A 72089-nucleotide genomic window follows, 5' to 3' on the forward strand; every position below is an offset into this window, starting at 1 on the left:
AAAAACAAAAAAAACTCGTAAAATTAGTAAGGGGATAAAGTAGAATTAAAACAAAAACATAAGTTAGTTGGTGACTAACAAACATAAATATAAAACCTCCACTATTAAAAAGGGCACTAGCCCTTGGAATTTCCAATCGAATGAGCTTTTTTTGAAGTTTCTACGACACCGCCTTCTATAAAAACCTTATATGCCCGCAGGGCATAACTTAAAACCCTTGCCCTGAGGGTTGTGGGGGATTGTCCTCCTCAAAAATATATTTTATATCCGGAAATCAACTATGCTGAACGAAATGGCTATCTCAAAATTTTGATTGGATGTGATTGGGGGAATGATGAGCGTTGGGGGGAAAGCTGAACAAAATGGCTATCTCAAAATGTTGATTGGATGTGTTTGGGGGAATGATGGATGTGGGGGGGGGCTAGTTGCCCTCCAATCACTTTCGACTATTAAAAAGGGCACTATCCCTTTGAATTTCCAATCGAATGAGCCTTTTTTGAAGTTTCTACGACAAAGCATTCTATAAAAACCTTATAGTCCCCCAGGTCATATCTTAAAACCCTTGCCCTGAAGGTTGCGGGGGACTATACTCCTCAAAAACAAATTTTCTATCTGGAAATCAACTACGCTGAACAAAATGGCTATCTCAAAATTTTGGTTGGATCTGTTTGGGGAAATGATGGGCGTCGGGGGGGGGGCTAGTTGCACTGCAATCACTTTTGACTATAAAAAGGGCACTATCCCTTTAATTTCCAATCGAATGAGCATGTTTTAAGTTTCTACGACAACGCCTTCTATAAAAACCTTATATTTCCCAGGGCATAACTTAAAACCCTTGCCCCGACGGTTTTGGGGGATTGTCATATTATAAAACATCATTTCGCTAAGAAAAAAAGATAAGCTAAATACAAGAGCGAACGCAAACTTTTGATTGGATGTATGTGGGGAAATGATGGGCGTGGGGGGGGGGCGAGGTGCCCCCCAATTACTTTCGCCTATTAAAAAGGATACTAGTCCTTTAATTTCCAATCCAATGAGCCTGTTTTGAAGTTTCTACGACAACGCCTTCTATAAGAACCTTATATGTCCCCAGGGCATAGCTTAAAACCCTTGACCTTAGGGTTGTGGGGGAGTGTCCTCCTCAAAATTATATTTTCTATCTAGAAATCAACTACGGTGAACAAAATGGCTATCTGAAAATTTTGATTGGATGTGTTTAGGGAAATGATGGGCGTGGGGGAAGGGGGCTAGTTACACTCCAGTCACTTTCGACTATTAAAAAGGGCACTAGCTCTTTAATTTCCAATCAAATGAGCCTGTTTTGAAGTTTCTACGACAACGCCTTCTATAAAAACCTTATATACCCCCAGGGCATAACTAACTCTTGCCCTGAGGGTTGTGGGGGAGTATCCTCCTCAAAAGTATATTTTCTATCTGGAAATCAACTACGTTGAACAAAATGGCTATCTCAAAACTTTGATTGGATGTCTTTGGGGGAATGATGGGCGTGGGGGCTAGTTGCCCTCCAATCATCTTCGACTATTAAAAAGGTCACTAGCCCTTTAATTTACAATCGAATGAGCCTGTTTTGAAGTTTCTACGACAACGCCTTCTATAAAAACCTGAGGGTTGTGGGGGATTGTCCTCCTCAAAAATATATTTTCTATCTGGAAATCAACTACGCTTAACAAAATGGCAATCGGAAAATTTTGATGGGCTGGGTTTGGGTAACTGTGGAGCATCGGGGGGAGGGGGCTAGTTACACTCCAATCACTTTCGACTATTAAAAAGGGCACTATCTCTTTAATTTCCAATCGAATGTTTTGAAGTTTCTACGACAACACCTTCTATAAAAACCTTATATACCCCCAGGGCATAACTTAAAACCCTTGCCCTGAGGGCAGTGGGGAAGTTATCATCCTCAAAGACCTTATTTCCAGAACTTAAAACTACGTTTAATAAAATGGCTGTCTCAAAATTTTGATTGGATGTGTTTGGGAAAAAGGTGGGCGTGAGAGGGGGTTAGTTCCCCTAAAATCACTTTTGCCTATTAAAATGGGCACTAGCCCTTTGAATTTCCAATGGAATGAGCCTTTTTTGAAGTTTCTACGACACCGCCTTCTATAAAAAAGTTATATGCCCCCAGGGAATAACTTAAAACCCTTGCCCTGAGGGTTGTGGGGGATTGTCCTCCTCAAAAATATATTTTCTATCTAGAAATCAAATACGCTGAACAAAATGGCTATCTTAAAATTTTGATTGGATGTGTTTGGGGGAATGATGGGCGTGGGGGTGCCAGTTGCCCTCCAATCACTTTCGGCTATTAAAAAGGGCACTATCCTTTTGAATTTCCAATCTAATGAGCCTTTTTTGAAGTTTCTACGACAATGCATTCTATAAAAACCTTATATGCCCCCAGGTCATATCTTAAAACCCTTGCCCTGAGGGTTGTGGGGGAGTGTCCTCCTCAAAAACATATTTTCTATCTGGAAATCAACTACGCTGAACAAAATGGCTATCTCAAAATTTTGGTTGGATGTGTTTGGGGAAATGATGGGCGTCGGGGGGGGGGGGGCTAGTTGCACTAAAATCACTTTCGACTATTAAAAAGGGCACGAGCCCATTAATTTTCAATCGAATGAGCCTGTTTTGAAGTTTCTACGACAACGCCTTCTATAAAAACCTTATATGCCCCCAGGACATCACTTAAAACCCTTGCCCTGAGGGTTTTGGGGGAGTTTCCTCCTCAAAAATATATTTTCTATGTGGAAATCAACAATGCTGAACAAAATGGCTATTTCAAAATTTTGATTGGATGTGTTTGGGCAAATGATCGGCGGGGGGGGGGCTGGGGGCTAGTTATACTCCAAACACTTTTGACTATCAAAAAGGGCACTATCCCTTTAATTTCCAATCAAATGAGCCTGTTTTGAAGTTTCTAAGAAAACGCCTTCTATAAAAACCTTATATGCCCCCAGGGCATAACTTAAAACCCTTGCCCTAAGGGTTGCGGGGGGGTATCCTCCTCAAAAATATATATTCTATCTGAAAATCAAATACGCTGAACAAAATGGCTATCTCAAAATTTTGATTGTATTTGTTTGGGGTAACGATGGGCGTTGGGGGGGGGGGCTAGTTGCCCTCCAATCATTTTCGACTATTAAAAAGGATACTAGCCCTTTAATTTCCAATCGGATGAGCCTGTTTTGAAGTTTCTACGACAAAACCTTCTATAAAAACCTTATATGCCCCCAGGGCATAACTTAAAACCCTTGCCCTGAGGGTTGTGGGGAAGGGTCCTCCTCAAAAATATATTTTCTATCTAGAAATCAACTACGCTGAAAAAAATGGCTATCCGAAAATTTTGATTGTATGTGTTTGGGGAAATGATGGGCGTAGGGGGAGGGGGCTAGTTACACTCCAATCACTTTCGACTATTAAAGAGGGCACTAGCTGTTTAATTTCCAATCGAATGAGCCTGTTTTAAAGTTTCTACAACAACACCTTCTATAAAAACCTTATATTCCCCCAGGGCATAACTTAAAACCCTTGCCCTGAGGGTTGTGGGGGAGTGTCCTCCTCAAAAATATATTTTCTATCTGGAAATCAACTACACTGAACAAAATGGCTGTATCAAAATTTTGATTGGATATGTTTGGGGGAATGATGGGCGTGGGGGGGGGCTAGTTGCCCGCCAATCATTTTCGAATGAAAAAGGTCAATAGCCTCTTAATTTCCAATCGAATAAGCCTGTTTTGAAGTTTCTACGACAACGCCTTCTATAAAAACCTTATATGCCCCCAGGGCATAACTTAAAACCCTTGCCCCGAGGGTTGTTGGGGAGTGTCCTCCTCAAAAACATATTTTCTATCTGGAAATGAACTACGCTGAACAAAATGGCTATCTGAAAATTTTGATTGGATGTCTTTGGGGAAATAGTGGGCACGGGGGGGGGGGGGCTAGTTAAACAATAATCGCTTTCAACCATTAAAAAGGGCACTAGCTCTTTAATTTCCAATCGAATGAGCCTGTTTTGAAGTTTCCACGACAACTTCTTCTATAAAAACGTTATATGCCCCCAGGGCATAACTTAAAACCCTTGCCCCGAGGGTTGTGGGAGTAGAAAGGGGGGTGTTACTCCCACGATCACCACGTGGTTTATGGTTTTCTCACTGAGAATGAAAAAACAGGAATTTTCTCACTTGAAAAACCATGAATTTTCTCACTTTTATGGTTGTTTTCATGGATGGTTATGTGTGTTGGTCAATTTATTTGATGTTTTTCATGGATGGTTATGGATGATTTATGGTTTTTGTCAGTGAGAATGAAAAAACAGAAACTTTCTCACATTTATGTCTGTTTTTATGGTTTTTGTCAGTTAGAATGAAAAAATAGGAACTTTGTCACATTTATGTCTGTTTTCATGGATGGTTATGTGTGTTGGTCAATTTATTTGATGGTTTTATGGTCTTTGTCAGTGAGAATGGAAAAACAGGAACTTTGTCACTCCCTTCTTGTTGTTGTTCAAGCCAAATGATATGAGTTTCCGGGGAACACCTGTGCTGTCAGTCATTAATCAAATTGTTTCCAGGGAATGTCTGACAGATGACGTCAAGTTAATTAATGTATTTGGTGCATTCCCAAAGAGAATTGTCTCCGGGACAAAGTGAAAGCACAGGGATGCCAAACAAAAGGAACTCACTGAAATTACGTTTAGGGATTATTTGGGGCGAAACCGTTTTAGTCATTTTATGGAATTATTTCGGCGAAACAGTTAGAGACATTTTAAAATATGATTTTTGAAGAGATTTCAGGAGCGAATTTGAGGGTAAAACTTTGTGGTCGTTATAATACACAAGTTCGATTTTAACAGTGTTGTGAGGTCCTCTACCCCAACCCCAAAGGGTTCCAATCCCTCTACCCCAACCCCGAAGGAAGCCACCGGTCCTCAAAGGTCCACTGGGCTCCCAAAAGGGCCCCCCGGCCCTCAAGGTTCCCCCAGACCCCCCCGGGGCCCAAAGGGCCCCTCCCCCCTTTGGCCCCCCAGGGGCCCCTCTCCCTCAATCTCCCTCCCTCCCTTCCTCCCCTTTCCCTCCCCTCCCTCCCCCTCCCCTCCCCTCCTCCTCCTCCTCCTCCTCCTCCCCTCCTCCCCTCCCCTTCCCTCCCCCATTTTGTATACTTTTTTTGTGCATTGAGACACAGAACGATCCCCTCCCCCGGCCCCTCCCCCTCCAAAGGTCTGATTTTTCAAAGTTCATTTTGAATTTCCTTCGTTGAAATGCAAGAGTTGGAATGTTTCAGTAGTGTTTGGTTGTGGTTTACCTTGTCACAGTTACATTTTCTTGATTTTTCAAAGTTCATTTTGAATTTCTTTCGTTGAAATGCAAGAGTTGGAATGTTTCAGTTGTTTGTTGTTACCTTGTCACAGTTACATTTTCTTGATTTTTCAAAGTTCATTTTGAATTTCTTTCGTTGAAACGCAAGAGTTGGAATATTTCAGTAGTGTTTGGTTGTGGTTTACCTTGACACACTTACATTTTCTTGATTTTTCAAAGTACATTTTGAATTTCTTTCGTTGAATTGCAAGAGTTGGAATATTTTAGTAGTGTTTGGTAGTGGTTTACCTTGTCACAGTTACATTTTCTTGATTTTTCAAAGTTCATTTTGAATTTCTTTCGTTGAAATGCAAGACTTGGAATATTTCACTAGTGTTTGGTAGTGGTTTACCGTGTCACAGTTATATTTTCTTGATTTTTCAAAGTTCATTTTGAATTTCTTTCGTTGAAATGCAAGAGTTGGAATATTTCAGTAGTGTTTGGTTGTGGTTTACCTTGTCACAGTTACATTTTCTGGATTTTTCAAAGTGCATTTCGAATATCCTTTGTTGAAATGCAAGAGTTGGAATATTTCAGTAGTGTTAGGTTTTGGTTTACCTTGTCACAGTTACATTCTCATGATTTTTCAAAGTTCATTTAGAATTTCTTTCTTTGAAATGCAAGAGTTGGAATATTTCAGTAGTGTTTGGTTGTGGTTTACCCTGTCACAGTTACATTTTCTTGATTTTTAAAAGTTCATTTCGAATTTCTTTCGTTGAAATGCGAGAGTTGGAATATTTCAGTAGTGTTTGGTTGTGGTTTACCTTGTCACAGTTACATTCTCTTGATTTTTCAAAGTTCATTTAGAATTTCTTTCCATGAAATGAAAGAGATGGAATATTTCAGTAGTTTTTGGTTGTGGTTTACCTTGTCAAAGTTACATTTTCCTGATTTTTCAAAGTTCATTTTGAATTTCTTTCATTGAAATGCAAGAGTTGGAATATTTCAGTAGTGTTTGGTTGTGGTTTACCTTGTCACAGTTACATTTTCTTGATTTTTCAAAAATCATTTTGAATTTCTTTCGTTGAAATACAAGAGTTGTTATATTTTACAAGTGTTTGGTTGTGGTTTACCTTCTCACAATTACATTTTCTTGATTTTTCAAAGTTCATTTGAATTTCTTTCATTGAAAAGCAAGAGTTGGAATATTTCAGTAGTGTGTGGTTGTGGTTTACCTTGACACACTTAAATTTTCTTGATTTTTCAAATTTCATTTTGAATTTCTTTCGTTGAAATGCAAGAGTTGGAATATTTTAGTAGTGTTTGGTTGTGGTTTACCTTGTCACAGTTGCATTTTCTTGATTTTTCAAAGTTCATTTTGAATTTCTTTCGTTGAAATGCAAGACTTGGAATATTTCACTAGTGTTTGGTAGTGGTTTACCGTGTCACAGTTACATTTTCTTGATTTTTCAAAGTTCATTTTGAATTTCTTTCGTTGAAATGCAAGAGTTGGAATATTTCAGTAGTGTTTGGTTGTGGTTTACCTTGTCACAGTTACATTTTCTTGATTTTTCAAAGTGCATTTTGAATTTCTTTCGTTGAAATGCAAGAGTTGGAATATTTCAGAAGTGTTTGGTTGTGGTTTAACTTTTCAAAGTTAAATTTTAATGATTTTTCATAGTTCATTTAGAATTTCTTTCTTTGAAATGCAATAGTTGGACTATTTCAGTAGTGTTTGGTTGTGGTTTACCCTGTCACAGTTACATTTTCTTGATTTTTCAAAGTTCATTTAAAATTTCTTTCGTTGAAATGCAAGAGTTGGAATATTTCAGTAGTGTTTGGTTGTTGTTTACCTTGTCACAGTTACATTTTCCTGATTTTTCAAAGTTCATTTCAAATTTCTTTCGTTGAAATGCAAGAGTTGGAATATTTTAGTAGTGTTTGGTTGTGGTTTACCTTGCCACAGTTACATTTTCATGATTTTTCAAAGTTTATTTTGAATTTCTTTCATTGAAATGCAAGAGTTGGAATATTTCAGTATTGTTTGGTTGTGGTTTACCTTGTCACAGTTACATATTCTTGATTTTTCAAAGTTTATTTTGAATTTCTTACATTGAAATGCAAGAGTTGGAATATTTCAGTAGTGTTTGGTTGTGGTTTACCTTGTCACAGTTATATTTTCTTGATTTTTCAAAGTTCGTTTTGAATTTCTTTCGTTGAAATGCAAGAGTTGGAATATTTCAGTAGTGTGTTGTTGTAGCTTACCCTGTCACAGTTACATCCCCTTAATTTTTCAAAGTTCATTTTGAATTTCTTTCGTTGAAAAGCAAGAGTTGGAATATTTCAGTAGTGTTTGGTTGTGGTTTACCTTGTCATAGTTACATTACCTTAATTTTTCAAAGTTAATTTTGAATTTCTTTCGTTCAAATGCAAGAGTTGCAATATTTCAGTAGTGTTTGGTTGTGGTTTACCTTGTTACAGTTACATTTTCTTGATTTTTCAAAGTTCATTTTGAATTTCTTTCATTGAAATGCAAGAGTTTAAATATTTCATTAGTGTTTGGTTGTGGTTTACCTCGTCACAGTTACATTCTCTTGATTTTTCAAAGTTCATTTTGAATTTTTTTCGTTGAAATGCAAGACATGGAATATTTCAGTTGTGTTTCGTTGTGGCTTACCTTGTCACAGTTACATTTTCTTGATTTTTCAAAGTTCATTTTGAATTTCTTTCGTTAATATGCAAGATTTGGAATATTTCAGTTGTGTTTCGTTGAGGTTTTCCTTGTCACAGTTACATTTTCTTGATTTTTCAAAGTTCATTTTGAATTTCTTTCGTTGAAATGAAAGAGTTGGAATATTTCAGTAGTGTTTGGTTGTGGTTTACCGTGGCACAGTTACATTCTCTTGATTTTTCAAAGTTCATTTCGAATTTCTTTCGTTGAAATGCAAGAGTTGGAATATTTCAGTAGTGTTTGGTTGTGGTTTACCGTGTCACAGTTACATTTTCCTGATTTTTCAAAGTTCATTTTGAATTTCTTTCATTGAAATACAAGAGTTGGAATATTTCAGTAGTGTTTGGTTGTGGTCTACCTTGTCAGAGTTACATTCTCATGATTTTTCAAAGTTCATTTTGAACTTCTTTCATTGAAATGCAAGAGTTGGAATATTTCAGTAGTGTTTGGTTGTGGTTCACATTGTCACAGTTACATTTTCTTGATTTTTCAAAGTTCATTTTGAATTTCTCTCGTTGAAATGCAAGAGTTGGAATATTTCAGTAGTGTCTGGTTGTGGTTTACCTTGTCACAGTTACATTTTCTTGATTTTTCAAAGTTCATTTTGAATTTCTTTCGTTGAAATGCAAGAGTTGGAATATTTCAGTTGTGTTTCGTTGTGGTTGACCTTGTCAAAGTTGCATTTTATTGATTTTTCAAATTTCATTTTGAATTTTCTTTCGTTGAAATGAAATATTTGAAATTTTTCAGTTGTGTTTCGTTGTGGTTTACCTTGTCATAGTTACATTTTCTTTATTTTTCAAATTTCATTTTGAAATTTTTAGTTGAAATGCAAGAGTTGGAATCTTTCAGTAGTGTTTGGTTTTGATTTACCTTGTCACAGTTACATTCTCATGATTTTCAAAGTTCATTTTGAATTTCTTTAGTTTAAATGAAATAGTTGGAATATATCAGTAGTGTCTTGTCTTGTTTTAAATTGTCAAAGTTAAATTCTCTTGATTTTTAAAATTTAATTTTGTATTTCTTTAGTTGAAATGCAAGAGTTGAAATATTTCAGTAGTGTTTGGTAGTGGTTTACCTTGTCACAGTTACATTTTCTTGATTTTTCAAAGTTCATTTTGAATTTCTTTCGTTGAAATGCAAGAGTTGGAATATTTCAGTAGTGTTTGGTAGTGGTTTACCCTGTCAGAGTTACATTCTCTTGATTTTTCAAAGTTCATTTTGAATTTCTTTCGTTGAAATGCAAGAGTTTGAATATTTCAGTTGTGTTTTGTTGTTGTTTACATTGCCAAAGTTACATTTTATTGATTTTTAAAATTTAATTTCGAATTTCTTTAGTTGAAATGCAAGAGTTGGAATATTTCAGTTGTGTTTGGTTGTGGTTTACCCTGTCACAGTTACATTTTCCGGATTTTTCAAAGTTAATTTTGAATTTCTTTCGTCTAAATGCAAGAGTTGGAATATTTCATTAGTGTTTGGTTGTGGTTTACCGTGTCAGATACATTTTCTTGATTTTTCAAAGTTCATTTAGAATTTCTTTCTTTGAAATGCAAGAGTTGGAATATTTCAGTAGTGTTTGGTTGTGGTTTACCGTGTCACAGTTACATTTTCTTGATTTTTCATAGTTCATTTTGAATTTCTTTCATTGAAATGCAAGAGTTGGAATATTTCAGTTGTGTTTCGATGTGGTTTACCTTGTCACAGTTACATTTTCATGATTTTTCAAAGTTTATTTTGAATTTCTTTCATTGAAATGCAAGAGTTGTAATATTTCAGTAGTGTTTGGTTGTGGTTGACCTTGACACAGTTACATTCTATTGATTTTTCAAAGTTCATTTTGAATTTCTTTCGTTGAAATGCAAGAGATGGAATATTTCAGTAGCGTTTGGTTGTGGTTCACCTTGTCACAGTTACATTTTCTTAATTGTTCAAAGTTCATTTTGAACTTCTTTCGTTGAAATGCAAGAGTTGGAATATTTCAGTAGTGTTTGGTAGTGGTTTACCTTGTCATGGTTACATTTTATTGATTTTTCAAAGTTCATTTTGAATTTCTCTCGTTGAAGTGCAAGAGTTGGAATATTTGAGTTGTGTTTCGTTGTGGTTTACCTTGTCACAGTTACATTTTCTTGATTTTTCAAAGTTCATTTTGAATTTCTTTCGTTGAAATGCAAGACTTGGAATATTTCAGTAGTGTTTGGTAGTGGTTTACCTTGTCACAGTTACATTTTCTTGATTTTTCAAAGTTCATCTTGAATTTTTTCGTTGAAATACAAGAGTTGGAATATTTCAGTAGTGTTTGGTAGTGGTTTACCTTGTCACAGTTACATTTTCTTGATTTTTCAAAGTTCATTTTGAATTTCTTTCGTTGAAATGCAAGAGTTGGAATATTTCAGTAGTGTTTGGTTGTGGTTTACCGTGTAACAGTTACATTTTCTCGATTTTTCAAAGTTCATTTCGAATTTCTTTCGTTGAAATGCAAGAGTTGGAATATTTCAGTAGTATTTGGTTGTGGTTTACCTTGTCACAGTTACATTTTCTTGATTTTTCAAAGTTCATTTTGAATTTCTTTCATTGAAATGCAAGAGTTGGAATATTTCACTAGTGTTTGGTTGTGGTTTACCTTGTCACAGTTACATTTTCTTGATTTTTCAAAGTTCATTTTGAATTTCTTTCATTGAAATGTAAGAGTTGGAATATTTCAGTAGTGTTTCGTTGTGGTTTACCTTGTAGCAGTTACATTTTCTTGATTTTTCAAAGTTCATTTTGAATTTCTTTCGTTGAAATGCAAGAGTTGGAATATTTCAGTAGTGTGTTGTTGTAGTTTACCTTGTCACAGTTACATTCCCTTAATTTTTCAAAGTTCATTTTGAATTTCTTTCGTTGAAATGCAAGAGTTGGAATATTTCACCTTGTCACCTTGTCGCAGTTACATTTGTCACAGTTACATTTTCATAATTTTTCAAAGTTCATTTTGAATTTCTTTCGTTGAAATGCAATAGTTGGAATATTTCAGTAGTGTTTCGTTGTGGTTTACCTTGTCACAGTTACATTTTATTGATTTTTCAAATTTCATTTTGAACTTCTTTCATTGAAATGCAAGAGTTGGAATATTTCAGTAGTGTTTGGTTGTGGTTTACCTTGTCACAGTTACACTCTCATGATTTTTCAAAGTTCATATTGAATTTCTTTCATTAAAATGCGAGAGTTGGAATATTTCAGTAGTGTTTGGTTGTGGTTTACCTTGTCACACTTATATTTTATTGATTTTTCAAAGATCATTTTGAATTTCTCTCATTGAAATGCAAGAGTTGGAATATTTCAGTAGTGTTTGGTTGTGGTTTACCTTGTCACAGTTACATTTTCTTGATTTTTCAAAGTTCATTTTGAATTTCTTTCGTTGAAATGCAACAGTTGGAATATTTCAGTAGTGTTTGGTTCTGGTTTACCTTGTCACAGTTACTTTTTCTTGATTTTTCAAAGTTCATTTTGAATTTCTTTATTTGAAATGCAAGAGTTGGAATATTTCAGTAGTGTTTCGTTATGGTTTACCTTGTCACAGTTACATTTTCTTGATTTTTCAAAGTTCATTTTGAATTTCTTTCATTGAAATGCAAGAGTTGAAATATTTCAGAAGTGTTTGGTTGTGGTTTACCTTGTCACGGTTACATTTTCTTGATTTTTCAAAGATCATTTTGAATTTCTTTCGTTGAAATGCAAGAGTTGGAATATTTCAGTAGTGTTTTGTTGTGGTTTTCCTTTTCACATCTTATTATTCTTGATTTTTAATAGTTTAGTGTTTATTTATTTATCATGATAGATATCTATTTTATATTTATTTATATGTTTGTAGGTTATTGAATTGTAAAAGTTACATTATATTGATTTTTCAAAGTTCATTTTTAATTTCTTTCGTTGAAAAGCAAGAGTTGGAATATTTCAGTAGTGTTTGGTTGTGGTTTACCTTGTCACAGTTACATTTTCTTGATTTTTCAAAGTTCATCTGAATTTCTTTCCTTGAAATGCAAGAGTTGGAATATTTCAGTAGTGTTTCGTTGTTGTTTACTTTGTCAGAGTTACATTCTCTTGATTTTTCAAAGTTCATTATGGATTTCTTTAGTTGAAATATGTTTTGTCGTGCTTTACCTTGACACAGTTAAATTTCCTGATTTTTATTAGGTTCGGTTAGGCTAGATCAAGTTAGATTAAGGTTAAGTTAGGTTAGGTTAGGTTAGCCTACGTACGCGCGCGTACGTAGGCTAACCTAACCTAACCTAACTTAACCTTAATCTAACTTGATCTAGCCTAACCTAACCTAACAAAAATCAGGAAATTTAACTGTGTCAAGGTAAAGCACGACAAAACATATTTCAACTAAAGAAATCCATAATGAACTTTGAAAAATCAAGAGAATGTAACTCTGACAAAGGAAACAACAACGAAACACTACTGAAATATTCCAACTCTTGCATTTCAATGAAAGAAATTCAAAATGAACTATGAAAAATCAGGAAAATGTAACTGTGACATGGTAAACCACAGCCAAACACTACTGAAATATTCCAGCTCTTGCATTTCAAGGAAAGAAATTCAGATGAACTTTGAAAAATCAAGAAAATGTAACTGTGACAAGGTAAACCACAACCAAACACTACTGAAATATTCCAACTCTTGCATTTCAACAAAAAAAAATTCAAAATGAACTTTGAAAAATCAATAAAATGTAACTGTGACAAGTTAAACCACAACCAAACACTACTGAAATATTCCAAATCATGCAATTCAACGAAAGAAATTCAAAGTGAACTTTGAAAAATCAAGAAAATGTAACTGTGACAAGGTAAACCACAACCAAACACTACTGAAATATTCCAACTCTTGCATTTCAACGAAAGAAATTCAAAATGAACTTTGAAAAATCAAGAAAATGTAACTGTGACAAGGTAAACTATAAAAAAACACTACTGAAATATTCCAACTCTTGCATTTCAAAGAAAGAAATTCAAAATGATCTTTAAAAAATCAAGAAAATGTAAGTGTGACAAGGTAAACCACAACCAAACACTACTGAAATATTTCAACTCTTGCATTTCAATGAAAGAAATTCAAAATGAGCTTTGAAAAATCAAAAAAAGTAACTGTTATAAGGTAAACATGAACCAAACACTACTGAAATATTCCAACTCTTGCATTTCAACGAAAGAAATTCAAAATGAACTTTGAAAAATCAAGAAAATGTAACTGTGATAAGGTAAACCACAACCAAACACTACTGAAATATTCCAACTCTTGCATTTCAACGATAGAAATTCAAAATAATCTTTGAAAAATCAAGAGAATGTAACTGTGACAAGGTAAACCACAACCAAACACAACTGAAATATTCCAACTCTTGCATTTCAACGAAACTAATTCAAAATGTACTTTGAAAAATCAAGAGAATGTAACTGTGACAAGGTAAACCACAACGAAACACTACTGAAATATTCCAACTATTGCATTTCAAAGAAAGAAATTCAAAATGAACTTTGAAAAATTAGGAAAATGTAACTGTGACAAATGTAACTGTGACAAGGTGACAAGGTGAAATATTCCAACTCTTGCATTTCAACAAAAGAAATTCAAAATGAACTTTGAAAAATTAAAGGGAATGTAACTGTGACAAGGTAATCTACAACAACACACTACTGAAATATTCCAACTCTTGCATTTCAACTAAAGAAATTCAAATGAACTTTGAAAAATAAAGAAAATGTAACTGTGACAAGGTAAACCACAACGAAACACTACTGAAATATTCCAACTCTTGCATTTCAAAGAAAGAAATTCAAAATGAACTTTGAAAAATTAAGAAAATGTAACTGTGACAAGGTAAACCCCAACCACACACTATTGAAATATTCCAACTCTTGAATTTCAATGAAAGAAATTCAAAATGAACTTTGAAAAATCAAGAAAATGTAACTGTGATAAGGTACACCACAACCAAATACTACTGAAATATTCCAACTCTTGCATTTCAACGAAAGAAATTCAAGATGAACTTTGATAAATCAAGAAAATGCAACTGTGACAAGGTAAACCACTACCAAACACTACTGAAATATTCCAACTCTTGCATTTCAACGAAAGAAATTCAAAATGAACTTTGAAAAATCAAGAAAATGTAACTGTGACAAGGTAAACCACAACCAAACACTACTGAAATATTCCAACTCTTGCATTTCAACGAAAAAATTCAAGATGAACTTTGAAAAATCAAGAAAATGTAACTGTGACAAGGTAAACCACTACCAAACACTACTGAAATATTCCAACTCTTGCATTTCAACGAAAGAAATTCAAAATGAACTTTGAAAAATCAAGAAAATGTAACTGAGACACGGTAAACCACATCGAAACACAACTGAAATATTCCAACTCTTGTATTTCAACGAGAGAAATTCAAAATAAACTTTGAAAAATCAAGAAAATGTAACCGTGACAAGGTAAACCACAACCAAACACTACTTAAATATTAAAACTCTTTTATTACAAAGAAATAATTTCAAAATGAACTTTGAAAAATAAAGAATATGTAACTGTGACAATGTTAACCACAACCAAACACTACTGAAATATTCCAACTCTTGCATTTCAACGAAAGAAATTCAAAATGAACTTTGAAAAATCAAGAGAATGTAACTGTGACACGGTAAACCACAACCAAACACTACTGAAATATTCCAACTCTTGCATTTCAATTAAAGAAATTCAAAATAAACTTTGAAAAATCAGGAAAATGTATCTGTGACAAGGTAAACCACATCGAAACACAACTGAAATATTCCAACTCTTGCATTTCAATGAAAGAAATTCAAAATAAACTTTGAAAAATCAAGAAAATGTAACTTTGACACGGTAAACCACAACCAAACACTACTGAAATATTCCAACTCTTGCATTTCAAAGAAAAAAATTCGAAATGAACTTTGAAAAATCAAGAAAATGTAACTGTGACACGGTAAACCACAACCAAACACTACTGAAATATTCCAACTCTTGCATTTCAACGAAAGAAATTCAAAATGAACTTTGAAAAATCAAGAAAATGTAACTGTGACAAGGTAAACCACAACCAAACACTACTGAAATATTCCAACTCTTGCATTTCAACGAAAGAAATTCAAAATGATCTTTGAAAAATCAAGAAAATGTAACTGTGACAAGGTAAACCACAACCAAACACTTCTGAAATATTTCAACTCTTGCATTTCAATGAAAGAAATTCAAAATGAGCTTTGAAAAATCAAAAAAAGTAACTGTGACAAGGTAAACAATTACCAAACACTACTGAAATATTCCAACTCTTGCATTTCAACGAAAGAAATTCAAAATGAACTTTGAAAAATCAAGAAAATGTAACTGTGACAAGGTAAACCACAACCAAACACTACTGAAATATTCCAACTCTTGCATTTCAACGAGAGAAATTCAAAATGATCTTTGAAAAATCAAGAGAATGTAACTGTGACAAGGTAAAACACAACCAAACACTACTGAAATATTCCAACTCTTGCATTTCAATGTAAGAAATTCAAAATGAACTTTGAAAAATCAAGAAAATGTAACTGTGACAAGGTAAACCACAACGAAACACTACTGAAATATTCCAACTATTGCATTTCAACGAAAGAAATTCAAAATGAACTTTGAAAAATTATGAAAATGTAACTGTGACAAATGTAACTGTGACAAGGTGAGAAGGTGAAATATTCCAACTCTTGCATTTCAACGAAAGAAATTCAAAATAAACTTGAAAAATTAAGGGAATGTAACTTTGACAGGGTAAACTACAACAACACACTACTGAAATATTCCAACTCTTGTATTACAACGAAAGAAATTCAAATGAACTTTGAAAAATCATGAAAATGTAACTGCGACAAGGTAAACCACGAGCAAACACTACTGAAATATTCCAACTCTTGCATTTCAATGAAAGAAATTCAGAATAAACTTTGAAAAATCATTAAAATTTAACTGTGACAAGGTAAACCACAACCAAACACTATTGAAATATTCCAACTCTTGCATTTCAATTAAAGAAATTCAAAATGAACTTTGAAAAATCAAGAAAATGTAAATTTGACAAGGTAAACCACAACCAAATACTACTGAAATATTCCAACTCTTGCATTTCAACGAAAGAAATTCAAAATGAACTTTGAAAAATCAAGAAAATGCAACTGTGACAAGGTAAACCACTACCAAACACTACTGAAATATTCCAACTCTTGCATTTCAACGAAAGAAATTCAAAATGAACTTTGGAAAATCATGAAAAAGTAACTGTGACAAGGTAAACCACAACCAAACACTACTGAAATAGTCCAACTCTTGCATTTCAACGAAAAAAAATTCAAAATGAACTTTGAAAAATCAAGAAAATGTAACTGTGACAAGGTAAACCACTTCCAAACACTACTGAAATATTCGAACTCTTGCATTTCAACGAAAGAAATTCAAAATGAACTTTGAAAAATCAAGAAAATGTAACTGTGACAAGGTAAGCCACAACGAAAAACAACTGAAATATTCCAACTCTTGTATTTCAACGAGAGAAATTCAAGAGCAACTTTGAAAAATCAAGAAAATGTAACCATGACAAGGTAAACCACAACCAAACACTACTGAAATATTCCAACTCTTGCATTTCAACGAAAGAAGTTCAAAATGAACTTTGAAAAATCAAGAAAATGTAACTGTGACAAGGTAAACCACAACCAAACACTACTGAAATATTCCAACTCTTGTATTTCAACGAAAGAAATTCAAAATGAACTTTGAAAAATCAAGAGAATGTAACTGTGACAAGGTGAACCACAACCAAACACTACTGAAATATTCCAACTCTTGCATTTCAATGAAAGAAATTCAAAATGAACTTTGAAAAATCAGGAAAATGTATCTGTGACAAGGTAAACCACATCGAAACACAACTGAAATATTCCAACTCTTGCATTTCAATGAAAGAAATTCAAAATAAACTTTGAAAAATCAAGAAAATGTAACTTTGACACGGTAAACCACAACCAAACACTACTGAAATATACCAACTCGTTCATTTCAAGGATACAAAATCGAATTGAACTTTGAAATATGAAGAAAATGTAACTCTGACAATGTAAACCGCAATGACACACAACTGAAATATTCCAACTCTTGCATTTCAACGAAAGAAATTCAAAATCAACTTTGAAAAATCAAGAAAATGTAATTTTGACAGGGTAAACCACAACCAAACACAACTGAAATATTCCAACTCTTGCATTTCAACGAAAGAAATTCGAAATGAACTTTGAAAAATCAAGAGAATGTAACTCTGACAGGGTAAACCACAACCAAACACTACTGAAATATTCCAACTCTTGCATTTCAATGAAAGAAATTCAAAATGAGCTTTGAAAAATCAAGAGAATGTAACTGTGACAAGGTAAACCACTACCAAACACTACTGAAATATTCCAACTCTTGCATTTCAACGAAAAAATTCAAAATGAACTTTGAAAAATCAAGAAATGTAACTGTGACAATGTAAACCACGACAAAACACTACTGAAATATTCCAACTCTTGCATTTCAACGAAAAAAATTCAAAATGAACTTTGAAAAATTAAGAAAATGTAACTGTGACACGGTAAACCACAACTAAACACTACTGAAATATTCCAACTATTGCATTTCAACGAAAGAAATTCGAAATGAACTTTGAAAAATCAAGAAAATGTAACTGTGACAAGGTAAACCAATACTAAACACTACTGAAATATTCCAACTATTGAATTTCAACGAAAGAAATTCAAAATGAACTTTGAAAAATCATGAAAATGTAACTGTGACAAGGTAAACCACAACCAAACACTACTGAAATATTCCAACTCTTGCATTTCAATGAAAAAAATTCAAAATGAACTTTGAAAAATCGAGAAAACGTAACTGTGACAAGGTAAACCACAACGAAACACAACTGAAATATTCCAACTCTTGCATTTCAAAGAAAAAAATTCAAAATGAACTTTGAAAAATCAAGAAAATGTAACACTGACAAGGTAAACCACACCGAAAAACAACTGAAATATTCCAACTCTTTTATTTCAACTTAATAAATTCAAAATGAACTTTGAAAAATCAAGAAAATGTAACTGTGACAAGGTGAACCACAACCAAACACTACTGAAATATTCCAACTCTTTCATTTCAACGAAAGAAAATCAAAATTAACTTTGAAAAATCAAGAAAATGTTACTGTGACAAGGTGAACCACAACCAAACACTACTGAAATATTCCATCTCTTGCATTTCAACGAAAGAAATTCAAAATGAACTTTGAAAAATCAAGAAAATGTAACTCTGACAAGGTAAACCACAACCAAACACTACTGAAATATTCCAACTCTTGCATTTCAATGAAAGAAATTCAAAAATAAACTTTGAAAAATCATGAAAATGTAACTGTGACACGGTAAACCACAACCAAACACTACTGAAATAGTCCAACTCTTGCATTTCAACGAAAGAAATTCTAAATGAACTTTGAAAAATCAAGAGAATGTAACTGTGCCACGGTAAACCACAAACAAACACCACTGAAATAGTCCAAATCTTGCATTTCAATGAAAGAAATTCAAAATGAACTTTGAAAAATCAATAAAATGTAACTGTGACAAGGTAAAACACAGCAAAACACTACTGAAATAGTCCAACTCTTGCATTTCAACGAAAGAAATTCAAAATAAACTTTGAAAAATCAAGAAAATGTAACTGTGACAAGGTAAACCACAACGAAACACAACTGAAATATTCCAACTCTTTCATTTCTACGAAATAAATTAAAAATTAACTTAGAAAAATCAAAAGAATGTAACTGTGATAAGTTAACCCACAACCTAACACTCCTGAAATATTCCAACTCTTGCATTTCAATGAACGAAATTCAAAATGAACTTTGGAAAATCAAGACAATTTAACTGTGACAAGGTAAACCACAACCAAACACTTCTGAAATATTCCAACTCTTGCATTTCAACGAAAAAAATTCAAGATGAACTTTGAAAAATCAAGAAAATGTAACTGTGACAAGGTAAACCACTACCAAACACTACTGAAATATTCGAACTCTTGCATTTCAACGAAAGAAATTCAAAATGAACTTTGAAAAATCAAGAAAATGTAACTGTGACAAGGTAAGCCACAACGAAAAACAACTGAAATATTCCAACTCTTGCATTTCAACGAGAGAAATTCAAGAGAAACTTTGAAAAATCAAGAAAATGTAACTGTGACAAGGTAAACCACAACCAAACACTACTGAAATATTCCAACTCTTGCATTTCAACGAAATAAGTTCAAAAAGAACTTTGAAAAATCAAGAAAATGTAACTGTGACAAGGTGAACCACAACCAAACACTACTGAAATATTCCAACTCTTGCATTTCAACGAAGGAAATTCAAAATGAACTTTTAAAAATTAAGGGAATGTAAGTGTGACAGTGTAAACTACAACAAAACACTAATTAAATATTCCAACTCTTGCATTTCAAAGAAAGAAATTCAAAATGAACTTTGAAAAATCAAGAAAATGTAAGCGTGACAAGGTAAACCACAACCAAACACTACTGAAATATTCCAACTCTTGCATTTCAAGGTAAGAAATTCAAAATCAACTTTGAAAAATAAAGAAGATGTATCTGTTACAATGTAAAACACAACCAAACACTACTGAAATATTCCAACTCTTGCATTTCAATGAAAGAAATTCAAAATGAACTTTGAAAAATCAGTAATATGTAAATGTGACACGTTAAACAACAACCAAACACTACTGAAATATTACAACTCATACATTTCAAAGAATGAAATTCGAAATGAACTGTGAAAAATCAAGAAAATGTAACTGTGACACGGTAAACAACAACCAAACACAACTGAAATATTCCAACTCTTGCATTTCAACGAAGGAAATTCCAAATGAACTTTGAAAAATCAAGAAAATGTAACTGTGACAAGGTAAACCACAACCAAACACTACTGAAATATTCCAACTCTTGCATTTAAACGAAAGAAATTCAACATAAACTTTTAAAAATCAAGAAAATGTAACTGTGACACGGTAAACCACTACCAAACACTAGTGAAATATTTCAAGACTTGCATTTCAACGAATAAAATTCAAAATGAACATTGCAAAATTAAGAGAATGTAACTGTGACAAGGTAAACCACAACTAAGCACTACAAAAATATTCCAACTCTTGCATTTCAACGAAGGAAATTCAAAATTAACTTTGAAAAATCAAGAAAATGTAAGTGTGTCAAGGTAAACCACAACCAAACACTACTGAAATATTCCAACTCTTGCTTTTCAACTAAATAAATTCAAATGAACTTTGAAAAATCAAGAAAATGTAACTGTGACAAGGTAAACCACAACCAAACACTACTGAAATATTCCAACTCTTGCATTTCAACGAATTAAATTCAAAATGAACTTTGAACAATATATAGAATTTAACTGTGACACTTTAAAACGAAAACAAACAATACTTAAAGGGTTCTTCTATTTAATTTCAACCAAATAAATTAAAAATTAACTTTTAAAAATGACCATAATGTAACTAGTACAAAGTAATTAACAAACAAACACTGCTGATATATTAAAAATATTGATTATCAGCGTACTAAATTCAAAATCAACATTGTAAACTTAAGTGAATGTAACTGTGACAGTGTAAAACACAACAAAACACTACTGAAATATTAAAACTCTTTAATTTCAAATAAATAAATTAAAAATGAACTTTGAAAAATAAAGATAATGTAACTGTGACAATGTAAACCACAACCAAACACTACTGAAATATTCCAACTCTTGCATTTCAACGTAAGAAATTCAAAATAAACTTTGAAAAATAAAGAAGATGTAACTTTGACAAGGTAAACCACAACCAAACAATACTGAAATATTCCAACTCTTGCATTTCAATGAAAGAAATTCAAAATGAACTTTTAAAAATCATGAGAATGTAACTGTGACAAGGTAAACCACAACCAAGCACTACTGAAATATTCCGACTCTTGCATTTCAACGAAGGAAATTCGAAATGTACTTTGAAAAATCACGAAAATCTATCTGTGAAAAGGTAAATCACAACCAAACACTACTGTAATATTCCAACTCTTGCATTTAAACGAAATAAATTCAAAATGAACTTTTAAAAATCAAGAAAGTGTAACTCTGATACGGTAAACCACTACCAAACAATAGTGAAATATTCCAAGTCTTGCATTTCAACGAAAGAAATTCAAAATGAACATTGCAAAATTAGGAAAATGTAACTGTGACAAGGTACACCACAACAAAACACTCCTAAAATATTCCAACTCTGGCATTTCATCGAAAGAAATTCAAAATGAAATTTGAAAACTCAATAAAATGTAAGTGTGACAATGTAAACCACAACCAAACACTGCTAAAATAGTCCAACTCTTGCATTTAAACGAAAGAAATTCAAATGAACGTTGAAAAATAAAGAAAATGTAACTTTGACAAGGTATACCACAAACAAACACTAGAAAAATCTAACAACTCTTGCATTTAAATGAAAGAAATTCAAAATGAACTTTGAAAAATCAGACCTTTGGAGGGGGAGGGGCCGGGGGGAGGGGGTCGTTCTGTGTCTCAATGCACAAAAAAAGTATAAAAAATGGGGGAGGGAAGGGGAGGGGAGGAGGGAGGGGGAGGAGGAGGAGGAGGAGGAGGGGGAGGAGGGGGAGGAGGGGAGGAGGGGAGGGGAGGGGGAGGAGGGGAGGGGAAGGGGAGGAGGAGGGAGGAGATGGAGGGAGAGGGGCCCCTTTGGGGGGCCAAAGGGCGGAGGGGCCCTTTGGCCCCCGGGGGGGTCTGGGGGAGCCTTGAGGGCTGGGGGGCCCTTTTGGGAGCCCAGTGGACCTTTGAGGACCGGTGGCTTCCTTCGGGGTGGGGGTAGAGGGATTGGAACCCTTTGGGGTTGGGGTAGAGGACCTCACAACACTGTTAAAATCGAACTTGTGTATTATAACGACCACAAAGTTTTACCCTCAAATTCTCTCCTAAAATCTCTTCAAAAATCATATTTTAAAATGTCTCTAACTGTTTCGCCGAAATAATTCCATAAAATGACTAAAACGGTTTCGCCCAAATAATCCCTAAACGTAATTTCAGTGTGTTCCTTTTGTTTGGCATCCCTGTGCTTTCACTTTGTCCCGGAGACAATTCTCTTTGGGAATGCACCAAATACATTAATAAACTTGACGTCATCTGTCAGACATTCCCTGGAAACAATTTGATTAATGACTGACAGCACAGGTGTTCGCCGGAAACTCATATCATTTGGCTCGAACAACAACAAGAAGGGAGTGACAAAGTTCCTGTTTTTCCATTCTCACTGACAAAGACCATAAAACCATCAAATAAATTGACCAACACACATAACCATCCATGAAAACAGACATAAATGTGACAAAACTCCTGTTTTTTCATTCTCACTGACAAAAACCATAAAAACAGACATAAATGTGAGAAAGTTTCTGTTTTTTCATTCTCACTGACAAAAACCATAAATCATCCATAACCATCCATGAAAAACATCAAATAAATTGACCAACACACATAACCATCCATGAAAACAACCATAAAAGTGAGAAAATTCATGGTTTTTCAAGTGAGAAAATTCCTGTTTTTTCATTCTCGGTGAGAAAACCATAAACCACGTGGTGATCGTGGGAGTAACACCCCCCTTTCTACTTGTGGGGAAGTATCCTCCTCAAAAATATATTTTTTATTTGGAAATCAACCATTGAATTTCCAATCGAATGAGCCTTTTTGAAGTTTCTACGACAACGCCTTCTATAAAAACCTTATATGCCCCCAGGGCATATCTTAAAACCTTGCCCTGAAGGTTCTGGGGGAGTGTCCTCCTCAAAACGTATTTTCTACCTGGAAATCATCTACGCTGAACAAAATGGCTATCTCAAAATTTTGATTGGATGTATTTGGGGAATGATGGGCGTGGGGGGGCTAGTTGCACTCCAATCACCTTCGACTATTAAAAAGGGCACTAGACCTTTAATTTTCAATCAAATAAGCCTGTTTTGAAGTTTCTACGATAACGCCTTCTATAAAAATCTTATATGCCCCCAGGGCATAACTTAAAACCCTTGCCCTGAGGGTTGTGGGGGAGCATCCTCCTCAAAAATATATTTTTTATCTGGAAATCAACTACGCTGAACAAAATGGCAATCTGAAAATTTTGATTGGATGTGTTTACGGGAATGATGGGCGGGGGGGGGGGGGCAAGTTGCCCTCCAATCATTTTCGACTATTAAAAAGGGCACTAGCCCTTTAATTTCCAATCGAATGAGCCTGTTTTGAAGTTTCTACGACAACGCCTTCTATAAAAATCTTATATGGCCCCAGGGCACTTCTTAAACCCCTTGCCCTGAGGGTTGTGGAGGAGTGTCCTCCTCAAAAATATATTTTCTTTGTGGAAATCAACTACGGTGAACAAAATGGCTATCTGAAAATTTTGATTGGATGTGTTTGGGGAAATGATGGGCCTGGGGGAGGCGAGGGGAGGGGGGCTAGTTACACTCCAATCGCTTTCAACTATTAAAAAGGGCACTAGCTCTTTAATTTCCAATCGAATGAGCCTGTTTTTAAGTTTCTACGACAACGCCTTCTATAAAAACCTTATATGCCCCCAGGGCATAACTTAAAACCCTTGCCCTGAGGGTTTTGGGGAAGTATCCTCCTCAAAAATATATTTTTATCTGGAAATCAACCATTGAATTTCCAATCTAAAGAGCCTTTTTGAAGCTTCTACGACAACGCCTTCTATAAAAGCCTTATATGCTCCCAGGGCTTATCTTAAAACCCTTGCCCTGAAGGTTCTGGGGGAGTGACCTCCTCAAAAACGTATTTTCTATAAGGAAATCAACTACGCTGAACAATATGGCTATCTCAGAATTTTGATTAGATGTATTTGGGGAATGATGGGCGTGGGGGAGGGGAGGCTAGTTGCACTCCAATCACTTTCGACTATTAAAAACGGCACTAGCCCTTTAATTTCCAATCGAATGAGCCTGTTTTGTAGTTTCTACGACAATACCTTCAATAAAAACCTTATATGCCCCCAGGGCATATAAGGTTGGGGATTGGATGTGCTTGGTGAAATGATCGGCGTGGGGGGGGGGCGGGGGTAGGGGGGATAGTTACACTCCAATCAGTTTTGACTATTAAAAAGGGCACTAACCCTTTTTATATGCCCCCAGGGTATAACTTAAAACCCTTGCCCTGAGGGCTGTGGGGGAGTTTCCTCCTCGAAAACATATTTTCTATCTGGAAATCAAGTACGTTGAACAAAATGGCTATCTCAAAATTTTGATTGGATGTGTGTGGGGGAATGATAGGCGTGGGGGGGCTAGTTGGCCTCTAATCATTTTCGACTATTAAAGAGGGCACTAGAACTCTCGCTTTCCAATCGAATGAGCCCCCTTTAAAGTTTCTACGACGACCCCTTCCGTATGAAGTTCCTCTTCGAAAAAAAAAATAATAAATCAGAGGCAACGCTGTAGCGTTGCCTATAGCAAAGGCCATACGGCTCCAATGTTTTATTATTTTTTTTTTTCCCAGAGGCACTTCATAAGGAATGGTCGTCGTAGAAACTTCAAAGGGGGCTCATTCAATTGGAAATCAAGAGATCTAGTGCCCTTTTTAATAGTCGAAAATGATTGGAGGGCAAAAAGCCCCCCCCCCACGCCCATCATTTCCCACAACACATCCAATCAATATTTTGAGATATCCTTTTTGTTCAGCGTAGTTGATTTCGAGATAGAAAATATGTTTTTTAGGCGGACACTCCCCCACAACCCTCAGGGCAAGGGTATTAATTTATGCCCTTGGTGGCAAATGAGGTTTTTATAGAAGGCGTTGTCTTAGAAACTTCAAAACAGGCTCATTCGATTGGAAATTAAAGGGCTAGTGCCCTTTTTAATAGTCTAAAGAGTTTGGAGTGCAACTACCCCCCTACCCCCGCTGATCACTCCTCCACACCCAACAAATCAAAGTTTACAGACAGCCATTTTGTTCAGCGCAGTTTATCTTCAGACAGAAAATATGTTTTTGATTAGGACAATCCCCCACAGCCCTCAAGGCAGGGATTTTCGGTTATGCCCTGGAGGCATATAAGGTTTTTATAGAAGGCGTTGTCGTAGAAACTTCAAAAAAGGCTCATTCGATTGGAAATTCAAAAATCTAGTGCCCTTTTTAATAGTCGAAAGTGATTGGAGGGCAACTAGCCCCCCCCCCCCGCCCCACGCCCATTATTCGCCCAAACACATCCTATCAAAATTTTGAGATAGCCATTTTGTTCAGCGTAGTTGATTTCCCGATAAAAAATATATTTTTGAGGAGGACACTCCCCCACAATCCTCAGGGCAAGGGTTTTAAGTTATGCCCTGGGGGCATATAAGGTTTTTATAGAAGGTGTTGTCGTAGATAAATAGATCTTAAAGCGAGTAATGCTTAGATTGAATATGAAAATAAAGCTTAAAACGAAAACAAATATTTTGCTTTTAAAGTATAAATGAAACTTAAAACGAACAGAAATTAAATAAACAATCAATGCGAACAAACATGCAATATATATTAATGTAAATGTATGAATACATCTTAAAACGAGTGAAACTGAAAAAGAATATGCAAATCCAGTTTGAATCGAATAAAAATAACTACAAACAAGAGTTTGGGTATCGCCTCACTGCAAAAGCATAAAACCTACTGCGTCATTGGCGCTTCACTGAAAACAAATTATATTACAAATGTTTTCTTTTGTTCTTAATATTGAAAATAAATATTAAAATTACAGCAAAATTTTCAACTGATAAGCTTTTATCAACTAATATTATTATGCATCAAATATTCAGTTTAATTTATTAGTTCTTTTCAAGATTGGTCAAGACAAATATATTTTCACTACAAACAAAATTAGGATTCTGCCCCCTTCTTCAATTGTAAAAACCTAAAGCCTTCTGTGTCATTGGTGCTTCACTGAAAAAAAAATTACTCGTATATTACAAATTTATTCTTTTCCAGTTCTTACAGCATTGAAAATGAAAATAAAAATTACAGTGAAAAAAAATCTTGAACTGATGGATCTTTCAATAATTAATATTATTATATATCTAATATTCAATTTGATTTTGTTTATACTTTCCAAGACTGTTCAAGACTCATATAATTTTGCCATTTTTTTTATCTCTGCCATTTATACTAACTAATCGTGTTAGTTTGTTATGAAAACTTTCTATGGCTTCTAGGCATTTCTATTTGAGCAGAAAACTGCACCTCAAACTTTGTGGAACATGCATTTTCGTGCATGAAACGCCAAAATATAATATAATGTCAAGTTTTGGAGTGTTCCACCACTCGCAAGCAAGTGCCATTGGTATTTTTGAATCCGCGTGGTCAATTTAGGGGGTGGAGGGTAGGCTAATTCTCGTAGCATCCCCATTCCGTCGTGGTATGATTCACATTTTCAACACCTGGCGTTCGGACTATCATATAATCTACCAAGCATACAACTACCCCAAATCAGTATCAATATATAAATGAAACCCAAAAAGAACAAAAATTAAAATAAATATTAGAGTCAAACTCAAAACGAGCATAAATTAATGTGAGTAGGGTTCAAAACCCCTATGCTTTCTAAAAGCCAGAATATAATTTGTACTTTACTGAAAAAAAAATTCAAATGAGTTTACTGAAAAAAATGTGCATTGTCAATTGAATATAAATATACTGATATTTATTCCCTAAAATCTTAATTAATTTTTTATTTCTTAAAGTTAAATAAGTGAAAACATTTCAAAGAATTGTTTTCAGTAAAGCGCCAATGACGCATTAGGTTTTAGGCTTCTGAAGTGAGGCGATACCCAAACTCTTATTTGTAGTTATTTTTATTCGATTCAAACTTGATTTGCATATTCTTTTTAAGTTTCACTCGTTTTAAGATTTATTTATTCATTTACATTAATATCTATTGTATGTTTGTTCGCATTGATTGTTTATTTAATTTCTGTTCGTTTTAAGTTTCATTTATACTTTAATAGCACAATATTTGTTTTTGTTTTAAGCTTTATTTTCATATTCAATCTAAGCATTACTCGCTTTAAGATCTGATGATTAATTTGCATCATTTTTTGTTGTATTTTTGGTATGGTTCTTAATTTAACTTTTGCTTGGTTGGGGTATTGTTCATTCTTTAATAGGAATTATTGTTTGTTTTAAGTTTGAATTTTAAAGTACGTTTGTATCTGCTGAGCTTATGTTTAAACTGGCCTTTACTTTTCTTTGAAAACCTTATTTTTCGGAAAGTTTTTTTTTTTTAGTTAATAGATAATAATAAAACATTGGAGCCGTATGGCCTTTGCTATAGGCAACGCTACAGCGTTGCCTCTGATACTACCAAGGTAAGTGAAGCTGTCCACCTGATCAATCTTTTCGTTACTCGAAGTCACCTTTTCACCTTCACTTATTCTAAGCCATGGTGACTTAGTCCTCTTAACGTTAATTTTCAAGCTTATTCTTGCCCCCTGAACTTGCAAAACCTGCAGAAATTTATTTATTTTGCTCACACTTTCATCTAGGATGCTTAAATCATCAGCATAATCTATGTCCAAGGGAGTTATTCCTCCCTATTTGATTCCTTGGTCTTCCATTTCCTTTCCTGTGCTCCTTAAGACAAAGACCATCAAAATGACCCATATAAAGGGAGATGGATCACAACCCTTCTTAACTCCTGATTTAATACGAAACCAGCTGCTTACCTCATTTCCTACCTTAACCGCAGTAGTGTTATTCTCGTACTTAGCACTAATCACTTTAATGTATTTTTCTAATACACCATAGAATACCTTGCTTTACTTTGTTTTATAGAATACCTTGTTTTAGAATACTTTGCTACCATAGAAGGATAACACCTTCGCTACCCATCTTCTATCGATATAATTGAGCGCCTCCTCATAATATAAAGAACTGAGGACCAAAGGTGTTTGATAACTCAGGCACTTCTCAGTTATTAACCTAAGGCTGAAAATTTGGTCGACACATCCTCTACCTTTCCTAAAACCGCACCGTTCTTCTCTCATAATTTTGTCTACAGTATCTCTCCGTCTAAAAGGTATTATATAACTAAGTAATTTGCTACCTACAGAGACCAGATTAATGCCTCAATAATTATCACACTCACTCTTATCACCTTTCTTATAGAGTGGTTTCATTAAGATTTTCCTAAAATCGCTAGGTACTTCCCTTTATCAAAAATCACATTCATAGTTTTCAGTAGTTTATTTCTAACCACAGAGCCCCCATATTTAATAAATTTATGTAACACACTATCAACACCCGGAGCATTATTATTTTTTAATCCTTTTAATACTGTCACTGATTCTTCCTCGCAAAACTAATCTTCCTTCACACTTTCACATCCAAAGTATGAGAAATTTTTTCATTTTCCTCTATATCTTTTCCTGTAACTCTATCTCGGTTTAGCATATTCTCAAAATGTTCTCCTTATTTCTCTTTAACTCTTTCCTTATCAATAACTGTAGCCCTGTTCCTATTTTTAACTGGGACTAGTCAGTATTGGCTACTCCCTCTCAATTTATTATAATGTCAATACAATGTTTTACGATTATGCCGTCTAGCTGCATCTTTCAGATCCTCGGCAAATTTTATCCATGGCCTCCACTTCACACCTCCTTTGTTCATATTTTAATGCTTTCTCCACTTTTTTACATTTCTTTTGTTTTCATATGATTTATCACTCAGATAATTTTTGTACAAACCCTTTCTCCTCTCTATTAAACATAAAGCTTTTCCACTAATATTTCTAGCTGCACTCCCAACTTTCTTCTCTAAGAAACCATCAGTAACTTCACAAATTGATTTCCTAAAGTTATTCCATCCATCTTCTATGTTATCAAATTTTAAACTCTCGAATTTAGTTTTCAACTGTTCCTGGAAATTTTCTCTCAAATTTTCATCCTGGAGTCTACCAACATCATAACTTTCCGGGAGGTAGTTACCCTTCCGAAATATCAGCTTTGAATCAACCCTAGACACTACTAGATGGTGAACTTTACTTTCAACATCAAAAACAGCACTCCTTCATACCCTAGTATCTTGTATTGATCCTGCTAGTCTTCGGTTTACAATAACAAAATCAATAAGGTTTGCTGTCCTACCATCACGTGAATATCAAATAACTTATGGGCGATTTTATGACCAAACACCGTATTGGTTACAAAATATACTGTTATACCTACAAAATCGCAGCAGTCTTTAGTTATTACTGTTTTCTTTTCCTACACCGCATTTATCAAGGCTAAGATACCGTCTATCTCTATTTCTACCGACCTGGGCATTAAAACATCATAATAAAAGCACCACACTTCTACCTGGTAGCCTGTTTATTTGCTCCTGTAACTGTAAGTAAAATTCGTCCGAGTCACTAGTATGTCCGTCATTCGGTTCTACAGGAACATATTCTATATTAACTGATACCCTGAACTTCCAAGTCGTAAAATCAGAGGTTAGAATTCTATTATTAATATCTGCCAAGCCTAAATAAGACTTAGCAGCTTCCTTATTCATCATGGTTCCTACTCCCTGTTTAGGTACCCATCCTTCCTACCTGAGTAAATAAATTCTATGTCACCCAATTTCCTGATTCCTATTCCTGGGATATGAGTTTCTGAAACTCCTAAAAGGTCCAGTTAGCATTACGACGTTAAAAATTATTTGGAATCAGCCTAAAAAGCCAACTATTTTGATGTACGTTTTATTTTCAAGATTCTTTTTTTTTAGAGTTTTGGCTACTATATGGTTGAGTCTCTTCGTACTTACAGTTCGTTATCACGAACTGTTAGATAAGTATGACAGGTCCAGATTGACCATTCTTTCTCAATTTTTCATCTTGCCAGTATAATATTTTATTATTATGCCATCTGACTGCATCTTCTAAATCTTCATGAGTTTAGCCTGTGGCTTCCATTTCGCACCTCTTACTTCACAATGTAATTGTTTTCTCCATTTACATTACATTACTTTTATTTTCATGTAAATCAATAACTTAAATCTTTCTTTTAACAAACTTAGTCACCAATTTCTTCATTAAGGAATGAACAGAAGCCAAATTGTTTTAGCTGTTTTTTGTCTAAGAAATTGTATGTAAGCGCCAAAATTGGCGTTTCTTACCAGATTTCACTCAATGAAAGTTCTGGCATATTCGTAAGATCCAACCTTTTCTTATCTATGAAGCATTTTGGCACCATTCCTAACCTCAGAAGACCACAATAGGGTATATGGAGTCTCTTCCAAAACAAATTGTTCCAGCAATGCTTCCAATCCTGGACTCAGCGGTATGATAATCATTGAAGTGCATTGCTAATCAATGACATTACTTCAGAAGAGATTAAAACAACTTCTGTGTGCTTTTATTTCTTGGTTTCTAATAAAACTGTTCTAAGCTTTTTTTTATTATGACTCGCATGTATTTGCAAATCTAGCATAAATCAGAATAAAATATTATTTATATTTGTTTTAAAATTTGTGTCTGTTATCCTTATCACTCGAAACTGTCTTTAGATTGAGATTATACGGATTTGCTGCTGTTGATATCATCATGTTATTTGATTTAAATATCTTTGTTAAAATAGCACGACCTATGAGGAAAGTTTAGCCATAAATGTCATTTTGTATATGCCCAAAGCTATGAGATACGCCTGATGCACGCACAAGCTTTTTGGCCGAGAAAGAAACAATTTTTGTCAAGAATGCTAGGCAGCGCTAACCATGCCATATTTAGTGAAGAGATAACTTAATTTGAGAAGCATATTGTTCAAAATGAATAGACCTAATAAAAGTCAGAACAAAAATGCTGCAAAAGACTTTTTGTCTATCCGCACAGTAGAAGGAACCCAAGAAGAAAAGGAAACAATGTCAAAAATGCTGAAAGATGTTCGAGAAAAGCTTCAAAAGGTAAGCTAATCAAACTTTATGAAGGGTAGGCTAGCACTTGATTAAGATATTGCTGACTCCCAAGTCTGTTTAAATAGGGTAAAAAAAACAGTATCCAGTTGAGCAAAATTATGTAAAACTAAAACCCTCACATCTTGTTACCAGAAGAAAGAATTGTAGATATTAGGCCTAATGAATAGGCTAGCTAAAAATCTAAGTTATGCATTAATATGGTTTTTATTAAAACTATTTAAGATCAAACATTTGAAATTAATAGTTTATTGACTTGCCTACAAGGAACTCTTTTTGGAGATACCAATTATCCTATTACCTTAAAATCCATCCAATCCCTCCAAACTGATCTCAACCACATGTGCTCTTGGGTCAAAAGATGGCTGCTAGAATTCAATGCAGAAAAATGCAAGGTCATACACTTCGGACACAAAAACCCCAAACATCAGTACCTTATGACCCAAAATTCTGGAAGTCACCACACAATTGAGCCTGTCCAGGAGGAGAGTGACCTTGGTGTCATCATTGACTCCCAGTTGAAATTCAGCTCCCACTCACAGATTATATCAGCCAATGCTAGTAGAGCCCTAGGCATCATCAAACACAGCATCACCAGTAGGAGTAAACATGTAATCACCAAACTCTACAAAGGATTAGTAAGACCTTTTCTGGAGGTGGGGACAATACTGGCCACCCCTTGATTCAAAAAGGACAAGGCAGTTCTTGAGCAAATCCGATGAAGGGCCACTAAGATGATTGCTGGTATGGAAAACAAGACATACAGTGAACGGCTGAAGGAACTCAACCTCCCCTCCTTAGTATACAGACAGAAACGTGGAGACATGATCCAGGCGCACAAACTCCTCTCAACCAATCAAGAAAATGAGATCCTGGAGATCGACACCTCCCACAAAACACGAGGACACCCTAGACAAATCTGCAAACATCATGCTACAACTAGAGCAAGATGCAATTTCTTCTTGAATTGGATTGAGAACCTCTGGAACAACCTCAAGGAGGACACTGTTTCTGCTGAATCAACAGATGCTTTCAAACGCCATCTGGATGCTGAGTAGAAAGATACACCGTGGAAGTTTGACTGGGAAGCACCAGAATCTTCCACCAGAACTTAACCAACTCAACAGTCATCACAAGGAGTGATTCAACAGGATCAAAAGTCCTTATTTCACTCCAAGCTGTGATTTAAGGTAATTAAGGTAATGACTTTAAAAAATTCAATAAGTTATAATAAAAAAACTTGAGTGAGAATCTTAGTCTGAAAAATGATAATCTTAAAGATGCTCTGAGTTATCATCATTATGGATGTTTAATGAACACAAGATGCTTGTGTACTAAATGCTTAATTTGTTTTGTTAATTGGGGACAGGAATTGACTTCTGTTATTTTACAAAAAGTTTTGTCATAAATTTTCTTTTAAATTGACATCTCTGTCAGACATGCATCAGACATAAAATTTACAAATATTACCCAGCCTCATCCATGCCTATAGTCATGAAAGAAATAATGAAATTCTTGCTTTATAATATATGACACATTTCTACTAATCAAAATATAATGTTTTCTTCTATTTTTATCAACATTTTAAAATAATATATTTATCTAGCTGTTCTCTTTACTTTTGCCATGGCATGATGCTGTTGGGAGGTTAAAGTTCTACTGAAAATACTGAACCAGAAGCTAAAGGAAGGGCTTGCAGACAGAAGTGGTAACCTAATCCTAGCAGGATGCCCTTCAACTTGGCAAGCCAGATGCAAATGGTCAAAGATTAAGAAAATCTTATTTGATTCTACCAGAAGTATAGATACCTTTACTCATATGGCTGTACTTGGTCAAATGAAGGCATACAAACTGTACAGACCTAAGCCTTTATATTGTCAAAAACTTGGACACTCATCAAACACATTCAAATTGATTCTTTAAATCTGTATTGAATGCAAGAATACCCATCCTTATGAAATAGAAAGCTTTAGCCAAGATCAACTAACATGCATAAATTGCAAAAGCCCACCTGTTTCTAATACCAATGTCCATCATAGAAACAAAGAAGCTAATTTTCCTGATAGCATTTCAAAAGGAAGTTCCACACCCTTTTGCTGGCTTGGAAGCAGAATCATTATAGAGAATCTATACCTAATCACACATGCAAGCAAGCAAACAAACCCTGCTAAACTTGTCAGACAAAGGACACCAAATTTATTTCTTGGTTGCTAATAAAACTGTTCTAAGATTTTTTTTTATTATGACTTGCATGTATTTGCCAATCTAGCAAATATCAGAATAAAGTATTGTTTATATTTGTTTTAAAATTTGTGTCTGTTATCTTTATCACTCAAAACTGTCTATAGATTGAAATTATATGGATTTGCTGCTGTTGATATCATCATGTTATTTGATTTAAATATCTTTGTTAAAATAGCACCACCTATGACAAAAGTTTAGCCATAAATGTCATTTTGTATATGCCCAAAGCTATGAGATACACCTGATGCAAGCACAAGCTTTTTGGCTGAGAAAGTAACAATTTTTGTCAAGAATGCTAGGCAGTGCTAATTATAAGAAATAATTTAATTTGAGAAGCACATTGTTCTAAATGAATAGGCCTAATAAAAGTCAGAACAAAAATGCAACAAAAGACTTCTTGTCTATCTGCACAGTAGGAGGAATCCAAGAAAAAAAGGAAACAATGTCAAAAATGCTGAAAGATGTTCAAGAAAAGCTTCAAAAGGTAAGCTAATCAAACTTCATGAAGGGTAGGCTAGCACTTGATTAAGATATTGCTGACTCTCCCAAGTCTGTTTAAATAGGGTAAAAAAACAGTATCCAGTTGAGCTAAATTATGTAAAATTAAAACCCTCACATCTTGTTACCAAAGAAGAATTGAGAAGAATTGTAGATATTAGGCCTAATGAATAGGCTAGCTAAAAATCTAAGTTATGCATCAATAGGCCTATGGTTATTATTAAAATTATTTAAGATCAAACATTTGGAATTATTAGTTTATTGACTTACCTACCAGGACCTCTTTTTGGAAATACCAGTTATCCTATTTTGATATATATATATCCTTTTAGTGTTTTGTTTTATTCACATATTAACAGAAAGCTGAGTTTCTTCTGATTCTAGAAATGTAACTTATTGATTGATATTTATTCTAAAAATCACAAATATGAAATATAATTTTTCTTCTCAATTGCTTTTCAAAACAAAGATCACATTTTTAATTTATGCTAACAAATTATTGGTGAAAATTTGACCAAGAAGGCAGGGTTCTTGTTACTACCCTCACATTGCATCTTGTTGTGGTAAAATAGAGGTGGTCCAAAAATCCATTGCTAGGCCTATTTTTCCAGAATGTCAAAGAAAAGTGGTCTTTCCCAAAAAAAGATATTTTACCTTAATGTTAAAGGTTTAGAATAGTGGCTCTTCAGAAAAAAACATGCCAGAACAAAGAGAAATACCTTTAGATTACTGGTTTTATGTTCATTTTAAGGTTTGTTTTTCATTTTTGATAATTCATCTGCCCCTCCCCCCCTAATGGTCTCACATGGCGCTAGGTTATGTAAAAAAAATTAACATAATAATTGATTCAAAAAAAGATAAAAACAAGGAAAAATGATTCATTGATACTTGCCAGCCCAGCCTACATACTGTAAAGTAGGAATTCCATTCGTTCTTCTTTTTTTCATTAGTTTTATATAGCCTGGGTCTAAACAAGACCATTGGAGAGGGTTGAGGATGAATTGTCAAAAACCTAAATAAAACTGTAAAAATAAACATAAAGTTACCAATGTAAAAATGTCTCTCTTTTGTTCAAGCATGACTTCTGGAGAACCGCTATTCTTATACCTTTACCTCCATAATCTTGCAAATATTTGTTTAATGACTTTAAAAAAATCAATAAGTTATAATAAAAAAACATGAGTTAGAATCTTAGTCTTAAAAATGATAATCTTAAAGATACTCTGAGTTATCATCATTCTGGATGTTTAATGAACACAAGATGCTTGTGTGCTAAATGCTTAATTTGTTTTGTTAATTGGGGACAGGAATTGACTTTTGTTATTTTACATTAAGGTTTGTCATAAATTTTTTTTTTAATTGACATCTCTGTTAGACATGCATCAGACATAAAATTTACAAATATTACCCAGCCTCATCCATGCCTATAGTCATGAGAGAAATAATGAAATTTTTGCTTTATAATACATGACACATTTCTACTAATCAGAATTTAATGTTTTCTTCTATTATTGTCAACATTTTAAAATAATACATTTATCTAGCTGCTCTCTTTACTTTTGGAATGGCTTGGTGCTGTTGGGAGGTTAAAGTTATACTGAAAATACTGAACCAGAAGCTTAAAGAAGGGCTTGCAGACAGAATTGGAAACCTAATCCTAGCAGGATGCCCTTCAAATTGGCAAGTTAGATGCAAATGGTCAAAATGGTGAAGGCATACAAACTGTACAGACCTAAGCCTTTGCATTGTCAAAAACTTGGACACTCATCAAACACATTCAAATTGATTCTTTAAATCTGTATTGAATGCAAGAACACCAATCCTTTTGAAATAGGAAACTTTAGCCAAGATCAACTAACATGCATAAACTGCCAATGCCCACCTGCTTCAAGTAACAAAGAATATCCATCATAGAAACAAAGAAGCTAATTTTCCCCATAGCATTTCAAAAGGTAGTTCCACACTGTTTTGCTGGCTTGGAAGCAAAATCATCATAGAGAATCTATACCCAACCACACATGCAAGCAAGCAAACAAACCTTGCCCAACTTGTCACACAAAGGACATCAAATTTGCCCTTCCTCAAAGCAACAAGTGCCCCTTGCAGGACACCATACTCAAAGAAACTCGTCCCACAATTGTACATCAGAGAGTCCCTTATGCATGGCCAACAAATCCCTTCCTCATATTTAGAGACATTATACTTTCCTACAACACAAAACTAGGTCAGAAATAGGATTTGTACCTGGGATTGGTGCAAACAAAAAAGACATGTCTGACCACCACTTGAATGAATTGATATCTAATACATGTTTTTTTATCATATATTCCAGCACTCTAGACTTAATGCATATCCCACCACCTAAAATAACAGTCATAAATGAAATGGTCAATACCAAAACTAAGCAGGATCTTGCCCTATCGAACAGTTCATGGTAACAAACTGTAAGTAAGGAGCAATGCAGCTCAATAGTAACCAAAAGTCTAAGAAATAGTCTTGATAACAATGGATACATCAAAAGGATCGAATGTTGGTGCTTATTCAAATTATATAAAATTCATGAAGTTTAATGTTAGCCATCAAAAGTTACAAGCTTAAGAAAATTTGTCTAATTTTTTTAAAAGGGGGAGACACCCTAAAGAAATCAAGTGATCCTAATGAAAATCACACAATGAGATTTGGAATATCAGAAAACTCTACTGTAGAGGTTTCAAGCTCCTATATACAAAAATGTGAAATTTTGAATCTTTTGCCAGCAGCAAGGTCACAGATGTATTTTATTTTATTTTTTTTTCCAGGGGTGATCATATCAAACCAGTGATCTTAGAAGATTGGAAGAGGGATCATTTGATCAGAAATCAAAAGGTTTAGTGCCCTTTTTAAATGACCAAAAATGTTGGAGGGCAGCTAGCCCCCCCCCCCCCGCTTTCACCCCCTTTTTTACCCAAAATTGTCTAATCAAAATTTTGAGATCCAGTAACTATGTCTTTGAGGATAACTTGACCCCCAAAGTCCCCAGGGGGAAGGGCTGCAAGTTATGAACTTTAACTGTTGCTTACATATAGTATTGGCTATTGGGAAGTGTAAAGATACTTTGGGGGGAGGGGGATTTTCTGGTAAAGGTGCTTACATGGGCAGAACTTTCCATTGAGGAGTTTTTTTGGAGGAAGGGAAGTTTTCATGAGGGGGGGGGAGGGGGATTCCCTAGTATTAATTAAAACTATGGATTAATAGCCTTTGGCCCGTTTTGCTCTCAGCACCTTTAACTAAACACTCCACTGACCGAAAATTCTCCGGCTTAATCTTGTGGCAAAATGTCGGCTCCAATACAAGGCCAGCTTTAACATCCATCGGAAAACAAGCAGACACTACAGGAATTTTAGGATTTCCAGGTCTTTGAGCATGTGAGCAGGTACTCTTTAACCAAAATTCATTTTTAGTTGGATCAAAAAGCAAACTGGCCTCCTTAATGAAGGGGCATCCAATCAAAATTGGATAACACAAATTTGGCACCAACAGAAACGTGTCAGTAAAACTACTGCCGAAAATGGAAAGTTTCAGCACCGCTCCCCCTTTGATACGCAGGGGGCCCGATAATTTGCGAGCTCCTGTACTTTGTACCTTCCTAGATATAACACACTCTTACGGCAAACTAACAAAAGTGGCTTCACTGATAAGATTACACTCTGCCCCTGTATTGTACAGTGTCAGCACCTCAACTCCACAAAAATTTACGCTTACAAAGGACTGTGAACTATTGAAAAAACCATGCACTGACACAGTTCCCCACTTACTGGCAATGCCCTGAGTCCTGAAGACTCAGGGGCGGGTTTGATGGGCTCCTGGTCAGACGTCCCGCCTCTATTTGACAGTGACCTGACTCTTACTTGATCAGTAGAGGTAGGCGGGAATCCATTCAACCTCTTTGGACAAGAACGCAACACATGACCTTGCTGCCAACAATGATAACAGATCACTTCCGAGATTGGGCGACGCTCACGTTGAATTGGGGGCCTAACCCCACTTTGATAACCTCCACAGGACGTTACCTGATTACGGTTTAAAGACCTTGGAGCCTGGATGCTATTTACCTGATTGCATATTTCTTTTAGTATTAATGCTCTCCTGTAAAATCTATGTAACAGGAGAGTATAAAGTAACTCAAGCTGTACTGGCTGTTGGAGAAATATTTACCTAGTTTTTAGGTCCTTTCCCCCTCCACCCCTGTAAAAAAAAATAACAATTTTTCAGAATTGTTTTTCAAATTTTTGGCTCAGTTAGTTCCTTATGGATATAAAAATTATTTTAAGTAGTCTGATTTTCTTGGCAACTGTTTTAGCTGATTTTCTCTAGTTTTGTATTTTCATTTCACCTAGATTTCTTATAAAAAGAACCTGAGCAATATGAATAGAATCAAGAGCAGCAGAAGTCTATGGAATTGGAAACATTTATATACTGATACCAACCCTTTCAGGTGGATCAAAAGGCTATTCTTAGAGAGGGGGGGGGGAAGAAACTTTCTCATAGAAAACATTTTTCTTACTTTTGAAGCCCACAAAGGAATAATTTTATCCCTCTATGTTGATTTAAGTGTTTCTATTAAGTATTTCAATTAATCTTGGTGTAATGAATTTTGTATATTTTATCTATTTTCGTTTGTAGAAAGGCAGAGGCTTGAAGAAAAGACAAACTTACAAAGGAGCTATTTACCTAGGTCACATTCCACATGGTTTTTATGAAGAGGAAATGCATAAGTTCTTTTCTCAGTTTGGAAATATTGAAAAGATCCGGCTTGCCCGAAGTGAAAGGGTAATTGTATTCATTTGTTTCTTTCATTTTTGTGTACTGTGTTTATAGGTGTCACAGCTTAAGCTAAGTGTACAAAGCCCACAAATTGTAAGGTAAACGATTCACAAAGGGCAGGGCAAAAATAGAAGTAATTTTTATTTTCAGCTTTGTTAGACTTAATAATGATAAAAAATCATCTTAAACACTTAAATCCATTTGAGAGCTTTAAAGTTCTCTGGACCTGTAGTGTTCTTGAGTTGATGACTCTCAGTTGAACCTCCACTGCCTCTTCTCCCATCTCTCTTCAGAGTGGTATTTGAAAGACTGGATAGATGAGTGTTGACAGTTGGGTCCTTGAATTGTTTCTAGTGACTTATGATTCTTCTTGAGAAGTAAATCTGACATGCTCTCAGAACTTTGCCTTGCAGCTTCTTAAAGTGGCCTCCTATGTAATGATGGCTGGTACTGTGACTGTCACTGATTATTGTAAAGCTTTCTTCTCAAAGTTGTAAGTTAGCATCATGTTGCTATGCATGTGTTGTGAGATGGTGCTAGCTCAAGTAGTTTGAGGCCATCCTCATATGAAGTTCATTTTAAATTAATGCATTCGAAAACCAAACTGGCTATACATGACTTATGACAAACAAGAAAAAACAATGAAAAAAATAATATAATTAAGTAACCAAAAAACGAGGGTGATCAGCCAGCAGACAGAAAAGAAACAAAAAGGACAAAAGCAGATATTTTTCCAAGGACCTCCACCAAGCCATTTTCAATGCTCAAAAAAAGAAGAAAAACTAACCTTTTGAAGTAAACTCAAACAGAGCAAAATAAACCCTGCATTAAACAAACATAAAACCAAGCCAAGATAAATGAAAGACTATTTGCTAATTTCTTTTTTCTGTTTAATTTCAAGCCATAGCTGCTGAGTGCTTAGAGTGCTGCCTCTGATAGTAGTTTCTGTTTGTCAAGTTGTAATTACTATATAACTTTATTTCTACATGTCTTAAGTTTTAAAATGGCTCTATACTTTTCTCTTGAATGCTGAAAGGACTCTTAAAGAAACAAAATTGTTGCTTGGCAGTTCATGCAACGCATATCTAAAAAAAACTAATTCAAATACGCTGACTCGTGATGTTTCTCTCTATTTCTAGAATCCTTAAAAAGAACAAGTGCTTTTCAGAGAGCTGAGCTTGCTTGAGTTTTTGAGAGAATTTAATTTATGTGCTAAAAGTTATTGATATTATGGCTGGTTCAAGGCTATTGAAAGCCTTATAAATCTGTCTTATTTTCCCTGACAGATAATTAAGGACTTTTTGCTCCTAAGAAAACATCCTATTTTTCAGTGGGTTTTGTGTGGTCAGTGTGTTGTTAGATTTCCAGAATTTGACAGATATGAGGAAATAGCATGAGTCAGTTTACTTGAGCTAGTTTTATAGATATGTTCCATGAACTGTGAAGTAATAGTTTTTATTTGTTTCAAGGTTCAACTTTGCTGTTAATTCCATCAGTTTTTTATAATTAATGTTTAACAGAAAATTTTTGAAACATTGCAGATGGCTAGTTTTATTGCAAAGTGATCAGCAAGAAGATAATTTAATTTTTGATTCATGTTTTATCCATGACATTTGCAATCAGCTATAAAGAAATTATTATGTTCAGGATTGAAATATGTTCTTAGCTTAGGAAAAGTTGCAATTTAAATTTCCTTGTGTTTGTCTTGTGTCTTAATTTGATGCATGTTTGGCATTGAATAAGACTGATTTTCTGGTGTTTTGTATGCTTTTCTTTTTCCAAATAGGAACAAATGTTAGTATGAAGTCAATATTTTGGTTAAGAGGAAACAAACAAGATTTCCTAGTTATTTTGTCATTTGTATCAGGCTTACCTAGTTGTTGGACGTCAGACACAGGCGGGGTTTCCAGCTCCATCAGAAAGACTATATTAGCTTGTGCTTTGGGATAGGATATCAGCAAATCTGTTTTTGTATATTCAGCAATTTTTGTAACCCAGACAGCTAGGAGAATGGAACCATCACAGTTGATGTTTGCTGGGAAAAAACATTGTTTACCTTTGTATCCATATTGCCAAAAGACTGTGCAATACCCAGGAAAAACTCAGGGTATTACGTTGAAACTTCAGGGTAAGTTTTGGGGATGTAAAACTATCTCAAAAGACATTATATGCATCCAATCGTGTCTAAAAGAGTATATGCGGTGTCTTGGGAACAGCTAAGGGACACTATGTGGATCCATGGTTATCAAAAGGGTGGATCTGTGATATCTCATGAAAGGTTAAAGGAATTAAATTGAAACTTTCTGGGCTTATGGAGGGGGATGGTTGATTAATATTTGCTGATTATCAAGATTTTAACATGATAGGGGTAATAATTCTGTCAGCTCTACAGAAGCCAAAAGATTATTCAGATTTTAATCAATATATTTGAATATTTTTCGCCCTGCTCATCCATCCAAAGCCTTATAATACAATTAGTATTTAACATTGTTACAAAATTAAGTCCAAAATCATTGTTACAAAATTAAGTCCAAAAGTCAGCCAAAATCTGGATTTTTAAAGAAAGAAAGTGAAAAGATTCAAAATATCCTTTTCTTAACCAATGAAAACGCTGTGTCAATTACAAACCAAAACATGTTAATTATTTCCACAGAAGTAGTTATTCAAAGTGCTACTTTCATCCAAAGATGGGCAAAAATAAAGTCAAATAGTTTTTAAAGCGTAAAACAATCATGAATCAGTACCAGCAAATACAAACCAAAGTCAGAACGAGCTGAACTGCTACAAAGAAGAGTAGGACTAAAACCAGTGTCTTCTAAGAACCAGAATGTAATTTGCGCTTTAATGAAAACAAAATAAATTTTAAACGTTTTCTCTTTTAAAACTTTAATGTATAATAAAGTGTTAATACTTTCAGGAATGCACATCAGTATATATTAAACTGTCAGTCCACGTTCACTTCGTCTTTTCAGTAATCTTGGTCATGATGGGGATTGTTTTTTTTCTTTCTTTTTTTGGATTTTATAAGAAATAAACTCCCACACGGCTCGAAACAACAATTGTTTTCAGTAAAGTGTAAATTATTTTCTGATATTTAGAAGCCACAGGAGGCATTAGCCCTACTCCTTATTGTATTTTCTACGTGTAAAGAATTTGACTTGGATATTTATTGTAGTTTCTGCTCGTTTGGGGTTTAATTTATTTATTTATTGTAATTTATGGTTGTTCTATGCTTTAAAAACTTTTGACTTTGTTTTTGCTAATTTTTGGTTTAAACTAGCTCTTTACTTTTTTTGAAAAGCTTCTTTTGTAGAAAAGTTTTGAAAATTAATTTATATATAAGACGTTATATATATTATAACTAATAAAATGACTTAAGGTTTTAAAAATTATGTATATTGTACATATTATCTTTTTTCCTTAATATTTTTATAAAACTGGCAACTTAAAATCGGTAGTACCTCCCTGACTGTACCCGTGCAATGGTTTAGAATCAGAAACCTTTTGTGAAGTGGTTGGATTAATTTATATGGCTGCTGATAAAAGGAATCCCTTGGGATCTATTGCCTTGTCCGGGGTTTCTCCCCCTTGGGATCTATTGCCTTGTCCGGGGTTTCTCCCCCTTGGGATCTATTGCCTTGTCCGGGGTTTCTCCCCCTTGGGATCTATTGCCTTGTCCGGGATTTCTCCCCCTTGGGATCTATTGCCTTGTCCGGGATTTCTCCCCCTTGGGATCTATTGCCTTGTCCGGGGTTTCTCCTTTGTCCTCCCTTGTGTGCAGGTACATTAACGACAGTGATATTTTCTAAGTGATAAGTGATATTTGCTTTTGTCCTATCTTTATTTGTAATAAAAAGAGGGTGTGGTTCTTTCTATTTACGAGAAGTAACATGTCCTATTTACTATTTTCTTAAGTATTATGTATTTGTAACACATTTTCTTTTTTCTTTCAGACTGGAAAAAGCAAAGGTTATGCCTTTGTTCAATTTAAAGACGATAGAGTTGCAAAAATTGCTGCTGAGGCTATGAATAACTACCTAATGTTCCATAAGATTTTGAAGTGTAAGTTCTTTTCTGGTGTTACCTTAGAGAAGAGTAGTCAGACACAATTTTGTAATGCTAATATTTTGATAAGATGTGGAGAGGTCCATTCACAATATGGCTATACCAATTCTTAGATTGGGGTAATGCTAATTTTTGAAATCAGTTGAATACAAAGTCATCTACAATTGAGATTTAGGTTGCATCTAGAGCTAGATGTACCCAAAATCAAACCTCAGTTTATCAGAAATTAGTTAAGATTGGGCAATCAGAAAGTTCTAATTAGCTAGAATCTTTGAAACTATGAAAATTATAATGGAACATGAGCAGCCCATTAGCTAGTTCAAGAATTTTACTGAACAGGTGAAATTTAGTCACAAGTATTAATTAACTTTGGGTTTTCGAACGCAGCTTTTTATATGGAAATTCAAACTTCATCAAAGGGAGTTAAGACTGAAACATTGTGCTGATTGAGTTCGAGGATTGTGAGCAGATCAGTTAATGTGAGGTGGCTTGGTCCTGCAATGAGATGCCAGTGGTCTTGCATGGGCTGAAAATCTTTCTTTCTAAAGTTTCAGAACATCATATATTTCCTTCGTAAATTCTAATTTTTCATTGTGTTTGGGGGCTCTTCATTCAGTTCTTAAATTAGACCAATCCAGATTCTTGCGAATGAAGCTACTAGACTTGTTTACTTCTATTAATCATCTTCCAGTCTTCTAAATCAGAACAACATATTCACCTAAACAGGCCACTATTAGAATCCATCTTGGGAAAAATGCTAGTCATGAGTTTTGTATCATTCGGTAAAATACAACATAAATAGATAGATAGACTATCACAAACCCTAGAGGGCTGATTTTGTATTTCTCAGTAAAAAAAATACAATAACAAAATAATAAAATGAAAACATATGTAACGAAACACAACAGGTAACAGTCAGAAAATACAAAAGTTATAAATATAGGTCATAATTATAAAATATTTTATATGTCATAATATAAAAAGATAAAAAGAATTACACATAAAATAACCAAATTCTCAAAACTTAAAAAATAATATATACAAAAACAATTTAATTTTTTTTAAATTGTTAAAAAAAATATAACATAAGCCAAAGCCTCTAAAATTTTAAACATAAGCCTCTTAGATCAGTCCACAGTGTAACAGTTGGTTCTGCCCGTCAGGCATAAAACATCGTTACATTTTTCACCCTCGAAAGTTGTGTAACCTGATATTCGCTCTTTGCGTTTCTCAGATGTCCATGGTAAGATAAAATTTCATGCAGCTGAGTAGATATGGGCGGTCGGATTCTATTACAGCTACGGATTAAAACTTAGACTCTTTTGCGTCTACCAAACGTCTCCCTCGTCTGCTCTGTCCCACCGAACGAGCAGACGCATACAGTCCTGTGGCAACTTCAGACTGGAAGGCTCTCAATATAATTGGTTCATCTTTTCTTGAAGCTAGTGCTCTGATGGCTGAACAGAAAAGTAGCCACCAAAAATAGAAAACCATTATTGTGTCCACAGTTGTATGTGACACATCAGCCAGAATGTCTGCCAAGTTAACTCCTCCCATATGTTGGTTGTATTCATAAACTGTTACTGTACTTTAAAGTTCAGCCCAAAATTGTTGGTGTCATTTCAGCACATTCAGTGTCAAATGGCGTAATTTTTATTTATGCTGAGGCTAAGTAGATAGTATTATTATATAGCCATTTGAAAACAGTAATGCTGTAATGGATATTAGTTCAATGACCGATTGACATTCTTTCCCGTTTCCACATTGCACCTTCTAAGAGGAGAGAGCAACGCTTTTTATCGAACCTTCTTTGATGTCCAATAGATTGGAAACCTTTCAGTTTAAGCAAAGTCATTAACCTCAGACTCAAGAAATAGTTATAAAAAAACATCTTGTAATTCATATGCTCTGGCAAGTAGCTTAGAAGCTGTAGAACTATTTTTCCTGCAATTATAAGATCTAGATCTTTGTTGTCGTCTAGAAGAGTACCCTTTCCTTGATAAACTTCAAATTCGTGTACGCAGCCTGAGACACCAGCTCTGGTGAACACATTTATTTCTTTGGCTGCTGCGAGGTGCTTCTCCCCTTGGAGTAGCTTCTTGAAGGAGTACCTTCAAGAAATTTTGAGCGAACGTGATCCATGACTGGTCGGATTTTACCTAGCCCTTGCTCGACAGGTTTTTTGGCTTGATTATTGTCACTGTAACGCAGCAATCATTTAATTCTATCTGCCCATCTTGTCAATAATTTGAGTGTATTTCATAGCTGTTTCCCAGTGCATAGGAAAATAAGGAACTTTAATCACGCCCAACATTAGAACAGTGTTCAAAAAAGCCCTTAGCTCCTCCAGTGTGTGACAAAATTCAATCTTCAGATATACGTCCAAAGATGTTGCTTTATTTGACGATGAGTGCAAGACGTTCATCATCAAAGAACTTTGGAAATTCCTCAGAGGAGTTTCTATGATATCTGGAACTGGACGGCGCACTCCTTTTCAAGTGGTATTTCTTTTCTCTATCACATCTTTCTCTGGCTATATTATTTTCAAATTTCGATTTTTTCTTTGCTTTTTTGTTTATAATAGGTGCCAACTGCTCTAGCTGGCTAGAGCAAAGTGTTCTGTATTAGCTATAGCCTTTTCATTCGCTTCCATGCTATTCTGCTTTAAAAGAAAGGGACCGTTGTTTATTTCATGTGGCAACTCACTGTCATTCCTCCAAAGCTGATAAGTCTGGATCATAATTGCTGTCCCCTTCATCATAAGATAGGTCAGACAACGTCGCTTCGGGAACTCCAAAAACACGCTTAGCGGCTTGAGGAGCATCAATTCTTATATTTCAGTCTTTTTTAGTCTCCAATTTGACTTTCCAATTTGACTTTCCAATTTTAAAACAAAAAATGATTAAATGTATCATGTTCTCTCAACGTCTATAGTCGCATTTTTTATAACGTGCATGAATATATTATTTTATATTTTTGAAGTCTAGCACTCTTCTGAAATTTGTTCTTGTAGAACTATAAAACACAACCATAACATGAATTTTTTTAAAAAAAACATCTTTTCTTAAAATCCGCAACTTCATATGATTCCAATCGTATTCTTTAGCAGTTTTTTTTTATAATAAGTTGTCTGAGTAGTTTAAAAAATTTTATTACTTATCTTCTTACTATGATTATCCAGTATGCCTTAAGCCAACTCTTGATGTCTGTATAAGTCTCATTGTCAGTGTACCATAAGCTTGTCAAAATTCAGCTAAATATGAATTGATGTTCTTACTAGCTGCAGAACCTATTGGATGACAGGCATAGGAAAGAAAGAAAAAGAATGTCGCGTTTACTCTTTTGAGAGGACCTGAGAAAAGTGTACCCCTCCACCCTCCCCACGAACACAAAACTCAACAGGTTTTGCTGCTAGTAGTAAATTAACAGACAAAAGTAATTTGAAATGTGAATCTTTATTTTTAGCATTTCAAAAATTATCCGGTTAAAAAATTCAATGGGCTTGACTGCTCAAATGTCACGTATTATGAGCCTGGCTTTAGGATTTATTTAAGTGTGCCCAATTTAACAATGAATAAAAATAGGAATAGGACATATAACCGTCAATTGACATTAGATAATTTGACCGTCAATACAAAGAACACGGCTAATGAAGAAAGGATAGTACAAAATTCTGATAATGTCAGTGCTCCCCATCCTGTGGGTACGGATTCCCCATCTACGACATTTTTTCAGAAAGAAGTGGACCAATTAAAGGCAAATGGTTTGGTCTGCATCTCTACAGCGCGTCACGGCAAACTGGTTTCAGTGGATACCACTGCTTCTAGCAAAAAAACAAAACAAAACTTATCCTTTTCATGTTGAAAAGGAAACTGATTACTTTTTTACCTGGGTAAACGACAAATGTGTGTACTTGCTTTGCAATACAAGTGTATCAATTGGGAAGCAAGGAAATATTGAGCATTATTACAAAACCGTTCAGTGCAGAATCGAAAAGAATTTACCTCATAATTTTCCTTAAGGGAAAGAGAAGGTAGTACAAGTAAAATCCCAATTGAAGGATGAACAATCTCATTTTTTCAGAAAACTTGACAGTAATTGAGGTATCTTTTCGGGTTTCAAAGGTTATTGGTGAAAGAAAAACTTAACAAAGTTGGTGAATCGGTCAATGCCATATTTTTAGAAGCTGTATATATATATATGTTATTTAACAATTGGAAGAACAACGGTGAGATAATGTCTGCCATTCAATCGTTGCAACTGTCTGCAAATGCAGTTATGAGAAGAGTTGAATCCATCAATGGGTTCTAATCTAGTTTCACTACTTTGAACTGACTTATACTTATATGAAAGAAGAGCTGGTAGAAGTTGTACAACTTCACCGACATACTACGGGACGGGACATATATTCTGATTTTAAAAAGTTTGTCTAGTCTGAAAGTATTCCGGCAAAAGTTGGCGGGCTTTGCAACGGACGAAGCTTCCACTTCGGTAGGCGGTGAGAAAGGATTCATTGCCTTATGTCGTAAAGACAGCTTCCAAAATTTCTGTCTCGCCGTTGCATAGCATAGCACTCCAGCAGTCACGTGGTAAATTTCTTAGTTTGAATAATGTCGTGAAAACATAAATCATAAATAAAATTTAGATTCCTGTTCAGGACTGCAGAAGTGGTTTTTCGGGACTCTGACTGAAGAGTTGACAATGCAAGTATGGTGATCTATTGCTAGATACAGAAGTTTGTTCGCTTAGCAGTGCCAGGGTTTGCAACGTTTCAAAGAGCTACATCCTGCTTTGGTGGAATCTTTGAAAAGACGGGGTGAATCATTCCAAGTAGCTATAGGCTAGAAGATTTATCATTCCTTGTAGCTAGAGGCTACAAGATTTGGTTTGGCTGTGAAATTCTGCTTTTTTTGTAGACAAAACCGAAAAGCTGCCTCAAGGCAAAGATAAAGATTTTGGTGGAACCATTTCAGATGTGGTCTCGTTTTAAAAAAAAAGCTTGAGTTGTGGGAAAAGGTCTTACCCAGGATGAAAACAAACTTTACTTATATGAAACAGACTCTTGACAAGCAAGGACCTTCGCAGCATACTTATAATAAAAAAGAACATATTACAATTCTTTCAAAGTAGAAAAATCTGTTCATTCAAAAGTTTTAAGACCACAAAAATATTTCGATTGTTAGATAGTTCGTTAGATCTCCTTTTTTTTTTGTTGAGAATTGATACTGAAGAATTTTCTACTTGTCATGCAGCATATTGAAGATGACAGCGCTGCAGTAGAGATGAAATTGGTTTGTTTTCAGAGCGACTCTATTAGAATCACTCGCTTCAAGCAATGAAAGTATTTGGCCTTTTTTCCTAAGCATAAATATACAATTTTAGCTCAGATTGGTTTACGAGTGAAGGCCCGGCTCAGCAAATCTGTGCAAGATTTCATTTCCCAGTATGAAATTCGTTAAAAACAAGTACAGGAATTGGTTGACTAACGGACTCTTGGACAAATGCATTAGAATGGCTGCTACAACATATTACCCTAACGTTAAAAAAATTGTTGTCCTGTTGATGAAAAAAAAGTGCCAACCCTCACAATTAAGTAGTTTTTTTTTATTCAAATATTTTTTTTTTATTTTTTTAACCTAAATTAGAAATGTATATTGAAAGTTAATAAATATCTGCAGGATTTAAACAACAACATGTATTATTTTCCTACTTTGTTGGGTAACTCACACTAAGGTTTATGAACTGTAAAATCGCTCAGTCGCTTAAAATTTTGGTAATCTCTGCTCTAGAGTTTCTAACGTATTTGTGCACAATTCTTTTGTTGTTGTTGTTGTTGTTTGTTCTTCATGCATTATTCATGCTAAAAATGTAATAGACTTATTAAAGGTATGGTAAATATACACCGAAGTCATATACTATAAGGGGCTATATATTTTTTTTTTTTTTTAGTTAAATTGTTCAAATTAAATTGTTCAAAAATGGGACACTTTTCTGACTCGAAAACATTTTAGTGGCTTCCCCCCTCCCTGGCATGTAAATTTTTAATGACATATTTGACAGTATGTATAAATAAACCTAACTAATTCTTAATTTCAAGGTTCATATATTGCACCCAAGAAAGAAAACGAAAACCTCTTCAAAAGAGTTTTTACTAAGGAAACAGATTGCAGAATTGCCAAGAAGAGACAGACTATGTTTAAAAAGTTAAATAAGGAGATGACTCCAAAACAGCAGAAAAATTTCAAGACTCGAACACTTAGGAAGATCAAACAAACTTTGGCAGCTCTATCGTCAATGGGAATCACATATTCACCAGTGGTAAGTACTCAATTCAAAAAGTAGATGCTGTGCTTATAATAAACTCGTAGTCAGATCAGTTATTTGTAAATTTTTGCCAAAATATGTGCTTGGCTTATTCCTGTCCTTCACCCCGGAAGCTCCCCTTACATGCAAAATTGAGCAGCCAAAGAAAGTATTACAGATAAAAATAAATAAAAGAAGGAGTTTTGGAATATTCTACTAATATTCCAAAATTATAGGCAGAATATGGGGTGGGGAATGTCCTGTAGTATTCATTTTTAAATTTTAATTTAATTCTTTATTCGCGTTTCTGGAGGGTTGAGTTATCATAGCGTGGTAAGATAAAGTTTAGCATAGGGGCTGTGGGGATGATATCAAACTGAAGGCAAACCTATTAGACATTTCGAATTTTTTGAACGAAACAGATATCTTAAAATTTGGGTCGATATCGTAGGGGTTAGAGGAAGGTCGAATAGCAGAAAAGGAACCGTCAGAGAGGCTGATTGCCCTGCAGTAGGTTAAACCTTTAAGAAGAACACATGAACTTCCAATTTTAATCAAATGATCCCTTTCCAAGTTTCAAAAATAGCCCCTTCCATTTGAAGTGGATGGGAAAGAATTTTTTGATACTTTTCTGGCCTTTTTTGGGGCTGTATTTTGAGGCAATTTGTTTCTTCTGCATTGGGGTCCCCTTAGCCCAAATTTTCATGTAAATTTCTAGTCAGGGAGCTACTCATCAAAAACGTGATTGGTAGGGGTCAGTGAGCAGCAGACTGTTCAACGACAGAAGTTGGGGTAATCGACAGCGCTCATATCATAAAACAATAAAAAAAAATTGAAGCAATAGAGAACGATAAAAAATGTTAAGGAGTTCATAAGCACTCTTCATAGGAAATATACCTTGTGCGGACAACAGAGATGGCCGATACTCATTCAAAACATGGACTCTCATTTTCTGCAGCCTCTGAAGAGGAGTTAAATGACATAAACATTTTCAAATAAACAAGGGTCCAAAATATATTTTGCTAAAACTTTCGCAAATAATGACGGAGGTTGTGATACTGTTGGTACCCTTGTACACTCTGTTGAAGCCTGAGCCTATGAATTGGTACTGTTGATTATGAATGCAGTCGGTGAACAATTGGGCTTATTAATGATGATTTGGAAACTTTTTTTATTGTATTTTATTTACTCTTAAGCTGGAAAAATACCACTATATTCTCGTTAAAACATATATGAGCTCAGAAATGTATGTAAGCAATCTTGAAGATAAACTTCTTTACATACCTAAGTGGAATTGCTTATGATATGAACCGAAAAAAGATTCGTATGCTCTTCTAATATCAACTGCTAAGCGTTTGGTGTCGTGGACTAATTGATAAAAAATACAACCTCAAAATGCAAAATCTGTCCATGTGAGTGGGAATTACACATAGAAGAAACTATTAAAAATTATAGAAATCTAATTATAGAGCATGAGGAAGCATTCAATCATTTCCCATCACAGTCACAAAGTAAACCACACGGTCCATTCGCCGCACATGAGCAATTTTTTGTGCAGAGCTTGCACGAGCAGCACTCAGGGGCCACACCGTCTGAGAATGCCTTAAGATTGGACACAACTGGCCCAACCTTACCATCCTGGAAAGTTCTGCCAAACTGTAGGGGATCTAGAAACTGCGGCTTTAGTTTGTCCGCTTGTCAAAAAAAAAGGTCCAACTTGGGGTAAACGTGCTTAGCATGACCCTCAAAGGCAGCGTCAGATGGCGGCAAATATTTGAGCTCCCGTGTTCGACGGTATAAGTGTACTTGCAAGTCATCAAGAGAGGTAAAGGGGCGTGGATCTTTTCCATGCAGCGACAATGGCTTTCTTGCAAATAAAAAGAAAGACTTCTTACATAGAAGGGCCGAGTTGTGACCTCTCTATCTCTTTCACAAGCAAAGCAATCTGTTTTTCCTTTAGAGAACATAAAACCAACTCTGTCACAGCCCGGAAGTGTAGGAAGAAGACAGACAGGAAAAAAACTAGATTGTTTGGTAAATTCCTGCAAAGTTGATGTATAGGCACTGAATATTCGCGGAATTGGACAAAAAAATTTCTTTTTTCACTATTTTAGTGGTATCCAAGGACTATTTTATAATGATACAACTAAGGAAAACAATATCTATTTACGTCATTTACATCGACATCTACAATAGACCGATACACCTCTTCGAACAGTCCAACGTGTGTAACACAACCCTAGTATCTGCCTCTTCGTGGGTACAACTCAAACGGTGTTCAAAGCCTGTATCAATGCTTCCATTTGTGCTGAGCATCACTATTTGCATCTGATCTTGAAAGCCTCCAGAGAGGTAGACAGTTAACCTTGCTTGAATTACATGGACAAGTTTTCAAATTCGTCAAATAAAAGTTTAATTAGTTTTGAGTGTTTACCTAGAGATTAGTTTAGAAGATCTATCGGGGCATCCGCATTCGTGCTGGATATATGCCTATGGTTATCCAAGTGGAAAATTGGGTCACCCCGCGTCGTCGCTAATAGTTCAGAAACGAAAAGGGTTAGAGAATTTCTAGATCACTCAATTTGTACAACAATAAATTTTCTACCAAGTCAATGAATAAAAAATACACTTATCGTTGGTATACTCTCAAGATGGATAAAGATTATTCCCAAGATACTATAAGTTATGTTGTCTTTTTTAAGATTACAATTGAACGGCAAAAGATAAAACAATTTTGGAAACAGAATATTGAACCTTTTTCAATTTCCTTTAATTTGACCAATAATTGAGTAATTTTGGATCTGTTTAGAATGCCTTATTGATGTTTAGGAAATTTTTGTTATAACTATTTATAGTTGTCCTATTTATAGTTTTTTCTTCTAATTTGAATGACTTGTATTTATTCTAGTAGTTCTAAAATTAATCTGCAAAAATTTACCCCTCTAGCCTTAATAGTTTAGCTGTAAATCCTGTAGACACAATGGAGAAAGCAGCAAAAACAAATACAAAAATTAAGTTTATATCCACTGGATATAACTCACGGATTTTCACTGGAAAAGAACTATGACTCACGGGTTTTAAAATGTCTGTAATCATTATCAGTAATTATTTGGCTTCGTGTTTTTTGAATATCAGTTGTAATGCGCTCATCAAATACAAATAATCTACCAAGCATACAGCTGCCACAAATCAGTATCAATAAATAAATGAAACCCAAAACAAATAGACACAGTCAAACTCAAAACAAGCAGAAATTAATATGAGTAGGGTTTAAAACCCTTATGCTTTCCAAAAGCCAGAATATAATTTGTACTTGACTAGAAAAAATTCAAATGAATGTATTCTCATACGTATACTTTGGTACCAGATTTTGAAAGGAAACTAAAAAGAATTTTAATACAGATTTTTTACTTGGCCAGACAAATAAAGCAAGAGAATAAATAAAAAAAAAGCGATTGAAAACAAGTGGAATTTAATACCTTAAAGAAACGATGACTGCCATACAATGATTTTATTATTTGCAGGTGAACTAAGCCTCGTATAATTACAGCTTTTAATTTGTTTCTTTTTGCTGGTCGGTTTGTTTCTTTTGTTCTTTTTACTAGGTCGACCTAGTAAATAACTGGGAGCGTGCTTTTGTGTCGTCCAAAAGGAAGTTGGACGTGTCTTTCAACTTCCTCTAGCCTCTTTCGATCCCTTCCGAATGTACTAATCCCTTCCAACTTTTTCTGGCCTGTCATGACTCCTTCCAAGTTTCTTAATCCCTTTGAACTTTCTTTGGCCCTTTCTGACTCTTAATGCCTTCCAACTTCCTTCTGCTCCTTCTGAGTTTCTTAACCCTATCCAACTTTCTTTAGCCCCTTCTACTCCTTGAGCAATCCTACCGATTGGTCAGTGCACTAGACACGAAATCCTTTGTTCGTAAGGACAGATCCAAAACAAGAAGTACCATTAAAATTCCTTGTTTCATACTATTTGAGCATACTCGCTTTTCTGACAATAACCCCAAAACAATAACTGACAAAAGCCCCCTCCCCCCCCCCCATGCCCCTTCGTATATTTATATGAAGGCTCAGAGATATTTAGAAATTGAAATATAGCCTTTTAAGCATATCGCCCACCTCAGCTAAACAATAACCCATCGATCCTCCTTCTTAATAGCTTAAACACAATTATGCGTTCTTTTTTGTGCTTTTTATTTATTTCAATTTCCCTTTGCCTGCTCATTTTTACATTTGGGAGATTTTTGTAGGAGGAATTTAAGGAGGGGGGAATATTTGAGGGGTGGGGGGAACACGCCGGATCCCACCCATATAATAACACACTAGTGCGTTGTCATAACTTTTGGTCATATCATAGAATTATTTATACTATCACATTCCTTCTTCAAATTTTCTTATTTTCATTAGGACATCCTTTCATTAACGATATAATGACAAAGAATATGTGACTGATCGTAAGAAAAATGAGATTAGTCAGTGATAGTCAGTAAGGGGATTTTCAGCTTTTCAATTGAGAAATACGATACCTACAAATGTTAGAAATTTTAGCTTTACTTTTCTGTGGCACCTCGTCTGGATTTGATATTTTTTTTCTTTTTTTTTTTTTTTTTAAGGAAGTAAAATTCAATTGTCCCTCTCCTAAAAACTGTATGCCTGCTAAGCCTAAGAGACAGTTTTTGTCTGGGATTCTCCAAATCCACTACCTTTGGTAGCTCCACACTTGTTATACTCCACCTTTCTCGTTTAGCTTCTTCAAAAACTCTAACATATTCGCCAGTTCAAAGCCTCTATTTGATTTTAGTAATTAGAAGAAAGATAACTCACTGTAAGATGGCGAAAAATTTGTATGTACTCTTTTCCATATGCTCTGCTGCAAATAAGAGCTTTCCAAAAAAATGAGAAATTCAAAAATCTATACATACATATAGGTATATATGTATCTATTTATATACGTATATATATTGTTTGTTTATATATGTGTATATTTTACAATATGTTCAATATGTTACAATACAGGGGCATTATGATTGAGGTGGAGTTCAAAATGCCTAGGGACTCGGTACGATTTTTTTTTCTCAGATAGATTCGTGAGCTAATATTCATTGTAAGATTTTCTTTTCTTTTTAGGAAAATAAACTAGTAAAAATTTCAGGGAAGATTATATCCAAACCAAGATTGAAAATTGCCTCACTGATTTACAACAAAAAAAATTAATTGGAGTCTTAGTTTTGTTTTTATGGAGTAAATAATGGTAGAAATCCAAATTTGATCAATAGACACGGAAGTGGTGCAGGCCAGGCAAGTAGGTTAGAAATGCCCCTGGATTGCCCCTCGATCCACATGAAATCACTTGAGAAGCTGACGGTGCCCATAACTCGAAAGATTGTCAATATTTACTAATTTTTATTTTATTTTATGTAAAACTAATTGTAGTCCAAAATGCTTTCTATTTAAATCACTTCCACTTTGAAAGGTCATATATAATATATTATCGTCTTTCTATCTCGTCTGCCTTTTGGTTTTGTATATATGCTAAGTTTCCGAACTGGCCACTTCTTTTTAGATTTTTATATTTGATACCATTTTGTTTTTAGATATATGATCCTGATATATCAGCCGAAAAAAATCATCAAATTGAAGAACTTGGTGTTTCTAGCGAAGAAAACAGCCACACAGACGACAAGATTTCCAATGCAGAAAATCAAGAACTGAATATCGTGCAAAATCACACAACAAGTTCTTCTTTGGCTGAAAAGAAATTAGCTAAATTAGGTAAATCTGCCCAGAAGAAGAAACGAAACCTAGACGTCATTGAAACTCCAGTGAAAGGTTTCGATATTTCAAATAGTTCTGCTGAAGATTCTGATGCTCTGAAGGAAAGCAAAGTTGAAGACATTGATTCATTGAATCAGGGCCGTAGTCTGAAACGTGTAACTGCTAAAAATTCAGTTGATGACTCAAAAAAAACTCCAGAAATCTTGAAGAAGAAACGAATCAATCAAGACCAAAATAATGAATCTGCGTTGTCATCTGGTAAAAAACAAGTATTGTTTACAGTTGAAAAACCCGGAAAAACTTTAAAATTAACTAATGATAAGCCTAATTACAAAACACCTGTTAAATCCCTGAACTCCAAGCCAGGAGCACCCCATCAAGGATCGTGTAAGAAAAAATCAAAGTTTGGTAGCCAAGCACCAGGACGGAATTTTGAACAAAGAAAATCGAAATCATTAAGACAAGCTGGAAAAATAAGGAAGAGTCTCTAATATTTTAATTTATGTTGAAATGAAATTAAAATATCAGTTTTCTCGACATTGTTTAAGTTCAGTTGCTTATTTTACCGCTTGTTTGTGTTTTGTTGCTGTTCGTTTTGCTCCCTTATTACCAGTGAGTAATTTGTGTTCTCAATCAAATTTTGTGCAGGGCTTTATTCTTGAAAACATATGAAAAACTTTTATGGAGGGGGGGCAAGATTTACTGAGGACAGATGGTTTTATGGTTAAAAACACAGTTAGTTGTACAGCCCATATCTCAAAGATTTTACTGTATTTTCTCAGTATTTTGGAGAAGGAGCCTTTGGCTGTCTCTGGGTCCAAGCTGGGATTCATTTTGCTTTTTTTGTGCCAGTAAGATTATTACTACCTTAAGATCAAATCTGGGCCAAGCATGTCTGTAAAAGTTTGTATTTGGGGGGGGGATTGCACTTCGGAGCATCCAAGTATGGCAAATGAATAATACAGGACATTGGATGGTTAATTGTAAAAATGAAGTTCTTTGGCCCTTGCCTGATATTTTTTTTTCTCTCTCTCTTTCGTGACTTTCTTATTTTCATTCCTTAGGAATAATCTATTGATTCTCTTCGAAAAAAATCATATGAAAACTTAACACGAAAGGAGAAATTCGATTGAAAAGGAATGATACGATATGGTATGATTATTTAACCTTAAAAACAATGTTCAAACAAATCTATAATATTCACCCAAATACAAACGATTGGCGTAGGGTGAATCAGGTAGAAAAACACATACATATAACATCATTTAAATTCACTCTAATAACAAAGAAAGAAAAAGAGAGAAAAAAATATAAAATAATAATAATACTATGGGGGCAGCAACTACATACCTTATCACTATAGGAAAATAATCAGTAGGAGCTGTAGGAAGTGCAGGTGGGAAGAACGGATGTTTCTCGTTTTGAATAATTATTAGCCTCAGGCACCTCAAAAAACGTCTTTGGGAAAAAAGAAAAAAAGGTAGTCTTTAAATCAAATGGTACTTAATAAACCACCGGTTTGTTGAACGGAAATTTTTTGGCTATAGATTGGATTCTTTATATTTATCTGACATATGTTCGTTACATATAGGGGTAAATTAAGATGTTCTGGGACCCATGAGCTAATGAAAATGTTGGACCTCCCTTAGATATATTATGATTCATTTAAATATCAGCGAAAATAAATATGAAGGGGGATGGGGTTGATTCCTCCAACGTGTCAATATCTACTTTAAATTTACTCATATGTATATTCGATTCACTTGTTTCTTGACTTTTTGCCAATCCACTTACCCCCTCCCCCTCTGAATAGGATTGAAACAAACATGGCTCTATACAAGTGTTTCCAAGTCAAGACCCCTTATATCTAGTAATGGCTCGCAAAAGGGCCAAAATGGAGCTTTTTTTTATACATGAATTGTTTTCAAGTTTTTCTCAGTTGTATTAAATCTCATATTTTAAGTTAAAACAGTATACTAGGTAACCTGTGGTAGCGCAATAGATTGATCTCTGCTGGGTAATATGGGCCCTGGGTTCGGTCCCAGTGCTGCAAAGTTGACTGGGAAGGGGACCCTTTGGTTAAGTATAATCCCTATGAAACATGTATGGATGCCTATGTTGCACGAAGGGCCCAGGAGAAACTATGCATAAAATAGTTATTAGGAAGCAATTATAAAATATCTTACTAATTTCAACACTGCTGTAGAATTTCTGCATCATAGTGTGTATGTTTAGGATTCACACGTTTTTTTTTCAAAATTTACAATCAGTGTTGTACCAGATTAGTGAATATCTTTAGGCGTAATCAAATTGGAATATAACTTAGTATTTAATGACTGGAATTTCTAGTAATTATTTTTCTAGTAATTATTTTTTCTAGTAATTATTCTTGTGAATGTGCAAAGTTTAAAGCTCGGAAAGGGGTTGACGCAAAAATCTAAAACTTGTTAAGCTAGGTGAATCAGCGTAGGAATGGTGATTACGGTAACCCAAAAATATCGTAAACAGAATATGTAGAGCAGCTAAGACCGTAAGCCGTGCCAATAAGCCTTTTAGGGTTTTTCAGTAGGTGGTGGAAAATTTTAAAATACATCTAATCAGCAAGCATTCCAAATCTCCAAAAGTTATAAAGTTTCCTTCTTTTTAGTACAATTCATTGATAAATTGTTTTCATTTTAAATTAGTCATTTACGTAAGTTGGAGCTGTTTCTCAGATTTATTTTTTAAGAACCTGGAATACTCTTGATCAAAATACATATAAGATCTTATTTTCAGAAATGGGTAGCAAGCCTAGCTTTCATGGAAGTCTGGGTTACGAATCTTCATATTTAAAATGAACAATTCACCATTACTTTTCGCCATTGCTCTGTAGGTTTTACAGATCATATTACCTTAGGAGATATATTTTTGATATATTTTAACCTTTCTGGGTGAAATGGCTACCTCAAAATTTTGTTCCAACGCCATATGTGGCCACGATGGCCCTCAAGGCCATAAAAGGGTACTGGGGGAGCTGGTTTCTCTTTCATTATTTTAGGCCCTTGAAAGGAGCGCTAGACTTCATGAATTTTCTTTGATGGATATTCCTTACGAAATCTTTCTATCACTAGTTTAATATGATTACTCCTGGCAAAAAATAAGCACGTACCCTTAACACGAAAAATATTGAATGTCGCATCTTCGTTTTTAGGAGCCTGATCCTTATTTTGATGTGCGGTATCAAATGCTATGTGATGTGCGTGCATTTAGAGGCACTGATATCTTCTCTGACCATAGCCTGGTGGCTGCGAAAATCAGAGTAAAGTTGTCAGCCCCGAGAAAGGTGAGGACAAATAGGCAGCGGCCCTATGACTGCGAAAAACTGAGTGACTTAGAAATTCGGTCACAGTTTGTGCTAAAACTGATGAACAGATTTGAAACCCTTGGTCTGCTACGAGATGAAAGTCCAAAGACAGCTTCGACTGCTATCAGAAAAACCTACATTGATACTGCCTACGAAACGCCTGGTATGAAAAATTGACCAAAGGATTAATAGATCCTCGTCGAATCGTGGGATCTGATCGAGAAGAAGGCTGACAAGAAGAAATCTATTCTCAACACTCTTTCCCCTGATGTGAGCCACCCTCTTGAACTAAAGTTTGCTATACTTGATAAGGCTATATGTAAGAGCGTCCGTGCTGATAAACGCCGTAACCTTGAACAGAAAGCTGAAGAAGCTGCTAGACGGAGAGACTCTTGGTCAGTGTACCGCATCACCAATGAGTTAGTCGGAAAACGTCCAAAGACAGATGGACCTGTCAAAGATGAGTTTGGACGACTTCTTACTGACCCTACTAATGTGAACGAAGCCTGGGCGACACATTTCGAAAAACTGTTAAATAGACCACCATCTGCTGATCCTCCACATATACCAGACACGCCATTTCTAAATCTAGCCGTCAATATTGAAATACCCTCTGGTGGGGAGATACTAAAGGCGGCTAAGAAGCTGAAGTCTGGAAAGCCCCTGGTGAAGACCAAATTTCGGCTGAGATGATTAAATGCTCAGTAGCTGCATGCATAATTGTGTGGACCACGTTTTTCTCTGTAATTTGGAGAACAGAAGAAATTCCTAAGGATTGGACATAAAGCACTCTAGTCGAAATGATAGAAAAAGCTAAGGTTAATACGTGTGGAAACTGGAGGGGTATATGTTGCATATCAGTGTTTTATAAAAAATTGACAAATCCACTAATTAGCAAAATTCAACCCAGTACTGAATAAGCACCTCCGATAGGAGCAGCATGGATTTCGGTCGAACAGGTCATGCACTGATTTTGTATTTTACTCTTAGAATGCTGCTAGAAAAAACGATTAAATGGCACAATAAGCAGTACTGGGTCTTTATGGACTTAGAGAAAGCCTTTGAGTAGGTAGATTACTAAACACATTGGAAGGTTCTCCAGTACTATGGTATTCCTGATAAGCTTATTCGAATCATTGAAGCCTTCTACAAAGGCACAGAATGCTGCGTGAAGACAAGTGACGGGAGTACCCATTACTTTTGTATCATTAAAGGGGTGAAACAAGGCTGTGTGCTATAACCACTGCTATTTATTCTTATCCTTTATTATATTCTCCCGACCTGCAATGGGAATAGGGTCCAGTTGGATAATAAGAAACTCAGAGATGTCGATTTCGCTGACAATATTAACCTCCTAGACTCCTGCAAACAAAAGCTTCAGCATTATCTTAACAAAGTTAGGGACGCTGCCGAACCTTTTGGCCTTAAGATAAATACCAACAAAACCAAAAGTATGGCAAACACTGGATCTCCACTCAACCTACGATCAATAACCAAAAGATAGAGCAAGTCGCAGAGTTCAAGTACTTAGGAAGTACCATCCACAATTCAGGATCGTTTCAGCGAGAAGTCAAGTTAAGAATCGGCCAGGCTAATACATCTTTCAGAAAACTGTCAAATTTGGCGCAGCCAGTAGTACTCTCTCCGACTCAAGCTGAGGCTGTTCAACAGCAATGTCCTCTCAACGCTTTGCTATGGTTCTGAAACTTGGCACATAGATCAAATACTTGAAAAGAAACTTCTCGCGTTCGAATAGATTTGCTCAAGGCGCATTCTAAATATCCACTGGTCCCAAAAAGTAACAAACGCTACCATGCGACAGAAGGCATCTCGGCCACTGGTAACCAAAGTGATCAAATATAGGAAGTGGAGATACCTTGGCCATATGATCCGCATGTCCGAAACTCGACTACCGAAGGTCTTCCTTCAGTGGCGGCCACGTGGTACTTGAAGAAGAGGACGCACCAAAAATACCCTACGGTGCAGCTACCGGGCTGGCCTCGCAAACCTCAATGCCTCAATCCAACCTGAATGGGAAGATGTCTGGGCGGCCGCAGCAATGAGAGATGACTGGTGACTTTTTTTGGATGCCCTAAGCACCTCTGGAGGCACAGGAGGGTCTAAGGTAAGGATCCTTATTTTACGCCCTTGAAAGGAGAATTAGACCTAATGAGTTTTCTTTGAATGATACCCCTCCCAAAATCCTTCTCTCAGCACGCACCCTTAACATGAAAAATCGGAATGTCGCATCTTCGTTTCTAGGAGCCTGATTAAATATTACAACTTTTTGCAAAGATGTAATACCAAAAAAAGTTCAAATGTTATCTATAGAATACCTTGTTCTTGTAGAATTTGTTGTATTGGCGGAATACAATAAAACTTTGAAAATAAGCTCTTACAGAAAAATTTTTCTCCTTAAAGTGTACAAAAAGACGCAAATCTTAGATTAAGTAGCTACGGAAAATTTGTAAAGTCTTCCCCATCATAATATAACGTTTAATCAAACAAAAACGATTGATAATTTTGTTGGATTTTCGACTGTTAAAAAGTTTTAGAGATATCATAGAAAATTATCTGTTTGAAAATGAGCGAATAGCATCATATTTACAGCAATGTAATTAAAACATAAACAAAAGCCTCATATATTCAGTGGCGGATCCAGGGGGCGCCCCCCCCCCCCCTATCGTAGTCTAAAGTTGTGTAACTTACGTAGCTCACTCAAGTTTGCGCTAATTAAACTTGCTCATAACGCAAGTTTATCGGACCAACCTATTTTGCCCATCCCCCTAAAAGAAAATCCTGGATCCACCCCTGCATATATTTTAAATAACAAAGAACACGAATTACATCTTTCTGAGTAGATTTTTATTCTTAATATTGACTGTAGAAAATAAATCAAATAGTTGATACATACTAGAGGATAGAATAAAAAGATGAGGCCAAGCAAAAAGAAAGAAGAAATAAATTCACATCTGATAAACTAAAGTCGTTGTTTCAAACAGATCTGATATGATAATTTAAATACAAAACATGTCAAAAGATATCTGTCAAGTAAAAAGATATATGTATGTCCACAGAATATCTTTTGGTATGAGATAACAAAAAGCTGTAAAGATCTCTGTATTGAAAGATCTGGCGTACAAGCTAGCAAGGCCGTACCCAGAAAGGGGGTTTGAATCCCCCTCGAAATGTTTGTTTGACTCGTAAAAACGTAACAAAAATGGATATAAAGAAATTCTGTATGCGTTTTTTGAGGTTTTTAGTGTGCGAACCCCCCTCCCCACGAAAAAAAGTCTCTGAGTAAAACCCCCTCCGAAAAAAATCCTGGGTACAGCCTTGCAAGCTAGGTTAAATTGATTGAGGAGAAGAGGTCACAGTAATTTTAATAACAATAGGGTTGAAGAATTGGAGGAACATTTTAATTTGCTAATTTCTGTAATTGCGGTGACTTATCAAATCACCATTAAGACTCTCTAAGTTTGTCTAATTCTGACCCAGTAAGAACATAACAGGTTCCCATTGCAACCCCAACGGTAGAAAATTTTAATTTTGTGCTTCAATAATCAAACAGTTCGTGGTAACGAACTGTAAGTAAGGAGCGACCCGGCTCAATGGTAACCGAAACTCTAGAAAACGGGTTTTTGACACCAAGAGATACATCAATAGAATAAGATTTCAATGCGGATTTCAAATATATAACTTTCATCAAGTTTAGTGCTACCCATCAAAAGTTACGTGCCTGAGAAAATTTGGCTAATTTTCAAAAAAAGGGGGAAAGATCCCCTAAAAGTTATAAAACCTTAATGAAAATCACACCATCATATTAAGCGTATCAGAGAACCCTATTGTAGAGGTTTCAAGCTCCTATCTACAAAAATGTGGAATTTTGCATTTTTTGCCAGAAGAAAGATCACGGGTGCGTGTTTATTTGTTTTTTTGTTTTTGTTTTTTCCCCAGGGGTGATCGTATCGATACAGTGGTCCTAGAATATCGCGAGGGGGCTCATTTGTATGGAAATTAAAAGTTCTAGTGCCGTTTTTAAGTGACCAAAAAAATGGAGGGCAACTAGGCCCCCTCCCACGCTGATTTTTTTCCCAAAGTCACCCGATCAAAATTTTGAGATAGCCATTTTGTTCAGCATGATCGAAAATATCATAAATATGTCTTATAGGTTGACTTAATCCCCCGAAGTCCCCAGGGGGAGGGCTAAAAGTTATGAACTTTACCCAATGTTAACATATAGTATTGGTTATTGGGAAGTATACAGAAGTTTTCAGGAGGGTTTTTTTCTGGTAGTGGGGGGGGTCGGGGGTTATGTTGGACGATCTGTCCATGAAGGAAATTTTCATGGGGGAAGGGAAATTGCCATGAAGGGAGTGCCGGACTCGCCAGCATTATTTATTGGTTATTGGGAAGTATACAGACATTTTCAGGAAGGATTTTTTTCTGGAGGGGGGGGGGCTAGAGGAGGGGGTTACTCTGGAGAATCTTTCCGTGGAGGATGTTTCTTTGGGGTAAAAGACACTTCTATGAAGGGGGCGCTGGATTTCCAAGCATTATTTAAAAAACGATCAGAAATTAAATTAAAAAAAACAAGTTTTTTCAACTGAAAGTAAGAAGCAACATTAGAACTTAAAACGAACAGAAATTATAACGTATATGAGGGGGTTCTCCCCCAAGTCAATACCTCGCTCTTTACGCTACAGTTTTTTTAGTGCTTTCAAAAGAGCTATCTATTCTAATTAAACGGCTTTGGTGATCCTGGGTTTTGTTAATAAAAACTTTTTTTAACTCTTAACGTAAAAGGTGTGGTATTGATTAAGGGTATAACCCCATCATATACGTAATAACATATACGCAATAAGAAAAAACTATAAAAAAAACAAACGATACAGCTGTGTAGTAATCGAAACTTTTAAAAACGGAATTTTGATGTCAATAAATGTATCAAAAGAATGTGTTTATAATGCAGATTCTAAATATATAAATTTTATTAAGTTTAGTATTACTCATCAAAGGCTACGAGCCTGAGAAAATTTACCTGATTTTTTAAAGAGGGGGGAAACATCCCCTACAAGTTAAAGAATTTTAATGAAAATCACACCGTCAGATTCAGCGTATCAGAAAACCACATTACATAAGTTTCAAGCTCATATCTGCAAAAATCTGCAACTTTGTATTTTTTGCCAGAAGAAAAATATACGAATATAGAAGTTAGTTACGTAAGTTAATTTGTAAATTACGTCATAACCAAATTTAGAGACATCCATTTAGCAAAAGAAAAGTAAAGTTTTTATGCAAATTTTGTTTACTTATTCAATGACGGTGAGCCAAAATAAAAGCTGCATTAACTAAAAAACGATCAGAAATCATATAAAAAAAACAAGTTTTTTAAGCTGAAAGTAAGGAGCGACATTAAAACTTAAAACGAACAGAAATTATTCCGTATATGAAAGGGGATGTCCCCTCCTCAACGCCTCGCTCTTTACTCTAAAGTTTGACTCTGTCTCAAAACTTTATTTTTTAAAACAATAAAAAACTTTAGCGTAAAGAGCGAGGCGTTGAGGAGGGGACAGCCCCTTTCATATACGGAATAATTTCTGTTCGTTTTAAGTTTTAATGTCGCTCCTTAATTTCAGTTTAAAAAACTTGTTTTTTTATTTAATATTAGCATAAGGATTTCCCGTATAAATTGCCCCTTTCCGTTTCTCAGCATACTTTTATTTGTTTAATAAGCGAATTTTTGTTCCAGTGGTTATGAAATAGGTTCTCACCATCAAAATTTAAAAAGAAAAGTGAGAACTGCTTTAAAAAGGAAAAATCTCGTGAAATAGAGAGACTCTCCTTGAAGAAGTGTGGTTTCTAAATGGTAAAATGCTTAATTAAACTAGAAATCTTGACATGAAAAAGTGTTTCGCTATCAAAATTAAAAAAAGAGTGAAAATTATTGAAAAGTGAAAAAATTACTTTAAGAAATGTGATTTCTAAATTGTGAAATTTTCAACATGCTAAAATTCCAGAAATGAAACGGGTTTTCTGCTATTGAAATTCGAAAAAAAGTTAAAATTGTTAAAAAATGAATAATTTGGTGAAGTAGGAAGGGTTTACTTGAACAATTGGGATTAAAAATTTTTCAACACATAAAATGGGTTTACAATCGATTTATTTTTTGAGAAAAGTGGAAATTAAAAAAAAAAATTAAGAAGACTAGAGATCTTTATATGAAAAAAAGTTTTGCTGTGGAAATTAAAAAAAAAAGTAGTGAAATTAGATAGAAATTGAAAAAAAGTTTAACAAGTAGAAATATACTCTACTTAACTTGAAGAAATGCAATATCTAAGATAACTGAGATTATTAAGAAAACTAGAATTCTCGACATGAAAAGGGCTTTGCTACCAAAAATAAATGAAATCGATCAATCGGACAGTTTGCTAGTAGTCGTTTTCATTGCTATGTAAATAAAACTCGGACTTGAAAGAAATATAAAAATAGAATCGAAACAAAATATAATATACGTTATTAAGCGAATAAAAAGACATAGTGGGGGATTTAATTTGTGAGGAAATCATTATTATAACCTTCATATTAATATTGTTGAACCATAAGATAGAGGTTTTTTTCAATTGCCAGGGTGCCATCGGAATCTGTTATGTTCTTGCTAGGTCAGAATAAAGCAAACTTAACGAACATTAATGCTGATTAGAGAAGTCAACTGACTTTCACTAGATTAGTCAATTAAAAAGTTCATACCATCCTTCAACTCTGATATTATTGAGATTACTTTAATCTCTTCTGATTTTAATTACTTTAACCTAGCTTATTGGCAAGGTTTCTGAATAAAAAATCCTTTTCATTTTGTTAGTAACTCATATCAAAAGATATCTTATGGACATAGCCATGTCTTTTGAATTGACAGATGTCTGTTGGTAATCGCTATTATGTAATTATTGTTTCAATTTTTTATTTCCTAGTGATAGAGGCTTTTGGATGTGAAAACTCCTAGACTGCTGAATCTCCTATTGACCTGTTTCCTTAACAGAAGAGGGTAACGAAAAAGTATTTCAATGGAACATGGTACTCGACTGATGAGCTGTCAAATCTTTTTTTCTGAAATGAATATGGATGCGTAATGTGAACGCAATTTAGTTTGTATCTCCTGAGAACACGGTTCGAGTCTTTGTATCGCTGATTATTTGGATAGGAACGGGGGTCAATGGTGTGACTTTGTATACTCACCCGGAGATGACCCAGCTTTAAATGGGCTCCTGGAGAAATCTTAGGGGGGGACACGGGTAGCATCGGGGTCTCCAGCCGTGCATTGCACTCCTGGCTGAAGCCAGAAAACCAGGTACTCGGTGCCTGCGCTATGCAGATTATTGGTCAGCATACGAAAAGGTAAGTAAGTAAAAATTTAGTTTGCATTCATTAGAAAAAAGGACATAAATTAAAAATCTTTTGGTCAGATCATTCCTCTAGCTTAACTAGATCCTGCAACAGATTGTAGTTGTCATTGATAAACTGCAGCTGGTTAACTCCCACTGTAACAATTGAGGATCTTCTAGCAGTAATAACCAGACCCGTCATTGAAAAGCGCTCGTGACTAGTATTGCAAGAACTATTTGTTTAAGGGCTGCCCCCGCTGGAATGAGCTCTCTTTGATCCTTCTAGAATGCAGTGCATTGGTTTTGATTTTAGGACAGCTTTTACCTATCAGTTCTAGATGCTTCATTTGCTAAAGTTAGGCACGAATTAACTTATTTTCTAATAACTTTGTCTATTTCTGTAAGATCTACAAATTATTCTGATGAAGAGTGGAGTTCCACTAAAATTCTCTTTCGAGACTGTGATTGCAATGTTACTAATGCCTAAGAAAAAAAAATTATACTGTAAATCTAGCGATTCCAACCAACTTGTAAAACTTTCAGGGAATGGTGAGGGTGGTGTTGAACTGAAGCAAAGCCCTGTATGTACATGTGGGCTATCAAAAAGGTGGATTAACAATACCGCAACAATGGCTTAGGGTTTTAATCTGAAACATCCAGCCCTACCAATATTACTACCATTTTAGCCACTACTTCTACTACTATTGCTACTTTTCACGGCTTCTTTGAAATATTCTTAACTTAAAGTTGTTGATCTGAGCTAAACTTTTCGTCTACTTTTTAAAACAAGAATAACACTTAAAAGTAGTTCTCCCCCAGTTTACAACATGCGAAATTTGGAACAAATAAAAACTTTTGTTGCTTTTTCGGTACTATCATAGACCGTATCAGTTCAAATATTTTGTCAGTGCATAACATTGTTAGGTCGTTTTATGAAGGAAGAAAAATTTTACGGAACAAACCCTTTGTAATCCTCTAAATTCAAAATATTTTGCCGCTTATTGTGTTACTTACGAGAGAAACTGATAATCGTATTGTATTGTATAGGCTTAACGACGCTTCTTGACTACTAAGGTCCTTGTTTCGCTCCTGCAGTATGTTGCTACAGCCTGGTTCGATCTCAGGGTCCAGTATTACCATACTTTGGTCAAACCTACTATGTCACAACAGAACCAAAAATGATAAATTACAAAAAAGCCTATTATTATAAGTTATATAAAAGCCTATTCAAACTACATTTTCTTTTTTTTAGTTGCAAATTCAAGTTTCAAACTTCAAAATTTTCTTCAGTATAAATTGTTTGCTTATATCTTGTTTTGTTTATTTCCAATCCTTGTTTTACTGTTCTTTATCATCCTCAAAGCTTAATGAGCTGAGCTGATGTAGTCAGATTTAAATCACACAATGAAATATTCAGCTCGAACCGAAATTACAGCTCGAATACCAAACCGAAATTACAAAAAAAAAGACATGAGAATAAACAACAGACAGACTGGTGGCACGTGGCCAGAATTTTTCTTCACAACAGCGTGCCCTTCATTGGCACTGCGCCACTGATAGATCGTTGCGGTGTCTGGGCCTAGTTTACTGATTGGATTAAAAGTTTCGACCATTATTATGTTCATCTTAATTAAAAATGAAAAGGCAGTGTGGCCTTTTAAATTATTCATAGTTTTACATTACAAGAATTTCATTTCAATCACAAGAATTCATTACATCACAAGAATTTTATAAACATAGTTTCAATTTTTTGAAAACAAATTAAATTTCCAATCAGTTGGTGATAACGAACTATAAGTAAGGAGTGACTCGGCTCAATAGTAACTGAAACTCTAAAAAACGGATAAATCAAAAGAATCAGCTTATTATGCTGATTCCAAACATATAAGATTCATCAAATTTAGTTTTATCCATAAAAAGTTGCGAGCCTGTGAAAATTTACCTGATTTTTGAAATAGAGGGAAAAATACCCTCTAAAATTCAAGGAATCCTGACGAAAATCACACCATCAGATTCAGCTTACCCGAGAACCCTACTATAGAGGTATCAAGCTCCTATGTACAAAAATGTGGAATTTTGCTATTTTTGTCAGAGAACAGATCATGGATGCGTGTTTATTGTTTTTTGTTGTTGTTTTTCCCCTAGGGATGATCTTATTGAAATAATGGTCCAAAAAAATCGGGCGAGGGTGCATTCAAATGGAAATTAAAAGTTCTATTTCACTTTTTAAGTGACTCAAAGATTGGAGGGCATCTGGCCCCCTTCCAACGTTCATTTATCTCCCAAAATCATCTGATCAAAATTTTGAGATAGCCATTTTGTTCAATACTAGTTGAAGGATCAAATAGCTATGTTTTTAGGGATAAAATGGCCCCCACAGTCCATGGGGAGAGGCCTTGAAGTTATGAAATTTGCCCATCGTTTACGTATAGTATTTGTTATTGAAAAGTATACAGACATTTTTCGGGGATGGGGCGGGATGTTTTTTCTGGGGATGGATTTCGATTGAGAGAATCTTCTTAGGGGAGGGGATTTTCCAGGGAAAAATTTACTGTGGGTATTTGATAGAATTCCTATACGAAATTCTTGTTAATTTTGAGTGATGATGGAACTGTCTGGAGGGAACTTGACTGGGGGGGGGGGTAATTTACGATGGATTAAATTTTCACGGAGGAGTTTCCCGTGAGGGGGGGGGTATATTTCATGGAGGCTGAACAAGATTTACCTGCAATATTCGAAAAACGAACATAAATTAATTAAACAAACAAGTATTTTTTTAAACTGAAAGTAAGGAGCAGCATTAAAACTCAAAATGAACAGAAATTATTCCGTATATGAAGGTTTGCCCCCTCCACAATACCTTGCATCTTTACGCTAAAGTTTGACGGTTTGTCCCAATTTTTTTACAAACTGTTACTGAAACACAGGGACTGTTTAATTAGAATAAGAAACTTTATTAAAAGTGCTAGCAGATTTAGCGTAAAGAGCAAGGTATTGAGGAGGGGACAATCCTTCACATACGGAACAATTTCCGTTCGTTTTGAGTTTTAATGCTGCTCCTTACTTTCATTTAAAAAACTTGTTTTTTTATTTAATCATAATCAAAGGTAAAAGGAGCTTAACAAGGAACGTCAATTATACGGTAATTTAGAGGAGGGTAGCAAAAAGGTTTTTCCAAATCTAGGGAGATTTTTATATTTTTTTGTCGTTGTTCCTAGCTTTGCCGTCAGGGGCCTTAGATGTAGACCCTGAAGCCGCGCAGAAAAGTCGGCGGCGCGTCGCCGAAAAAAAACGGGGGCGCGCCGCCGAGCTTGCGTCAGCGCGCTGACGCCGTCGCTGATTCTATCGGCGGCGGCGTCACTAATACGCCGTGGTTTTTTTGTTTTTTTTTCTCTCTTTTTTTGTTATCGGTATCGACCTCCGGGCTTCAACCGTCATCCCGGCTAATCTGTTTCTTAAAGATAAATACTGTCATCTTGGGTTCGCCATGTATATCGGTTTGTAGGAATGAAAAGAAGAAATTTTTCTTGAAACAAAAATTCCACCTTCCACTTTAAAATTCTGGTCATTTTTCTTTCTGATTTTCGGATGAAAAGAGGCAGGTAAAAGAGCATTAGGCTATTCAGGATGTTATCATAGACAGCGCAATCGAGCTGCCTAAATAAAGAACAATGTTGGCACAATGTAGTATTTTTTTCCATACCAGGGCAATTCGTATCGAAGGAGTTGTCGTAGAAACTTCGAAAAGGGCTCATTCGATTGGAAATTGGGATAGTTAGTGCCCCTCTTAATAGTCGAAAGTGATTGGAAGGCAGCTAACACCCCTTCCACACCCACCATTTTCCCAAACACATCCAGACAAAATTTTAAGATAGCCATTTTGTTCAGAGTAACTGATTTCCACAGAGAAAATATGTTTTTTGAGGAGGTTACTCCCTCACGCCCTCAGGGCAAGGGTTTTAAGTTATGCCGTGGGGGTATATAAGAACGATGTTGGCACAATGTGTTATTTATTATTTTTTCCTTTAGACCAGTACACTTCATATCGAAGAAGTTGTTGTATAAACTACAAAAGGGCTCATTCAATTAGAGATTGTAGTGGCTTGTGCCCTTTTTAATAGTCGAAAAATGATTGGAACGCAACTAACACCCCTTCCACGCCCACCATTTCCCCAGACACATCCAATCAAAATTTTGAGATAGCCGTTTTGTTTAGCGTAGCTAAACGTTCTGGAAATTAGGTCTTATAGGGTGACAACCACCCTCACAGTCCTTAGGGTAAGGGTTATAATTTATACTCTGGGGGCATATATGGTGTTCATAGAAAGAGTTGTCGTAGAAACTCAAAAAGGGATCATTCGATTGGAAATCGAAAAGCCTAGTGCCTTTTTCAATAATCGAAAGTGCTTGGAAGGCTTGACATTTTTATAGTAGAGATCGATGTGGGTATAATGTATCATATTTTTTGTTGTTGTTGTTTAGACCAGGGCACTTCGTATCGAAGGAGTTGTCGTAGGAACTTGAAAAGGGCTCATTCGATTGAAAATAGAAAGGGCTGATGCCCTCTTCAATAGTCGTAAGATTAAATCAAAATGCACTGTGTTAATACTAATTCCCAATATGGCATCTCAACAGTATCTCAAGAACAACTGATGGTATTACGTTTAAACTTTCAGGGCTTCTTCTGCTCTTAAAATTTAACCAAAACAAAATAGCTTAACTGTATCCAGGCTATCAAGGAAGATAAACAAAAAATTTTTGCAATTTATATCAAGTTGTATATTTCAGGCTAACTAAAGTATGTATGAAACTAAATTAAGAACAACTCTTTGAGTCACTGTGTTTAAAAGGGTCTACGCTGTTAGACATCATAGAATTTTTTTTTCTAGCACACGATTAAAAGGTTAAACTATTGATTCTTAAAAAAAAACGAAAAGCTTCAATCAGTTGTTTTCTTTTTCCCTGAAAAGACTATGTCAATATAAAAGGAACAGAAATTAATTAAAAAAATACTTTTTCCACAAAATAAGTTTTCCAACGAAAAGCAATGAACTCTATTAAACCATTAATGAGCAAAAATAAAATCAAATAATCTACCAAGCGTGAAACTACCACGAATCAGCATCAATAAATAAATGAAACCCAAAATAAACAGAACTTACAATAAATAACTGAGTCAAATTCAACTTAGAGTCAACAGTCAAATTAACACAAGTTAGGCTCAAAACCCTTTTGCCTTCCTAAGGCCAGAACATAATTTGCACTTTACTGAAAAAATTCAAATGAATGTGCATTGTCAGTTTAATAAACATATGCTGATATTTAGTAATCAAAATGTTAATATTATTTGATTTATTAAAGTTATAAAAGTAAAAACATTTATATGTTTTTCAGTAAAGTGCAAATTTTGTTCTGGCCTTAAAAAGGCATAGGGGTTTTGCGCCCAACTTATGTTAATTTCTGCTCGTTTTGAGATTAACTCGGTTATTTATTGTAATTTCTGTTCGTTTTGGGTTTCATTTATTTATCGATGCTGATTTGTGGTAGTTTCCCGCTTGGTAGATTATCTAGAGCTAGTATAGAAATATATCTATAGAAATGAATTACATTTTTTTTTTGCACAGTTAGCAGAGCACACTGAAGTTGAAGTAGCCTTAAACTTTGACTTAAAACTTCCTAACTTGACCACTTCTTTCAGAAAAGAATTGTGGAGGGTTGTTCCGTGTTGATAAGGAAAGAGGGTAAAGGTGCAGTTTAGTTCCTCCTGTAGTGTAAGGCGCAGGAGTCCTATGGTAAAGGTGCAGGTTTGTTCTCCCTTATAAAAACAACTTATTTCAGCAGATACAAAGAAAAAGCCCATTTACGGCATTCTGTGGGACCCCAAAGTCAAATGCTAGTATCAGATCCCGCGAGTGGCAGTTTACGCTCGTCAAGTTCTGGCTGTAACGGCCACAAATGCCCCAGCTCAACGGCTTTTTAGCATGACAGGACTGATAATGACTGCAAAAAGATCAATGGCTCCAGGCAGAGTGAACAAACTCACTTTTGTTACATCAATTGTAACTGAAGTGATGTAGCCGCTGGTTCAAAATTGTTGGTGTTGTTAAGCCATGGTATCTGACTTGTATACAGAGTTTTTTCGATGTTGTTATTTATTTTTTTCACTTCTTTTCGTATGTATTTGGTGAACAGGAGATGTTTGAACTTCAAACTTTGAAAGTTATACACACATCAGACCAAATTATTAAAAAGAAGGAAATGACTAAACACGGGATTTTATAGGAACAATACGATGTTAAACATAAACACAACATAGGTTATTCTTGGTCTAGTGGCTGAAAATGAGAATTCTACTGGTCTGATCGACGTTGAACATAAACACTTCCCGCACGGCCCAACAAAATCCTGTTTTGTCATATTGTTCTTGTATATTTTTAGCCAACCATTTAAAAATCCTTACTAAAATCGAGGTTGAACGTGCTTGGTGAAGTGGAATTTTTATTATT

The 72089-nt window shown here is 35.0% G+C and overlaps 1 protein-coding gene across 2 annotated transcripts; it reads left to right on the forward strand.

Moving 5' to 3' along the window:
• Positions 1 to 30990: 30990 nt before the first annotated feature.
• Positions 30991 to 55397, forward strand: LOC148939358 (uncharacterized). Of its 2 annotated transcripts, none has more exons than XM_089106628.1 (5): positions 30991 to 31159; positions 38573 to 38719; positions 42667 to 42775; positions 48876 to 49096; positions 54678 to 55397. In XM_089106628.1, the coding sequence occupies exons 1-5, from the start codon at positions 31025 to 31027 to the stop codon at positions 55347 to 55349; spliced, it is 1284 nt and encodes a 427-aa protein (XP_088962754.1). In that variant the 5' UTR covers positions 30991 to 31024; the 3' UTR covers positions 55350 to 55397. The 2 variants fall into 2 exon arrangements, with proteins under 2 accessions (XP_088962754.1, XP_088962755.1); XM_089106629.1 differs by lacking the exon at positions 30991 to 31159 and adding an exon at positions 33781 to 33896.
• Positions 55398 to 72089: the final 16692 nt, after the last annotated feature.

Source organism: Artemia sp. Qi Xiang Cuo, chromosome 21 (assembly GCF_049724085.1).
Source record: "Artemia sp. Qi Xiang Cuo chromosome 21, ASM4972408v1, whole genome shotgun sequence".
In the NCBI taxonomy this organism is placed as follows: domain Eukaryota; kingdom Metazoa; phylum Arthropoda; class Branchiopoda; order Anostraca; family Artemiidae; genus Artemia; species Artemia sp. Qi Xiang Cuo.

What these genes read in the sequence shown, in the direction of transcription:
- LOC148939358 (XM_089106628.1), top strand. Translation starts at nt 31,025, where the DNA reads ATGAATAGACCTAATAAAAGTCAGAACAAAAATGCTGCAAAAGACTTT. An exon ending in GTTCCATAAGATTTTGAAGT is followed by an intron (nt 42,776 to 48,875) that starts GTAAGTTCTTTT and finishes CTTAATTTCAAG; the next exon opens with GTTCATATATTGCACCCAAG. An exon ending in GAATCACATATTCACCAGTG is followed by an intron (nt 49,097 to 54,677) that starts GTAAGTACTCAA and finishes TTTTGTTTTTAG; the next exon opens with ATATATGATCCTGATATATC.